Here is a 72,089-nt window from a genome sequence, read left to right on the forward strand (position 1 = left end):
AACAACACTATAGGAGAACTGTTCCCGAGGGAAAGGGCCATAATAGCTTTAGTACGTCACGTGACATTCATGACGTCATAAATTTGGTCGCGTGTTAATTTCCTGGGGGAATACCCTTTGGTATAGTTCCCGTAGGCAAGAATGACAGGGAACTGTCGCAAAATAGACCATGGCTGTTATCCAATTATGACATTCTTTGTAAATAACATGTGATGTACTAAACACTGATAAGGATGATACTAGAAACATGGTTATTGAGTCCATGTCAGTGCAAACTGTAATTATAAATATTCTTATTTTTCTGATGTCTTCAACGACGTAATAATCATTGATTTTAAAAACACAGGCGCAAAGTATAATATTACGTAATCAAACCAGTTATAACATCTAATTAAACCCGTTTCAACAATACACCAAAAGATAAGAAAAATGAACAAATCATGATTACATTTTAGATACATGAAGCCTATATATAGTATTGGAATCAAAATTTAGATCGCACCTTTATATATGTTACAACTGTATTCCATGACGTATGACCTACTACTATGTCTTGTAAATTGGATATATATACGCTCATTCTGACATACCAGAGTTATCTCCCTTTATTTTATCATTTTCGCTGACGGAGTGATGATTTTTGGGTTTTTTTTTAGTTTTACGTCATATTAACAGCCAGGGTCATGTAAGGACGTGCCAGGTGTGTTGGTGGAGGAAAGCCGGAGTGCCCGGAGAAAAACCACCGGCCAGCGATCAGTACCTGGCAACTGCCCCACATGGGATTCGAACCCGCATCCCAGAGGTGGAGGGCTTGTGGTAATATGTCTTGACATCTTAACCACTCGGCCACCGCGGCCCAAGGAGTGATGTACTATAATAGATCATAATTATATTCACTGTAGAACTTAATCAAGAATACCACAGAACTTCTAGTAAAGGGTCTGAACCAAATCATCAGAGATCATATATTCAAATATTTTATAACTTTTGAAACTGATGCTAGCTAACTACTAATTCAGCAGCCTCCCAAGCATTAACCTCTGTGAAATATTTTGTTTAAAAGTGGATTTCGCCCTAATAACATACTCTATACAGCAGAGGTTACGATTGCTGACATTATGTTCACCCCTGGACTCATCTCATAGAAAAAAAACTGAGAGAAAAAAAATCTGAAAAACTACCTTTGGTAGATGAAATTCAAAGAAATCTAATCTACAATGTATTATAACTGTGAATAAAGTTTATTCAAAATATTAACGTCGTCAGATGTACCGTTTGCCTATGTATAAATAATTACTTCAGATAATGGTATCGCATATATTGCTCGGTTTTCTGATTTTGGAATATTGTAGAGAAACAGTTGACATCGGAACTTTCCCAGTTTTTTATGTATGTTGACTTGGCAGCTACATGTATCAGACTTTCTGTCATCCTCGATACTCCAGGGGTTACAATCATAAATTCATATTCAGCCCTGGACTATAGAGAGGTATACGAACAGAACATGTAGTATTAAAAGAGCTTGTATAACGGTACACTGTGGTTGACTGTTGCTTTGAAGTTGGACGGCACTATCTCTGTATTCTTCAAAGGGAAAATTTACAGGACTGTGATATGTCAGATTTTTTCTTCAGAACTGCCTTCAGTTTTACCATGAGATAGTCCAGGGTGGATATAACGTCAGTGATAGTGACCCCTGAAGCATCGAGGGTGATGTTCTATTGAAACATCTGTTGCAAAGCTTGTAAACAGAAAACGAAAATATATTCATTTAAAAAATTCATTTCGGTACTAAATATGATATGTAAACAAATGAATATCAAAACAACATATCAAATTTCACTTTAATAATCCAAATGATATTCTATATAGACATACTGAATAGTTTACCTATAAATAGACAAACACATGATACATACAGGATACATGTGCTTTATATGAATTACAGCTACAGATGAATACATATGTAGCTGCTAGATAAAGTCAATATTTTCCTTTCGTTTGACGCACAGACAATGTTTCGTTTTTTTTGTTGTTTTTTTACCGATAAGGCTCTAAACAATGTGGACTAAGCGTGCATATACATATATCATCATGTTAAATTTCGCTATCTGTATCTGTCAACATTCCGTAAAATAACAATTTCTGCGATAAATACACCTTTCAATGTTTTGCAATACGGCATCATTCCAGTAACTGCATGAAATATTTGGTTTGGCTCAAAATTCATCAAGATATCATTTGGGTTTTAATTATTTGAACGTCCTATTATCAGCAAGGGTCATGTAAGGGCGTGCCAGATTTGTTGGTGGAGGAAAGCCGGAGTACCCGGTGAAAAACCTCCGACCAGCAGTAAGTACCTGTCAACAGCCTCACATAAGATTCGAACTCGCGACCAAAATGTGAAGGGCTAATAGTAATATGTCGAGATATCTTAACTAGTCGGCCCCCGCAATTTCTTAAATACCTTCATTAAATAAGTACATGATTTTCTAGGAGATGCATATGAATCGCCTTTTTTCAATCCTTTTTGAATTTATTGAAATAATTTTTTTTTTAAATAAGCAAACATATTGAACATAAAACATTTCCATTTTTCAAAGAAATGAAGTGGACCGTTATATTCCTAACTTCATTATTTTGCTGGGCGATACTTGGGGAGTAACATATACCAGAAGGTCCAAACATCGATGGTTTGGCAGCCATGGAGAATGAAGAATTCCATAGAGTCGTCAGGAGAGCTACATGTACCATTAAAACAATAAATTGTACATTGCCGTCCTCGATACTCCAGGGGTTCCGATCTCTTACGATCTCTACACCCCTGGTATATTTTATAGTAAAATTGGAGGCAACTCAGCGGAAAATGGCTGAACCAATCACAGGCATGCAAAGATTTCCGTTGAAGACTACAGAGAGAGCGACGCCTAACATTAAATCCACACAGTCAACCACAGTGTACCGTTATACGGCTCTTTTGATGTACATCAAACGACTAAATTACCTGTTCTGTTTTTTTGTTTTTGTTTTTTCTCCGATTTTACTATGAGGGTGTAGAGATCATAAATGATCGGAACCCCTGGAGTATCAAGGATGGTAAATTGCATAAATTCTGTGTAGCTGGAAATACTTGAAGCAAATCATCATACATATCTGTCTGTGCCTTTGAATGGTTTTCAAAACTTTAATCACCGAAAAAATGGATATTATTTTTTCCCCAGTTACGGCACATTTGAAAAAGATGCGGGTCGGTGTGGTTTGTATATTGTGTTCAATACGGTTTCTGTCACTCAGGTGACGGAGCATGCTAATTTGGCTCAGTCGGTAGAGTCGGAGGTTCCAAGCCGGAGACCTGGGTTCGATTCCTGGTCGGGGCACTCAACAGAATAATATAATGTATAAATTTCCCTGTTCTTCTACACGTACATATATAACTTTAAGCATCCAAACGAAAACCGTTTTTACGCGACACATGAATGTTAAAGCCGTGAAAATGCAGATTAAAAGACAGCTGTTGTGGTGATAAAAGAACAACAACAGTGTATAAAAAAGTGAAAACACTTCATTTGCTAAGTGAATGGGATATTTACGTCACACAGTTATTTATATAACTGTATATATTAATGAGCATATCGCTCGTCAGATCCTAATTACAATTTATATGGCGTTAACTCGTGTTTCGCTTAAACCATATGTCGACGTATAAAAAGACAAGTAACATGTAACCTGTTCTAGGCGATCTTTTGTGTGACTCAGTTAGGACCGACTTCACAGCGTAAGTATCTAGCTATGGTGGCTGATTACGGCCATCTCGTGTTGTTGTGTTGTCGCCTTGTCGTGTTGTCGCCTTGTCGAGTTGTCGCGGTCTCAAACTGCGACAACCCGAGATTTAACAGTTAAAATGTCGACTTGTCGCGTTTTTGAACCGCGACAAGTCGACAACACGACAACACGACAAGTCGACAACACGACAAGTCGACATTTCAAACACGCTAATTAGCGCGTACAGAATCTCGTGTTGTCGCGGTAAAATGTCGACTTGTCGTGTTGTCGAGTTGTCGACTTGTCGTGTTGTCGCCTTGTCGTGTTGTCGACTTGACGTCGTGTTGTCGAGTTGTCGACTTGTCGCCTTCCTGTTACACATGCGCAAATCATATGAAATAGCCACTATCTTTGAATATAGAAAACTGAAGTCAATGCTTGTGTATGGTGGCATATGTCTGCCATCGATTTGCCGACTTACGACTTAATAATGTCGACATCGTTAAGGCATTAAGTCGACATCATATCGGAAGATGTCGACATAAACAGAAGAATATGTCGACTTACCACATGTACATGCCCCACATAATGATTCCAAGATATTTATGTAGACAGTCGGTAACTCGGCGATTTATGTGTTTATGCTCGGGTGTGACACCGACTTGTCAGTTATTGATGTCGACATCTAAACTAAAAGATGTCGACAATCTGGTCTTGAAAGTGGAAATCAAAGGCCACCCTTTCATAGAGCACTGTGTATATGCAGCAAAAGCCATACAACAGAGATCGACGTTGATTTTGTTAATTAAAGTTTTTATTTATTTGATTTCAAAATAAAAAAAAATTGTGATCCTGCACATCCCGGCCATGAAACTGTAGCCTGCGTGTACGTAGCTGTTAGCCCGAGCTAAGGAAGTGTACAACGAATTATTAATATATATAACCTTGGGTTGAAAATTCGTTTCAAAGCTGTGTGTGTGTTTTGTTGATTGGAATTCGTACCAAGTCCATGTAGTACATACCGTACTATACTATATTAAAAGAATGAATGAAAAAAAAAAAAAAAAAATAAAAAGATTTTTTTTTATGTTGTATTTTCTTGTGAATCCCGAAAAATACCAGTTACCTAATTTAAAAGCCATAAAGGTCACAGTATAGGTACACAATACACATTGGGAAACCAGCTTTACTTGTTAGCTTGGCCTGTCCATATATATATACATAAATATTTACATCCCTCGATACACTTATATAAAGGAATTTTTGTTACGGTCTTAATGGTCAGATTCAACCTTTGGGCTAAAAATCCTCCAGGAAGGCGGTTTTAAACTCCCAACTCGCGATACATCTGCATCTATTTTTCGTAGTAAAAACATGCGTTCTTTGTAGTCAAACGTAGTAAAAAAAAAAAGTCACGTGCTTATACCTCATTCATGCCATTGGCCGGAATATACAATTGTGTTATGGGTAACTAGTGATCACGTGATTTTGTGTTTACTTCCGAATATGGTGATAGTTTGCTTGCCATTTCTTCGGAGAAATTGATTTATTTGAAAATATTTAGACTCCAAAATGTTATTAATATTGCATGCATATCATTTTGACTTGCACATATGCACTGTTTTACTATAAATAATGAACTGAATGAGTTGTAAAACTGCCATTTTCACGTTTTGTAAATAAATGATATAATACGAATTGACCAATTCAATAGGTCTAACCGTCTAATCTAAAATCAGCGAAGATCGGCTACTCCCGGCTAAATTCGTAGAATTCTAAATTTTATATTTATATATATTATTACCTGCTTTAGGGTTCAGAACATATACATATATATCACAGAGAAAATAAGGCCAAATTATGTGTAAATACCAGGTCAGAGAAATCACTCTATTTGGAAGTAAACACACACTCATGTGATCACTAGTTACCCACTAATACAATTCCATATTTATTTCGGCCAATGGCATATGCATGAATGAGGTATAATCACGTGACTTGTTTTACTACGTTTTACTACAAAGAACGCGTGCTTTGTACCATTATAGGGGAAATCCTCCGCGGATCGTGGTTTCATTTCCACCATTTGAAATTGTTAGCAATACTATCATATCATAGTTTTATTTTCCATATTATTTCCAAACAAATAGTTATAAGTTTCCGCATAGCCCACTTAGCTTTTTGGGAATCTAATACATACATGTACATGTATGTACACATATACTAAGAAAACACGGGCTTATGTGCTTACATGGCTGCTTCCCGCCTGGTAAATTTGGACCTAGGACCTAACTCATTATGCTTCGGTAGGTTCCGTACGAAAATGTATCATTTTGTTTCTCCATAGATTGAAAGGTCTCAAGGCCCTCTACCAATATTGTGAATTTCATGGCCCTGGGGTCTCGGGAATTTTCCCCAGGAGATAGGGTCTTTACCATAGTTTAAATAGGGAAACACATTTATGAGCATTATTTGCTCAATTTTCAAAGGAAACATATGTAATGGAATCAAATACTCTTCATATATTAAAAGGTTAAATGGATATCGTCACTGGCTGATTTCATGGGCCTGATAGGCCAATATATGGTGCTTATATACAGTGTATGTATTTGTTTCATTCTGTATCCGAACTCGGGTGACCAATCAGAAAAAACCATGCATGGTTGACAGGTGGCTATGTGTTTTGTAATTCCTGCTATATAGACTTCATTTTTAGTTTTCCCATGTTATAAAACATTTCCAAGAGGAAAGAAAAAGGTAAACAAAAATACAGAAATAGAGAAAAGATCCATCTTTTATTGGCATGATTTACATCAGTCAGTAGTGGGTACCAAGTTCATCAAACTTTTTAAATGTGCAACTGCAGGGGCGTAGGAAGAAAAGGGTCCTCCTGCACATTTTTTCGTACTTCATTTTAGAAAATTTTGCCGCTTTGCGGCGCATTTCCTAAAAGTTCAAGCACGTAATGTCAAAACCTTTAATAATAAAAATTCAATACACATGAACTAAACTAAAAATGTCCATCAAGGGATTCTACTATTTCAAAATGCTTCTTAAAATATTAAATTGTTTATATGTCTAAGCAACAACACAATTAAATCAATCCATTATTTTTTTTTAGTTAAACAACAATGTGCTGATGGTGTGAAGACGTATGTTCAGATCGAGCAGGGTTGCATAATGGTATGACGACATTCACAATTATAATTTCTAAATGCAGGTAAATGTAAATCGAAAAATTACCACGTTAAGAACGCATTAAAATCCTCAAAATACACCGTAAAACTCATCTTGGCCATTCCAAATCGTAATATATTTTCGCGGGGGAGACCCCCGGACCCCAGAACACCAAAGTCTCGTGCATTCGGCGCTCGCAACATCATCAAAAATCATATTTTTTTCCGGGGGAGATCCCCGGACCCCCAAAACACCAAAATCTCGACCCTTCAACGCTCGCACGCCATTTTGCATATTCATTAATTTCCTGTTAGCGTCGCCATTGATGTGGATGTGTACAAGGATTATATGTAATGATTTATGAGAAAAAGTATATAAAGTATATATGATTGTGTGTTGAATTAATCTCCTCCTGTGTGACCTATCGCAATTGTCTTTTGGCTGGCATCATCCAGTGTCTGTTGTAAACAATTTACAATCTTCTTAATAACCAAGAACCTCATACATGGACATGTTATTTGGCCATAGCATGCTGGGATGAAGGGATACAGAGTTTGTTCAAATCAATGATCTTGACCTATGTGCCAAGTCACAGGGCTGAGACATATTTATTTGTTTGTTTAAAAGCAAAACATTATTTATAACTGTGCATATCGGAATTCAGGTGACTGTTAGACATAAATGTATATATCCTTTATTGCCTTCTGCTCATTCTCAAATCTCATCCATTTGTAAACAATTCAAATTTTAACAAACTTCTTCTCCACAACACGGTTTTTTCTCATTTTACAGCAAGTACAAAAACAACAACAATCAAATAACGATCATGAATATTTTGTATTGATATTATTTTTTTGCAAATTTCCAGCAAAACAAACATGTTTCAAATTAAATTAATACACATATTTGATTAATATTTAAAAAGGATTTTTTTATATCATAGCAAAGGTACATGGGTTGTCATTTTAATCAAGGGAGATAAATCCGTTTTGAAGGATTTTCCACAAAGTGGAAAAATTAAGATTAATTCACCTCCCATGCATTATTCAACCAAATTTAGCCTGGTGCATTTCCTGGTCAACATCAATTATAATTTCAACACAAATTAATTAGATGATGTTTCAAGTAATTGTCGAGTATGTATACATGAACTTTGACATCTGCCATGGCACAACATGTAATCTTCAATTTATCAATGTTTCACAATCAACGTCTACTCTAAGCCTTCTGTTTCAAATGGTGGAAATGAAATCACGATCCGTGGGGGATTTTCCCAATAATGGTACAAAACACGCGTTCTATGTAGTCAAACGTAGTAAAACAAGTCACGTGATTTTACCTCATTCATGCCATTGGCCGAAATAAATATGGAATTGTATTATGGGTAACTAGTGATCACATGAGTGTGTGTTTACTTCCAAATAGAGTGATTTCTCTGACCTGGTATTTATACAAAATTAGGCCTTTTGAAGAAGATCTTACTTTCTCTGTGTTATATGTATATGTTCTGAACCCTAAAGCAGGTAATATATATATATAAATATAAATTTCGAATTCTCGGATTTAGCCGGGAGTAGCCGATCTTCGCTGATCTTAGATTAGACGGTTAGACCTATTGAAATGGTCAATTCGTATTATATCATTTATTTACAAAACGTGGAAATGACAGTTTTACAACTCAGTTCAGTTCATTATTTATAGTAAAATATTACATATGTGCAAGTCAAAATGATATGCATGCAATATTAATAACAGTTTGGAGTCTAAATATTTTCAAATAAATCAATTTCTCCGAAGAAATGGCAAGCAAACTATCACCATATTTGGAAGTAAACACACAATCACGTGATCACTAGTTACCCATAATGCAATTGTATATTCCGGCCAATGGCATGAATGAGGTATAAGCACGTGATTTTTTTTTACTACGTTTTTACTACAAAAAATAGATGCAGATATATCCCGAGTTTGGAGCTAAAACCGCGTCCCGCGGGAGGATTTTTAGCCCAAAGGTTGAATCTGGCCATTAAGACCGTAACAAAAAATCGTTGTGCCTTTATTTAAGTGTGTCGAGGGATGTAAATATTTATGTATATATATGGACAGGGCAAACTAACAAGTAAAGCTGGTTTCCAAATGGGTATTTTGTATCTGTACTGTGACGTTTATGGCTTTTAAATTACGTAACTGGTATTTTTCGTGATTCGCAAAAAAATGAAATCTTGAAAAAATCATTGTAATATAGTATAGTACGGTATGTACCACATGGACTTGGTACGAATGCTAATCCACAAAGCACACACACAGCTTTTAAACGATTTTTCAACCCACGGTTATATATATTAATAAATGATTATGGCCAAGAGGATGGAAATTCGTTGTACAAAGCAGAGTCCTTAAATTGCACTCTAACTTCCTCTGCTCGGACTAACAGTTACAATGTGTACATACACGCAGGCTACAGCTGCATGGCCGGGATATGCAGGATCACAATTTTTAATTTTGAAATCAAATAAATAAAAACTTTTTCTGAATAAACAAAATCAACGTCGAACTCTGCTGTATGGTGCCGTGCTGCATATACACAGTGCCCTATGAAAGGGTGGCCTTTGAATTCCACTTTCAAGACCATGGCCAGATGTCGACATCTTTTAGTTTAGATGTCGACATCGATAACTGACAAGTCGGTGTCACACCCGAGCATAAACACGATTAATCGCCGAGTTACCGACTTTCTACATAATTATCTTGGAATCATTATGTGGGCAGGGTCATGTGGTAAGTCGACATATTCTTCTGTTTATGTCGACATCTTCCGATATGATGTCGGCAACTCGATGGCAGAAATATGCCACCATACTTGTGAATATTTGGTGTGTTTGTAATATATTCGATGTACAAAATTGTTTAAAAATCATATTTTCCCCATTGTTAACTCTTTTGAAAAGTATTATACTTAACGGAAATTATAATATTAAATTAAATAAATATTAACAAAACAAAGGATGTTGTCAGAACACAGAACAAAAATGTTTGTATAATGAACAGTGACAGAGACGACAAATGTATATCAACTTAATATTGCAAAATATCCTTTTAAAATATTGTGTTATTAATCGGTTAAGACTTATTATTCAATTTGAAGAATTGAAGAGAACACGGCTGATAAGACGAAATATTATCTATTATTACTAATTACTGTACTAGGTTATGTGTGTAGTACATCAAACAATAACCTTGATTTAAAGGGTTTGTGACACAAAAAGTGATAAGTTGTCTATAGATTGGCTAATAAAGAATTTGATGTAAAAACGATTAGAAAAAAAAATCATAAAAACTTTCATTTAGTCCCAAAGCGTTATAGAACAGATAAGGTGTTGTGCCCCATCTTTCTGGTAATTAGTTCATGTATTTTGATCATCAGCATGCATTACAATGTACATAATGTAAGTATTTTTTTATAGAATTTATATATTGTACAGTTAAACAGTAAGATTTACCCTGGAAAGTTTGAATGTGTAACTCGACTGCAGTAATTCATACAATAGTATACAATTGCTGGAGCATAGATACTTCCAGGGGATATCAATTTAATGGAACTCTGCATGCAAAAGAAAAGTACACAATTAGTATTTCTGGGTCTAGAAATTCCTAATACACAAAAACATGTGTTCATTTTACGAAGTGAATATCATAATTATATAATAATCTTTCTCAAAACGATCAATTTGTGGTTAAGAGAGGCTTGGCTAATTATGATACATTCAAGTGTAATTGACCTGTGTTAATATGGTCCGAATATGCTAAGTCAATAACAGCAACTCAAGTTACATTACGCAAACATTGCGTTCTTCAGGGCGGTGTCCTATGGTCATAGGGATAACATGGCTGCATGAATGGATGAGATATATCACCCATTCTAACCTCCATACATGTATAAAATATGTATTTAGCGACTTATTTTTGTGTTTCCTTCTTCTCCCTTTTACTTGTTTATTCTCCCTTTTTCAATGATGAAAATGGTTCGCATAATGGTAATTTCTGGGAAACTAATAGCCAGGATTGCAGTGTACATATACACTCTTTCATATCGGATACGTTTACATACATGTATTGCAAGATTATGTTTTTTTTCACAATTGTTAAAATTAGTCACATTTCGCTTTTTGTCGATGACCCTACGCTACATTTGTGATAAATGTAGCGTAGAGTAGTGCCATCATCCGTGGGTCACTGAAGATGGTGTCAATCTAGAGTTACACATATCTTAGCAAGTTTATTACTGAGTCCTGTACATTTATATCGGTTATCGGACTATCAGACGTTCGGACTAATGGGCCTTAGGACTAACGGTCGTTCGGACTAACGGTCGTTCGGACTAACGGACGTTCAGATTAACGGGCCTTCGGACTATTAAGCCTTAAGGACAAGGTGGTCACCCAGGCAGGTGACCTATCGACATCATTTTCATTTGTCTTCTATCACCATTAAACATAACAATTCCATCATCTTCTCAACTGGTCCGAATTCAACTAAACCTGTTAGGGAACATGTTTAGGATAAGGTAAAGTGTAAAAATCAAGCGGCTGATCTCAACAGGGTAGCAGATCTACATATATATGTAGATATTTGAAAAATCTTATAATGTTGCCACGCCTAGGAATCAAAGTTCAATATACGCTATTCGGATAATATATACATGTACCTATATCATAGATGTTGTATGGCGGCTGGGAACATTTTGTTTTATTAATTACCCGATTTTATTTATTGATTGGTTAAGCTATATGTGCCGTAACTGGGCATGTATTTTTTTCTTCAGGAAACTATTGAAAACCATCAGGTTGTTTTAAGGTGTGATAATCATTCAAATGGTCAGAAAACCATGTACGATGCCTTGTAAACATTATTTACAAGTCAGAATTTATGCCTTATGTATGTTAATATGAATGCATACCTGCAGTAATCATTTTTTTTATTTTCTTATTATTTTATAAAAATTCTAAATGAAATTGTCGACCACATCTTGGCTTCATAGCCTGACCGCATACGTAATGTCAAAATCATTTTCATTTTCAAAAGGTTGATGGTGAATAAAAATATCAAAAAGCTCTTGATTCGTGAGTATGAAAATTACGGCACATACATGTATATAATGCTTTAAAGACCCACTACATGTACCTTTCCGAAACGAAAAATTCAATTAGCATTTGCTTCTTAATTGTTTTCATTTTCATAATATGAATTAACAAAATAGTAGCACATCTAAAATTAAAACAAAATCATTTTTTCTTATACTGATTATCCAATGTAGACACAGGATTAATTGTCTACATGTAGATGGCGATTCAATAATTTGGACCCATCGGAGTGTCATGTATAGACCATTTTAGACGTTTTATGAGTTTAAATACAAAAATCGGTATAATCGTAATCTACATGGTGATATATAGTGAGAAGGAATGGATAGATCCCGAGACAAACGGAAATTAGTCCATCTACATGTAGTTTTTAACGGTTAAAATCATATTCCTAGTAAGTCTTCACAAAAAAGGTTACTACCGTTGGTAAGAGCATTAATTTTCTTTTCAAAATCCTACACAACTATACAAAGTGCTGTCACTAAGACGAAAGCAGCCGAAAAATTATGCATATATTATAAGCCGGCTTTGATCTTCATCATATAAATGTTTGCACATTATATAAAGAAGGTTGCACATCATATAAAGAAGTGTGTCCAAAATTAAAAGAAATTGTACCGAATATAAAGTTTAATTTTAGCTACATATTATAAAGGAAAATGCATCGAATATCTCGATATAATGACGGAGAATAATGGTAAATGTATCGAAAATAACAACGGAATTTCTGAATATAAAGATAAAAGCAATGCAGATAATAAGATATACATGTACAGTGTATAAGGCTGTATATATGTTATTATCCCGCCCTGGTAGAATAAATAATAACCCAGGCCGTACGTAGCCCGAGGTCATTATTTTAAATTATACCAGGGCGGTATAACACCATATGAACCGAAACTGAGGTCCTTATTTTTTGTACTAGATATGTATCTATGTGCATGTTAGTTACAAGAAAAAGCATTGACCATAGGACACCACCCTGAAGAACGCAATGTTTGCGTAATGTAACTTGAGTTGCTGTTATTGACTTAGCATATTCGGACCATATTAACACAGGTCAATTACGCTTGAATGTATCATAATTAGCCAAGCCTCTCTTAACCACAAATTGATCGCTTTGAGAAAGATTATTATATAAATTATGATATTCACTTCGTAAAATGAACACATGTTTTGTGTATTAGGAATTTCTAGACCCAGAAATACTATTTGTGTATTTTTCTTTTGCATGCAGAGTTCCATTAAATTGATATCCCCTGGAAGTATCTATGCTCCAGCATTTGTATACTATTGTATGAATTACTGCAGTCGAGTTACACATTCAAACTTTCCAGGGTAAATCTTACTGTTTAACACATACAATATATAAATTCTTTAAAAAATACTTACATTATGTACATTGTAATGCATGCTGATGATCAAAATACATGAACTAATTACCAGAAAGATGGGGCACAACACCTTATCTGTTCTATAACGCTTTGGACTAAATGAAAGTTTTTATGATTTTTTTTTCTAATCGTTTTACATCAAATTCTTTATTAGATCTTAATCAAGGTTATTGTTTGATGTACTACACACATAACCTATTACAGTAATTAGTAATAATAGATAATATTTCGTCTTATCAGCCGTGTTCTCTTCAATTCTTCAAATTGAATAATAAGTCTTAACCGATTGATAACACAATATTTTAAAAGGATATTTTACAATATTAAGTTGATATACATTTGTCGTCTCTGTCACTGTTCATTATACAAACATTTTTGTTCTGTGTTCTGACAACATCCTTTGTTTTGTTAATACTGTATTTATTTAATTTAATATTATAATTTCCGTTAAGTATAATACTTTTCAAAAGAGTTAACAATGGGGAAAATATGATTTTTAAACAATTTTGTACATCGAATATATTACAAACACACCAAATATTCACAAGCACTGACTTCAGTTTTCTATATTCAAAGATAGTGGCTATTTCATATGATTTGCGCATGTGTAACAGGAAGGCGACAAGTCGACAACACGACAAGTCGACAACACGACAAGGCGACAACACGACAAGTCGACAACTCGACAACACGACAAGTCGACATTTTACCGCGACAACACGAGATTCTGTACGCGCTAATTAGCGTGTTTGAAATGTCGACTTGTCGTGTTGTCGACTTGTCGTGTTGTCGTGTTGTCGACTTGTCGCGGTTCAAAAACGCGACAAGTCGACATTTTAACTGTTAAATCTCGGGTTGTCGCAGTTTGAGACCGCGACAACTCGACAAGGCGACAACACGACAAGGCGACAACACAACAACACGAGATGGCCGTAATCAGCCACCATAATCTAGCTTTCTTTCATACCTACGGGTGTAATACTGCCTGGTCTAGGGAAATACACCCATGCCGCCTGAGGCTGTATTGCATGACTACCCATGCAATAAAGCATCGTGACGTCACGGCGTCCTCGGTAAAATTTTCACATTTTTTTTCACATTTTTTTTCACAAACTTTACTGGTTTTATTGTAAAAGATGCAAACAACGGATTTTTTGTTAAAAATAGCACGTAAATTTTCATATTTGAAAAATTGACTTTCAGCCGTGGATTTCTTGGCGGGATACTATAGTTGTAAAATTACAATAAAACGTCGAGGTATAAAAGAAAAATACTCTTTCATAAGTGGATATGAAGGATAGGGTGTTCTACCCTCGGGATCACAAAATGTTGCAAAACCCGAGGAAAATACTACATTTTGTGACCATCGGGTAGAATATCCATATCCTTCATATCCACATATGAAAGAGTCTTATATTCCTTTGACAGTCAGATGTTTATATATCATTCAATTCTCGATTATCCAGGGCTTACTATCATTGTTGTTGATACTCCTTGATTAAAACCATAACCTATTTCATAGCAAAACGGAAGACAGCCCAGGAGAAAAAAGCTGACCAATCACAGGCCTGCAGAGACCTTTTTTGAAGATTACAGACAATCTCTTACAGGTTTTATTGCGGTCCAAACATTCAAAATGAAATGTAGAAACTGCGATGCATCATTGGAGAGATTGAATTACAAGTAGCGACGTCAAACTTCAAAGCCATACACATCGTACCGTTATATAATTGATTCTTTTGGTTTACATCAAGGGGCCAAACTACTTGTCATATCTATCGTCGCACACAGAGCCTTCAGGTTTTTTTTCTCTGATATAATTCAGTAATGGATATGTTGACAAACACATATTTATTTTTTGAGAAGAAAGAATTTCGTTTCATATCGGAGCGAAACGATACATATCCACTTTCATACTTAAAGGGACAATTCAGTCTAAGAGAACATTAAAATTTGTATATATATCGGGAAAAATCCAGTTCTAATGGAAATTAGATCAGTCGGTTTTACTGTAATATGCCTGAAAAGCACATAGTTGTGACATGTGTGTAGATGTTCAAACTCGCTCGCTGTCCGCCATTACACATTATTGTGGTCGAACTTCTTGTATGCCGAACCCTGTCCCTTGCTCGTAGAGTAATGTAACTTTTGTCTAGAACTGCTCAAATCGCTCTGAGAGGAGTGTGTTTACTTTATTAGGTGAATTGCCTTGCCTAAAAATCATTTTATCACCTTTTCAGTGGTTATGTAGTTTATTTGTTTAACATGCGTGACTTTGGCTCGGGTATAGGTACAGGGTCCATGTTGTACCTGCTTAATCGTATTGATCAACGATTTGATATTTCAACGATATTAATTAAAATACTAAGCAATGACGTGGAATTTGTCAATATTTTATGTTATATGTTTCATAAGAAATGTAGAACAATGCATTTATGCCATATTTTGCTTCTTGCTTATGTAAAAGAATTAGCCTAAGTGAATTGTCCCTTTAAATTTATATAATGTAAAAGGAACATTGTTGTGTATTACAGGGTTCACACGGAGTAAAAAAACTTAAAACTTCCTAATTTTGCATTCATAATACTTTTTAAATTGAGGCATTATGAGATGTTAAAACTTTAAGATAGAGGTAAGCAAACAAATATATAGATTTTAGGACTATTTTGGAACTATCTTTCATTCAAAATAGTTTGAATAGATATGAAATGTGACAAACATATACAGTAACCCCTGGCATATCGAAGAATCATTTTAGCCGACAAGTAGAAATTTGTAAAATACCAAACATGGTAGGATTTAAGATGAATTTTTTTCCATTTTCCGAAATTAATACCTAAGGATAAAACAACTGTTTGTTTTATTTTTGATTTTGTATATAATTGAAATAGACAAATCACCTACATGTATGTGGAAAACTTCTATTTAACTTTTTCCGTATTTGCGAAATTCTATTTACGTATGGATAAAAATCAAGGGGAAATCTGTGGGATGTTTTTGGTCTACTACTGCCACGTACATACATGATTCTGAACTCACAGCGTCAAAGATTTTCACATAAAACTTCACTAAACTTAGCTTATTATCCCCCGCCCAACGAAGTTGGCGGGGGATATACAAATGGGTTCCGTCCGTCTGTCCGTCCGTCCGCACGAATGGTTTCCGGAGCATAACTCTAAAACCAGTAGACATATTTCCACGAAACTCCATACACACATTGGTTTTATGGTCTATTAGTGCCTTTTGCTATTTTTAGGTTTTCATGTTTTGCATTTTTACCGTAACCATGGAAACGTTGCTGAAAATATCATATTTTTGTACCAGGTTCGTTTCCGGAGCATAACTCTAAAACCAGTAGAGATATTTCCACGAAACTTCATACACACATTGGTCTTATGGTCTAGTATTGCCTTTTGCTATTTTAAGGTTTTCACTTTTTGTACTTTTTTCTGTAACCATGGAAACATTGCTGAAAATGGCAGATTTTTGTGTAAGAATCGTTTCCGGAGCACAACTCTAAAACCAGCAGAGATATTTCCATGAAACTTCATAGACACACTGTTCTTATGGTCTAGTAGTGCCTTTAGCTATATTAGGTTTTCACTTTTAGTGCTTTTTTCTGCAACCATAGAAACATTGCTGAAAATATCATATTTTTGTAGTAGGTTCATTTCCGGAGCATAACTCTAAAACCAGATGAGATTTTTCCACAAAACTTCATAGGCACATTCTTTTTATGGTCTAGTAGTACCTTTTGCTTTTTTAGGTTTTCATTTTTTGCACTTTTTCCGTTACCATGGAAACATGGCTGAAAATATCATGGTAAATGGTAAATGTTACTTTGCAAAATCCACCCATCTTTGTGTATATAGTCTAATATAAATGTCAAGGCTGTATACCTGATTCAACAATTGCAGCTGCGCTCTACTTGAATTATACTCCATCTTTCTTTAGCTCAACTTCCTTTTTTCTGTTTTTTTTTCCATACACATAAGTCTCCACAATCAAACTGACTTCAGCTTTGATATCTCCATTGGCGGGGGATTTGAATGACTATGTACTTATTTACTTTAAAATGAATTATAAAATTGTAAACCTTCTTAATCTAATAACGGTAGAAGAACACTATTATAAAAGATCTGTATTGATTTGTTTTCAACAAAAGTAAATTAGCATATAAAACTTATAGCGTTTTCTTTGCTGATAAAATATAATGTTATTTACAAAGCCATAAAACTCTTTGGTAGTTGTCTGGATACATTCACACCATTTTTAACCATCCTTGCCCGACTTTTCACTTTAATGATTAATAGATAAAGTTGAAATTTGACAAAACAGGTAATGTATTTGCATCACCTAAAACTGATATGCAGTGTATTACACCAAGGTCTAACATCTATTACGCACGACTTTCCTTCAAGTAGGCTTATTCAAATGTAAAAACCGGATTCTAAACAATAACCTTGGAACATGTGTTATGTTTTAGATATTTAAACATGAAAATAAGAATGTATCCTACATAGAACACTACCTTTCCGAAACGTTTGTACAAAAGTATGGCAATTCCATTTCATGTTGGTTTTTTTTCAGAATTCAGTTCATAGATCTGCATTATCATCATTTTTTGTTGTTGTTTTTTATGAAAGAAAACACAGCAGTGAATCACATAGAAGTCTTAGTTATTGTCATTTATGTTTTCTTTTTCTTTTTTTCAGAAAATTAAGTGGATTGCTCTAACATGGCTTACATTATCATGCTGGATGATGTCAGACGTGCTTTTGTCACAGGATGAACATTTATGCAATTTAACATCAATTGATGTTGGTATTTACGGACCTACCAAAGTAAATGTAAAGCTCAGAATTAAAGGATCATCCGTTATTGACAAACAACTTGGACCGCCCGGAGTTTATGGACCGCCAGGAGTTGACAAACATCTCGGACCACCCGGAGTTTATGGACCGCCAGGAGTTGACAAAAAACTCGGACAGCCCGGAGTTTATGGACCGCCAGTTGTTGACGAACATCTCAGACCACCCGGAGTGTATGGACCGCCAGGGGTTGACAAACAACTCGGACCGCCCGGAGTTATAGTTTATGGACCGGCAGGACCACCCGGGGTTTATGGACCACCAGGATTTGACAAAGAACTCGGACCGCCTGGAGTTTATGGACCGGCAGGAATTGACAAACAACTCGGACCGCCCGGAGTTTATTTACCTTCAGGACCACCCGGAGTTTATGGACCGCCAGGAGTTGACAAACAACTCGGACCGCCCCGGAGTTTATGGACCGCCAGAACCACTCGGGAGTTTATGGACCACCATGAGGGAGTTGACAAAGAACTCGGACCTCCCGAAGTTTATGGACCGCCAGGAGTTGACAAAGAACTCGGACCTCCCGAAGTTTATGGACCGTCAGGAGTAGACAAACAACTCGGACCGCCCGGAGTTTATGGACCGCCAGGAATTGACAATCAACTCCATGCTAATATTGAATATCTTTTTATAAAATCTTAAAACAAACAGATGACAAAAGTTTATAAACATAAAATAAAAAAAAAAGTAAAACATTTTGTGGCTAATCAATGTCTTACTATTACCTACTCTCAGTTTTAAAGAATAATGATAATTTCAACTTAATTATGCAGCTATCTATGATTGCACTATAAAAATGTTAACTACACATTAATCTAGGATTTTAATTTAATTATAAATCATAAAGGAATGTATTTGATCCTCATCTTTGTAGGTCTTCATATGTTAGTTTAATAAATGATCTATTCCATCTTAATCATAATCTGATTTTATATATATTTTAGTTTATTATCCTTACGAATATGGGATCTGATATAATATGGGACATCCCCGACATTCTAGAGGTTACTATCACAGTAGTGATATCCAATCAATTTGGAGTATGCATTTCGTAATATCCACCCTTGAGACATGTCATAGCAAAGATGAAGGCAGTGTCGGAGAAAAAAACCAATCACAGCAATGCAGAGACTTTCTTTAAAGATTTACAGAGAGAGACGTCCAATTTCAAAGGCATACAGTGTACCGTTTGTCGATTCTTTTGGTGTACATCAAAGGACCAAAGTACCTGCTCACACGTTGTCGCACAGAGTCTCAAATTTTGCCCTGATATAGTGACATTATTGAGAAGGTGAAAGAATGCAGATTTCGGCTGTCATGTTTACTGGTGTTCAATTTTTTAAATGGGCATTTATTTTGTAGAAATATCGCTTTTTACCCCTTTATAAACAGAACTCTCTTAACTTCAAACCAGTTCAATACTTTTTAACGAAATATTGCATAGCTTCTTCTTTTGGTGTAGCACGGGGAGTTTGGCAGGGTGACATTCTAACGCTTTATTTGTTAAAGTAATAAAAGTATGATCATATGGTCCATCATTTGTACTCCATAATGGTGTCAGATATTTAGGAAATCTTTATGTTTAATCGATGTCGATGGTGGATAATGATTTGGTTAAGAAACATTATGTTAATTTAGATACTAAACTGTTTGCGGATTGAGGTAAATATAGGGTCACGTGAAAAAAAAAGATCGAACAGAGCTGTAAAAACATGTCAATACTTGTAATTGCCCCAAATGTTTGAATTAACCGTCATATTTATGACAATTTTTGCAAGCCAATCATACAGTATATGGACTCTGGTGGATACGAAATGTCGTCATGCGAAAAAGAAATACATATCTTGTATAACGAAAAGGTGAAAACTCACAAAAACAAAAACACATTTCTGTACAAGTCAAAGTTGAAAGACGAAATGTACTAAACAAGAGTGATATGTTTTCCATCAATTTTGATACTGGCTATAATAGCATACAGTTGTGTGACCGCGCAACGTTACACGTTATTTGGTGACAGAAATATATACTCAACCATGTGGACTATACTGAAATATACAAGGTTTTTGCACATTTTGCCAAAATTTACAAACAGCACAACAATCTATGAGTCAACAGTACATGTAATACCTCAGGTTAGGACGTAAGCATACATACCTTTTTAGCAAATTAGTTATATTCAAGTACACCTAAGAGGCGGGATATAGGCATACAAAACAGCACTATACAAGATCCAAAAAATGAAATATGCAGTAAGACGTTAAAGATTATAGCATATTTGATCACTGTGACATTGAATGAAGGTCAATGCCATTCATATAAACAAACTCGGTAGCCTTCATCCTAGGATGCTACAATCCCAATATTATGACACTAGGGCTCTTAGATATCCACAAGAGGTCGTTTAAAGGTCAACTTAAGCGTATTTGATTCCTGTGACCTTGAATGAAGGTCAGGGTCATTTATTTGAACAAACGGGGTAGCCCTTCACGCTAGCATAATAAAGGCCTCATACCAGGTCATTACATGTAGCTCTTGATTATTCCTAGGCCTATAAGTCATTTAAAGATTTTAGCCTATTTGACCGCTGTCTTCTTGAATAAAGGCGAAGGTCATTCATTTGAACAAACTTGGTAGCCCTTCATGTAAGCATTCTAATATTGATACCATGGGCCTATCGGTTATTGAGAAGAAGTCGTTTGAATGAAAAGTTTACGGACGGCGAATGGCGACGGACGAAATAGGAATGAATCAAGGTGGCGAAATGCACGGCGGGATTGCAAATGGGCAGATAACTGCATGCACGTCATAATACAGGGAGATAACTATACGTAACAATACGATGACGTAATGTCCATTGTTGTATGTTACCTTCACAACAGAAGCGGCAAGCTATAACTGAAGCGCACGGCAAGTAGCAAAACAGATTCACGACATAATTATAATCATCTAAATACATTGATTAACAACAATGGCCAATTTTAACAATAATCAGGTAAGTGAAATAAGTAATACAATTTAAGATAAAGATTTTTAAAACATTAATCGATGGTTAAAACTACGACTGTAGTGGAAATACACATTGTAACCAGAGTGAGGCTTGAAATCAAATTATGTATAGAAACACAATGTACATACAACCAAGGATTCATAAATGATATCGACCTTGATACAGCATATTCAAACGTCCTAACCATATATGAAATGTTTTAATTCTCATCTTATACCAGATCTTTGATGGAACTGAAGAAAATGATGAATGGCCAAATGACGTTTTTGGTTTTTTGAGAGGTGAAAGGTCAAGTGGTTTGAACCTGTGGGTGACCTTTGTGGAGGACAAGGTTAGTCTAGCTTACCAAATTGTCATCAACAATGCCATGAACCATTGTTTATATTGTTAATATACATATTAGATGTAATAAACTTAAAAATTGGAGAAATTAATTCCAGTAATGAAAATGACTTTCAAGATATACAGACATGAAAACAAATGAAAAAGCGGATTTTTTAGTTATTTTTTTTCTCCATAGACATGAGATAATTTACTATTGTTCAGAACAATTGTATAAAGATGTGGTTCAAAAATGCCGATACGTCAAAGCAGACACATGTACACCTATGCAAATGATGTAAATGATTGATATGCTAGAGAGTTATATGAGCTAAGTCATTCAGGTTTCTCTTAAAGGTGGAACTTAAGGAAGAAACGAAGAATCACTGCAACTATCCGAAAAGTTTCGACCATATCGAAGTGTTTGAAGAGGAAAAGGAATTGTATGACGAGGACTATAGCCCGTATGTTAGATTATTTGCTGATGAAAACTGGGAAATCTATGATGGAATGCCGGAAGCCTGGAAGATTTAGAAGAAATAAATGACATGTAGGCCAGGTATATTTCCCCTTCCGCAATACCAAGCTATAGAGTCTGTATCTGGCTTATTTAAGTCTTTATGGGACATTGGCCCGGTTGACAAAAGGCGATTAACTTAATTAATTTAATTAATTAATTAGTGAATGACATATGGTAGAATTTTATACATGTTCGCTTAAAAACATTCAATGTTAATTTGAATAGAGTCATTAAAATGTAATCATATATTAAGATTCGTTAGGGCACGCTGATATCCATATATATCAACAATATACGGATATAAAATAAATTATAAAATTCAATATTCCGCATATGAATGGCTATGATTAACAATCATACTTCACTATCAGATTTTAAAACGGACATTGGCGTTTTTAATAGGAAATAACTTTTTTGTTTCAGTACGCAAGACTGGGATAAAGTCGGCAGTGATAAACAGCGCCATTGCTTGTGAAATGTCCAGAGCTCTGAGTTTGCGGGAACTCGCCAAACTAAGGCTAATAACAATATTGTTTGACCTGACAAACGTACAAAGACTTTGAAAAATAAGAATTCGAAAAAGAAGAAAACTTTAATACAGATTTTCTAATCTGCACGATCATTAAGGTTCAACCATTTCTATTTTTATTATTTAGTTTGAGAAAAGATACCAGCAACGGACGTCTAATCATCTAACAAACTGGGTTATACATAAAAATAATGCAGATGTATTTATCTATTTTTGAGATGGTTCAGAATTGAACTATGTTCTGATTTATTCTTGAAGATTTAATTGAAATTTATTTAATGTTTCTATTTCAATATTCTCGATTTATTATTAAAATAATCGGAATATGAATCTGTGTATTACATTTGTATTATGTGTTGTAATTAAAATAGGGAATGTTTAGGGTCTGATAGATCTTTTTCCATGCGGCCCCATTTTACCCAAATCTATATACAGATTAGTATGTAATTTGTTTCTAAACCAGAACATTCTCCTTAGATTTGTATCAAATATAAAGATTTTCTAAGGACCTACAATGTATCAAGTACAAATGATGAGTCATCTGTGCGCTGAATTAATGCATTCAACAAATAAGGCGATAAAGGATCACCCTGTCAAACGCCGCGTGTCACTTGGGTAAAGAGGTGATGAAATATTTCAGTTTTGAAATGGAAAGTGAGATTTGTAAACAAATGTTTCTATAAATGCCATTTTAAAATATTTAACATCATTAAACATATGGCAGTCGTTGTGTAATGCATTTCTTTCCTTTTTCATTGATATCACTACAATGTGCAAGTAATATTAATGATTTTCATTGCAGCTAGGGTGTTAGAATTCTACTTGCGCCCGCTGCTCCTATTACATGATCGTAAAAGGCGACAAACATTAGGATATATTTTCTTTTCTTCCTTATTGACTTTCTTCTTATTAATATATTCCTTCCTGCTTCCTTTCTTTTTGCCTTCGGTTGAGCGCTCGCCCTTGTGGTGAAGGCTTTGGAGTTTACACCCCATAGTAAAAACAATTTATAGTTTCTGTTCCTGCTTAGCGTTCAGCATAAAGGGAAAATGACGACTGGTTTGCACATTATCATTATAATGTATCTTCTGCGGCATGCTTCAGAGACATAGCAATTTAAAAAGAGGAAGAATTCCTCTATTTACATTTTGCAGTCTTCCAAAACATGAACCACGTACTTCACACTCAACACATCGTATACATGGGAGACACTGGTTGTTAATAGGACGTTCCGTTCCACTACAATGCTCTACGAAAAACCGCTCCTATACAATGGTCACCTCAGCATGATCCTTGGCCTTTCATCGGAACGTCTCGGGACGTACTAGTGGCCTTTTATTCTGTATTTGCATATTACAGAGATATCTGCACTTGTGGGTAGTTATTGATTGCGACGTCATGTGTTTGCGAGCGTAACGTCATAATTTTCGGAGAAAACGACGTGAATTACGCTCAAAAATAATGACGTCACAATCATCCCTACCCGCAAGGGAGCTAACTCTGTTATATGCAAAGACAGAATACTTCCGAGAGAATCAACCACACCGACGATTTCGTAGGCGAGACGCTGATTGAAACCTCAACAGATGGAGACTGTGGCTATTTAAACACACAGTTAAAGGATACGTATGTAAATATGTATTTTGTTGTATACAAATAATTGTAATACAACAAAAACATTGATTGTAATGGACATACTTTATATAACTTTATCCAATCGGTAGTTTAACCTCATAATAATTGTTTACAAACACAAATAGTTGTTGGTGCGATGGTAGAAGGAGCAGGTGTGTTTGGCTAGGCGATTGGGTGCCGTAGATCGTGAGTTCGAGGCCCGGATAGGGCACGAGTCAATAAATTGCCATGCTTTTTAAAATGTGTTTCTTTGATATTTAGTTGTATGGAATTGGTATTTTATCTCATTATTTCTATTATTAATATCTATTTATATTTTTACTGAAACCCTACAATGTAACCTTATCATGCTAAGTTGGCGTTGGTCAATGCATGAACTGCCATCCGCTTATTTCGACGTCATTATCATTGTGACGTCACACTTGCCGTCCCAGCAATCCCCGAAAATAGCTATTGAAATGACTGATTCGTCCTCGACGGCAGTGAATTATTAATTCCGGGTGCAAAATCTCTGGTAATGTTATTTCAAAACTAATATCATATTTATAAATATTGTTAACTGTTTGTGACAGACATATACATAGATTTACACTTGCTAGGCTTGGTCACTATACGCTAATACTAGCCGATTTTGTTTACCATAACTGCATGGTAACATTGAACTTTGAACTTGCGTAAGGAAATGTTCTGTGCAACGTAAAAGGAGTACTTTTTTAAAAAAAGAAACAAATGGCTTTGTTTACATTTTGACGCAACATAACGTGTATATTGTTGTTTTTCATAGAATTTTGGAAAAATGTAAACAATATATACATGTTTTACATTTATATATGATTCAAACAATTTTTAAATTAACAATTGTATAAAGAAACGGAAAAATATCCCGACCGGGGCGACGTGCTTTCATTTTGGTTAAAAATGATGGGTGTCAAATGTAAACGATCGAGCCTTTGGGGTGGACGGGTGTGAGACCCTCTGATAGAGGTCAGTTATAAACATATCCTCTTGTCTTTGTTCTTTGAGTACATTGTATTTAATCATGTGTATTATAAAACATGCACCGCTAATAATCCACGTGTTGACAGTTCCGCGTCACCACAAATACATTGTATCCATCGAACACAAGTGTTTCATCTATCGATGGCGATATGGATCTAAGCGTAGATTATATAATCACATGGCTTCCAAGGATGTAATATCGTCAAGTCAGACGACATCTCATACACATTGAGCTACTTGAAAATCGGTGTTTTGACCACTTCGGCAAACTAAAGTGTGTAAGCGTGCGTCAGCTTCGCCTCGCTGCACAATAACGGTCACCGAGTTCACACATGTAGCCGTGTACAAATTCTTTATGTTATTAGGCTATATATTAACTTCTAGCAAAATTGAATATATATTTAAAGTTCTGATCTGATTAAATAAAATTATCTCTGAAATTTACTTTGTTTGTCATGTTTCTTTTACACTAAAGTATTGAACTTTTTTGTCGTCGCGGATGAATAATTCTACCTTACGTGAAGCGTCATCATTCGCTGTTCAATTGAGTAAGCTCCTCCCACTTTTGACCGACTTTTATTGAATAATTACGTCACTTTCAAATGACGATTTTATTTCATAAAATATAAATAAAAAGTCGTGTGAGTGTAAATATAGGGATTGGATTTCCAATCCCTATATTGATACATGTGCACTCCTTTTGTTTATCTTCACATATCGTGACGTGATCTATTTCCATTGTCACCTAGGCTTTATCTAGATGCCGCACCACGCAACACTGGTAGTCACTATTTGTTGTAATATGTTCCAATGTTTAGCCTATCTGTTAATGAATTGGCTAAAATATTTGAAGTTTTCCTTCAACATTTGTTATAGTTGCAATGCCTTTAACAAATGAAGCGTTTTTATCTTACTGTATATGATATTTTTAAAGTGCAGTGTTTTTAATACCTTGCATGTGCTGTTCTGGCATGATTAGGTGTTTTCTTTATTCAGATTGCTGTTGTATCAAATGCTCGATATTTACATTTACATTTTATTGTTGTCTCTTGATGACAATTTTGGTGTTTCACATCACTCCCCCTATCTTCCCGAAAAGCAACTGCATTTACATATTTATAAAGTAACAGTCATCCTTTGGGGAAGATGTTTATCCCATAACTCTATATTTTATTATGGCGAACAGCTGTTTCTCGTCTTCACTCGCGGAAGATAACCACTACATATTGCGTCTTGTACATAATGTCTACCTTGAAGATATTCCACCGTTGACAAAATAGTAATTTTTTCCCAATAAAAAACAAGAGTAGACGAATAAGTACATTGTATTTTTCTTCGGTTTCAACAATTACTTACTTTACACTATTATCACCGTTGAAAGGCTTGAGCTTCTAATTTGATACTTCAAGATAAAATATCAAAATAATAAATTGCATCCCGAAAAAAATCCGTGACGCAATGTCCTATAAGAAACAAATTATTGATTGCGCATGCACCACCAGCCAAATAAATTATTTTATATTATATTTTGTGTTAATAAGACATATATATACATGATTAGACAATTAGTATTGTTCAAATGATGAGTATCTTTTATGCTCTGTTGGCGATGGAGCATCTTTAAAACATTGTGCCTAAAATAGAGGCCAGCATTCTGATGATAATGCTAAACAACAATCTATTATAAATGCTAATTAAATTTAACTATGAAAATAGGTCAAAAGCTAATGCAACCAATCAGATTTAAGGTAGGTTGAGATGTCTAATCACTTCGTAGGTGGGGTCTGTAAATATAAACGATTATCAACTACTCTGGAATTTAACTCATGATGTTTCTATTGTGAGTATGCTTTAGTTATGTAGCAGGATGTATGTACATACATTCTTCTCGCTCACTTATCATGCTAAATGTAACGATATAGGATAAATTAATAAGGACATATGCAAGCGTAGAAAATTCTGAATAAATTAACTAATCAGTCTTTTTCCTGGTGGAATTTTACTATCCATTTCCTTGTCTTGACCCTGTAATTATGAAACATACATTACTGACATACAGGTTATTGAAAATAATATGAAATGCAATCGTACACAGGCAATATTTCTTCACGTGAATTTCACATAAAAATCTCACATGAATTTTATGTCAATAATGTCAATTGAATTTCACATGAAAGGGCCTTCGCGTAAAATTCAAGTGAAACAATACGTGTAAAATATTGCCTTTGTATAAAAAATAGAATTTAGAGCAAATATCCTTGATTTACAAATTGAGATGTATTAAAACAAATTTAGATCATTTTTAAAAGAATGTACATGTATGTTACTGGGTTTTTTTAATAAAGCAAAATGAAATAATAACAAAAAAATATAAATTAGATTCATAATCTACTCATGACTTAGTTGTAAAACTTACGTTTGAAGATCATTTTAAATTCAGTATTTTCCGGTGACCAGGTTAAAGAATCCTCTCCAACTCTGTTCCTTGTGTACTCAACTGTGATAATGTCACCATCACTCAGAATATACGGAGTTATCTGAGGCTCAAGCACCGACTCTGTTGTTGGGGACTTTTTACATTGGTAGTATTTTACAGTTAGGCTTTCCGATCGATCGCCAGAAATATTCGACACATATGTAGCAGACCATCCCCTGCCCTTCGCCTGCAAAAATGATAGCAAGTACATCTCAAAAGCATGTCTTGTCTTGAAAAAACAGTAATGGATTCGAAATTTTGTTTAGCATATTAAAGAACCATCGTTTGTAAATATTTTACGGAACGACATCATCTTGAGTTACGATGAACATTATCATTTGTGGAGAGGTCATGTTGTTGTATTTTAAATAGCATGTTTCCAAAACATTGTACGATAAATAGAAACAAAATGCTTAAAAACCATACCGGACAAAATACAGATATGTAACTAAACTATTCCATATGTGACAAGTAAGTAATTCAACCGTGTGGACAAAACAAAATTGTCAAATTTTCAAGGTGATTTGCCCCTTTTCAAGACATACAAAACAAATGCGATTAAATAAAAGGATACGAATAGTAATGCAGGACAAAGAAGACAAATATTTAACTATACAGCACAATGGAGCGCAATTTACCCTTCGGCAAGTGGCAGCCGAAGCCCGGATCTAGCAAAATGTATTCATGCTGTTTGGCAGAACGCTTTTTTAATATGACCGATGACTGGAAAGCAAACTATATATCTGTTGTAAATTTCATTGTCGTGTTTAAATGGTAGTCGTAGAGATGTACGAACATTAACACGAGCTAAAATAACTCGATTTTCACTCTTTCTTTCTTTGTTTCTTTCTTTTCTTACATCTTCTCTAAGTAGGAAGGGAATCGAGTTGGTCTAGCGATGTCTGGTGCATTTCGAAAATAAACTTAGCTTTTTGTAGTTTAATAATAGAATGAAATAACTTCATTCGGCAAGAAAAATATTATGTTGTAAACTAATAAACAAAATGGGCTAACACGGTCTCAGCACGCTTTATATTAAATATTCAATAACGTTTTTAGAAATAGATTTCAAATTATAATGTAATTTTATATTTTAAGTTTTGAGCAGTTGTTATTTCATACCTTCATCATCCACTTGCACGTGGAGAACTTTTCCGTTGAGTTCCCATAGATTATCATTGACTGTTTTCTTCCTTTCTGTAAAACTTTTTTGCATGTCTCAAACTTGTCTAGAATAAAAAAAAAGAATTCTGCCTGATTCTATTTTCATATATAAATATTATTGATCACATAACAGACCAGTCTGGCTATGTCTTACGGCAATGTCATAAATGTCATATATATTGTAAGAAACATATATAATATGACGTCATGAACGTATTATGTCATAATCGATATGGCATCGCTTGATTGTCTCTGTAGAAGGGAACGTCATACCCGAGTCGAATTTCAATCGTTTTATACAGAGGTGAAATTAAAGGGTTTAAATATGTACTTCTATTTCCATAAGTAAAAGTTACGCTATATGTGATAAATAGTATCTTACACTGGTGATTATATAATATGAAATTGATCAAACTAAATACCCATATCCATATATAGCCACGAGGGTAAGATACTCTACTGAATGTGTCCTACATAAGTATATCAATGACAGCCGCACAGTCATTATATCCATAACAGAATCTTGCATGGTTCTGTCAAGTGGATAGGGATATCTCAACCCGAGTGAAAGATTATGGCTTGTCAACTCGAGGCTTGCCGAGAGTTAACGACAAAAATCTTTCATGAGGGTTGAGATGTCCCTGTCCACTTGACAAACCCATGTTTTATTCTTTTACTCCCATACTTAGTAGAAAAATTATAAAATTCCACTTGATTTTCTTCTTTTTTCCCGCCATTATCACAGGATCGTCTTTATGACGTCATCTACAATGCACGCCGCAGTTACCAGGCATGTATTGTTATTGTATAGCGCGTGTGAGCTGTCTAACACCCCCCTGTGTAAGATAGAGTTATTTTTCCCTAGCGGGATATCTCTGTAAAGTATGGGAGAAAGAGCTTTTTTATACTTCACAGGGTTATCCCGCGGTTGCTAGGGAAAAGATAACTCTGTCTTTTACCGGGGTAGGGAAAAGACAGCTCACACGCGCTAGACAGTGACGTCACCATTACATGACGCGAATATTTTTACGTACAGCGACGTTCATGTCGACTGGATTTTCACCATTTGTCGTTAAAGAATGGGAGAAAAATAATCTTACATTGGTCAGTCAAGTGAACAGGGATTTCTCCCATACTTCACAGGGATATCCCGTGGTTGGTAGGGAAAAGATATCTCTATCTTACACAGGGGGTGTATGAAAGCTCACACGCGCTAGACAATAACGTGACGTCATCAATACATGCGGCGTAACTTCGGCGCGCATTGCAGATTACGTCATCAGTTTTGACGTATTACGACGTTCCTGCTATAATGGCGCGATGAAAAAGCTGGAAACTAAGTGGAATTTCATCATTTTTTCTACTAAGTATGGGAGAAAAAGAATCAAACATGGGTCTGTGAAGTGGACAGGGATATCTCAACCCTCGTGAAAGATTTTGGCCGTCAATTCTCGGCAGGCCTCGGGTTGACCGGCCAAAATCTTTCACTCGGGTTGAGATATCCCTGTCCACTTCACAGACCCATGTTTGATTCTTTTTCTCACATACTTAGTAGAAAAAATGATGAAATTCTTTATTGATCTCAACCCTCATGAAAGATATTGGCCGTCAACTCTCGGTTAGCCTCGAAAATGATATAACACTCGGCCTCCGGCCTTGGGATATATCACTTACTCGGGTTGATAACTCAGGTATCCACCTGAAAATAGGTCGATAATTGTATAATATCAAGTTCGGACTGACAGTCAGGAAAAATATATACACATTTATGCGTTATTGTATTGATACAATTCGTAATTGAAAAATCAAGATATTAAACAGAAAGAGCCCAATGAATCAATATATATTCTTTATGTTTTATAATCTTGATTTACGAGTTGTTTGTAACTTACTTTGCATTCTACATTTTCTGGGTCGTCCTGGCTTCCTTATAGAAACATAGGTACATACATTCTCGGGATCATCGGATGGGACAAACAATTTTAGCTTTCTACTGTCGCACAATTTCCCAATGGGACAAACGTATTGATGATCTAGCAAACAATAAAAAGACAACATTCGATATAACTACTGGTAAACACTTTGATTTTGCATATACCTTAATTTTGCGTATTCAATTTATAATTTATAGTTATTTGACATGTGAATGTAAATATAAGCTTATTGATAGCTAATGATATAGGCTTATCTTATTTTGCGACTGTACAGTAAAACTTTACTTTTTTGAAGGCACAAAGCTTCCATAAAATACATTCAAATTGTCAACTAATCGATACCATTGCCATTAGCTGTGTATTCTTTAAATAAAGTCATTCCTATTACATTTATCAGGCTGTAAAGGAATTGTCAAACATGTTGTTTGTGTTCAAACACTATTCCGTCTTTGTATATTTCGGAGTTACCTCCCTTGCCGGTAGGTATCCGTCGTGATGTAATATGTCACGATATATACCTACCCGCAAGGGAGGTAACTGTGAGCGAAAATGATGTCGTTTTCTCTGAAAATGATGACATCACGCTCACAAACACATAACGTAATAATTAAACTGCAAGGGCAGATAACTCTGTAATGTGGAAATACAGAATAGTGTATGAAGTTGCCAGTCAATCGCTTTCAATATAAAGGTCAATATCGTACTTACTGTGGATGCATTTTGCTCGATTGCCTCCCTCTATGCTGATTACGTCCACTAACCTTTTTACGACAGATATTTTCTCGTCGACTTTCAGGACTGTAATATACGTAAGATAGATATTCCACCCAAAATGTCCTTTTAGCTTCAATTATACAAAACTTACTGTGACAAACATTATTTTTGATTTTTGAATTTTGGCCGTACTGCCAATAATCATTATATATTCGTATACCAGGAAGACAAATTGTAGTCGACATTTTTACAATGTAATTATTAAGTGATTCTTCAGATATGTTTTCATCTATACAAACAAAAAGCATTAAAATGAGAATTATCAGTGCCTTAAATCTTTGTAGTTGGAATGTTTATAAAGTATCGCACATGTAACTTACATTTGTAGTAAATGACGAATCCGGCGCCTCCCTTCATACGTTGATCAGTTACATCTAAACCAAACGTTATGTTGACTGGTCCATCAGTGAAATTATACACATAAGTCTTCTTCTCAACTAATTCAACATCCTTAATGTGAGCAGAGTTGTAATCGTCCGCAACATCTAGTGCATGAACGTACACAGCGATGCGACTGAAATCCTTCTCCTGTTGCATATAGCCGTTAAAAGTAACTGTGCATTTCTGTGCATACTGGTTATTCCCGAGGAGAAAGACGTCCTTGTTATATTCCCAAGGGAAATGTTCATGACTCCTTATTAATCCTGATGTCTGATTTAGGTGATTTGATATGTGGATTTCATGTACCTTGGTATCGGCACATATGTCAGTAATACCTGCGGACCGGAACAAAATAGCAGTAAACATAATAGCTAGATGTAGATGATAATAAAAAAAAAAACATTCTCCGGGTTTATTTTGAGCAGACCAAGCACAAACGTCATATTTACAGCAACAATAGTCAAATGGTCCTTATAGCCAGGTGAATTTATAAAAAGGATAATTTTGGTTGAAATCGGTCATTTGGGACCCTAACAAGATGGTAAACATGTGGTCTTGATACAGAGGTGCTACCTTAGGTTGCTTTTACTCTTATTTGATATTATACAATGATAGTTCATTGTGCAAGAAATATACATTGATTTTATTTATTCATCTTGCAAATGATGTTTTTAAAAGGGAAACCGAGAAATGAAATAACCGTTTATTGTTTGAAACACCATATACATTGATATTAAGGTATCTGTTCAGTCGTAAACTTTCTTAACTTTGATGTTTATTTCTTTAAATTATGATCTTAATCCTAAACTGTGCTCTAAAAGATGCTATACTTAGACATCAGTAAATAAGTCATTCGTTAAAACAAGAAACAATTCGTGTACTATAAAAAGTATACTGTAAACCAAAATTATTTTCACGGCTTCTAAATTTCGCGATTTTAATTTCAAAACATGTTCGCGAAGATTAATTTTCGCGCAAATAATATTTTACACCATTTCCTTTCAATATAAGTAAGCTATGGATATTTCCATGGCAACGAAACTAAAATCAAACAAACGGAAGCAGGGAAACATTTTTTTGCGATTTTGATCGCGAAATTCGCGAAAGTACATCGCACGCGAAAACTATTGGCTTACAGTAAATTGAAAATGAAGTTTACTTACTTGCATTCAGAACACATTTCCACCCTTTTACCATGAGATTCTTCCAGTCGCCCAGGGAACAGTTTTCAGGGCGGAGGGGTGATGGATAAGACCTGTTTATGGATTCTGGATTTATCTGACATTTGTTTTTCCAGTGGCAGTTCAGGATATCAACTCGTAAATTTGTGTATGGGATGTTGACGCCATGACAGTAGTGACCGATTTTACATGATTGACTGGTCGGATAGACATCAGGACTGTATATAACGTATCCAAGGGGACAAGATAGCTCGAGAAATTCACAGTATTCGCTGGTGTCTTTTGAAGTACAGCATTGCCTCACTCGTTTTGCATTTACTGTGAACATGATAAAAAATGTGGCTATTCCCCAAAAGTTCCTATTTTAAATTACACATCCTTACTGTATAATCTTTGGGACATCAATTAGTGCACCTTATGCAAAAAGACACCGCTTACAAGCCATGTTATACCAAAAGATTAATTAAATACGGGGGTTTCGAGATCCCAAAACGACGTGGTTAAAGTGCAATTTACCGTCGATTAGTCCCACCTTCCGGTGATTATGACGTCACGAAACTCACGTCAAATGACGTCGTCATAATCACCGGAAGATGGGATTAATCGACGGTAAGTTGTACTTTACCCACGTCGTTTTGGGATCTCAAAACCCCCGTATTCAATTAATCTTTTGGTATAACATGGCTTTAAACATAACATTGCGATTTACTGTTTGGAACTTATTCGAGCGAAATCATTTTCTTAATTAAGCATTGAAGTCACTATATTTTGATTTAAAAATTTTAAAATGAATAGGCCAATCAGAAAGCCAGAAACAAAGAGAAATTTAATTATTGTCACTTGAAAGCATCAATTACGTAACATAATTCGATAGATCAAAATATATATATATATATATATTAATCGAGAATTTGCATGATTCCTCGAATTAAGCGAAACTGAAACCCCGCAAAATTGTCATAATTAAACCTCCATTAGTATATGAATATTTCATTTACAGGAATTTATGTGCATTTTCGCGCATAGGTTAAGTTTATAACCCGCGAAATATTGAATATTTGACATCAAAGCGCTCAATCTCTCCCAGGGTTCATTGTGTGGACAGCAATGCACCCTGGAAGAGATTGCAAAGCGCTATATGCATGTTGTCAATGTGCAACAAACTGTCCTGTTTCATTTAGGTAAACATTGAAACACAGTATTACCACATGGTGATACCACGACCTTCAAAACTTCAGTCAATCATTTTGAGATTATCGAGAAAAGGATATAAAAAGCGAAATGATATGAATGGATCTGCGTAGTTCATGTCATTAATGTGTTGGATTACCTTAGTAATCAACAGTTAATACGACAGTTCCGAGACACCAAAACGACGTGTATATTCCACCTTTGCATATTACCTAGTTAGCTCCCTTGCGGGTAGGTATCGATTGTTACGTCATTATTTTGTGAGCGCGATTCACGTCGTTTTCTCCGAAAAGTTTGACATTACGCTCGCAAACACATGATGTCACAATCAATACCTATCTACAAGGGCAGATAACTCTCTAGTAAGGAAATACAGAATACATGAAGCACGATTAACATTTATTAGTCACACATTTCGGTGGTTGTGACGTCACTAAACTCACGTCAAAATATTAATCTATCACAATGTTCATTGCGGTTCCCTTATTTCTTTGACGTCATAATCACCGGAAGGTTGGACTAATCGCCGTTAAGTCGTTCTTTATCCACGTCGTTTTGGTATCTCGAAATCACTACAATGGCATATGAGTAATAAGTCTTTTTTAATAACAAATTGCATTTTCATATACTTACTGTGGTATGTTGAAATCACAACCATCAAGATCAAGTACCCAAACAGTTCACGCATTTTCAATCAAATCACGTATGTTCCGATAGAGGATGCTTGATGCTTAAACCATTTCAATGGTTTGCTTTGTCCAAAAATATCTTATACTGGTATATAAGTGAAGAAGTTGTGGATATTTATAGTGGCATCAGAATGGGACCAAGGCCACACAGATTCCGCAGCAGCCTCCGGGATACAGATATAGTGTATATTGTGCCCTGTCTACAACTACCTACATCTAACACCAGTATAATGTCACTCGATTATTGATAACGTTGACAAATGGTGATGCAAATAAAAAATTGTTCCGAGTCATATTACATTAATGACATATAAAAATATATTTATCGAACAAAATCGCTGGATATTAGGCAGATTACACGGTATTACATTGATCAACATAACTGGTATTACATCCACTCCTGTTTTAAGTCATAGTAAAACTGAAGGTTCTGTCTGAGACAACATATCAGCAGTTAGTTTGGTACTTTGATATACAGCAACGGAATTAAAAAACGGTACACTATGGTTGAATGTGTGGTTTAAATTTTGGGTGTAAAATCTCTGCAATCTTTAAAATCTATACAAGCCTGTGATTGTTCAGGGTTTTTTTTCAACTGAACTGTCTTCTATTTTACTATGACATAAACCATGGGTGGATATAACGATAGTGGTAGTAACCCCTGGAGTATCAAGGATTATATGATAAATAAATGCCAGTATTTAAAGAAAACAAACATTTAAATACATATAGATGTTGTACTTTATTAAGAGTATTGTACAGAAACACAATAATATAAATTGTTACAATATTTCTAAAACAAAATCTCAGGTAATTGAAATTTTGTTATATATGGTAAAAATGTCTCCTAATTATATATATACATATATAAAACACTTATAATCGAGTAATGCGATTCTTCATTGTCATCCATATAAAATAGTTTAAAAATACAACTATCAAAACTGATCATCGTATTTGAAACAAAAAATGAATTAATATTACACAACATTTTAACATCTAGTGTGCTTGTGTATACTCGTACTCGTATTTATTGTAGTCAATTCTCGACCTTTGTGGTTGAAATCTGAATGATAACTGGATATGAATCATAATATGTCTAGTGTTACTAATATTACAACATACTTGTACTACAGATATACATAACGTACGTGTTTAGGGACCATGTGTTATCCGGAACATGCCGTCTTCTTTGACCCATACCTCGTATTAGGGAAATTATTATAGTAGTGTTGGTAACATGCCCTTTATGCACACAATTACATATGAAAATTAATTTATAAAAATGAAGACAATGTATGTTTTAAAAATTGAAACATCTTAACACCCAAAAAATAATTTATTTCTCTTCGTGTTTGTTTTCATTAAAAAATGGCTATTCAAAGTTACAAAAATCTGCGGAAGTTAATTGTATTTAAATTTGCTTTTCAGATTTTTATCAAATTCGGTTTTTTCACATCCTGTGTCGGGATTTCGATATAGCTTTCGGATGTCGTTTTTTGCCTTTTCTACGTCTGCCTTTCGACTTTCTTGGCAAACCTGAAAAATGATCATAAACAAAGTTAAAGTGAGATGAAATATGAATCATTTTCCAAAAAATTATTGTTTTTGAAAACAATTTTGTTTAAAATTCATCTCTTAAGTAGACAGTTTTAATCCGCATGAAATACGTTTGGCAGTGAAAAGAAAGTGTAATTTTAAAACAACACTTAGATGGCTTACGTTCATAATGAAGTACAAATCCGGATCCCGACTTCGTTCGCTGTTTAATTGACATCACGATTTCCAAAGAACCTCCTTTTAGAACTGTTACAAACTTCTCCCCATTTCCACTGAAGATGACCTTTCCATTTTTACCCCTGAAATGTTTGATAACGAGGCTGTCCTTCTCGTCATCGATATCCACATAGTCTACTTTCAGTTTCAATTGACGGCCTCCTATCTATAAACAAACAAAAAATAAACATGTATTATCTTATCTCAGTAGTTTTTTTAAACATACATTTGTATTTTATTAATGCGAATTATTGGGCACAAGTTGGTAAACTTAAATAAAAGCCTCTCGAATATAAAATTCAATCCGTTATCAACAATATCAGACGATACTCCTACAAATGTGATAACTAACTATATCAATATACTAATACTAGAATTGTCTCAGTAGATAAATATAGCATTCATAAATCTATTACGAAAACAATAACTTATTTCAATATTTAATAATAATTGTGTTTCAGTAGAATCACTTAAAATATAACGATCATCTGAGTTCTGATACAGAATGGCACAAAGATGTAGGACCTTCACGATCACGTGTTCAGAATCACATACACATGTAACAGTCTCCCACATAGTTGACAATTACCAATCAGTGTTTCTTTCTTCAAGTACCCCGGAATTCATCTACCTCTTGAAATTGACATATACCTATTGACCCCAGCTATTATAGGACGTAATACAACGAAACAGAGCACACTACCACATTCAAACATTGGATATTTCTTCCCACCAGACGCTTCTCACCGATATTGTTATCTACGGTAGAAGTTAACCTAGATGTCTGGAAACATGCGGTGCACAAGAGGTGAAGGCCGCGCCAATGTTTTGGCAACTTTCGACTTGTATGATACACATCTTAAGATTAAATATAGCGTTAACTCTCAAGATAGAGACAGAAGTAAGGTATATTCCTCATAACAATACGTAATACATGTATCTTAATAATTTAGCTGATTTTATAACATATAAATCTAGGGGGGATTATACTAATGAACCAGAGTTTTAGAACACTTAAATGATATTGGAATAATTATATTTACTTTCACTCGTAGTCGGCATTTCTTGTTTTCTCTCGGATAATGCCAGGGGTATTTCTCGTGGCTTCGGACCATGGCTGACTTTAATCGTCTTGGCGGACTGGTGTCGCACATATTAATAATGTTATCTGAAATGTGATAGAAAATCATAAAGTTGAAACTACGTATGATAATAATTCATCTCTAGACATTATTGAATAAAATATTATATATATATTTTTTGCCCATCCATAATACAATTGTAATGCGCTCTCTCTTTCCCTCCCTCTCTCCACTCCCACTCCCCTCTCTCTCTAAAAAATATATATTTATTATTATTATCTTACATTTAAATCAATTTGTATTTATTTATATGTCATTGTTGTTTGGAGAAGGTTTTTATAAGTTGTGATAACTTGTGCCCAATCCTATTGTATGTGTTTTTTAACAATAAAATACGTTTGAAAAATACGTTAAAAAACTCAAACTGAATACAAACTTGATTAATTAATTCATCTTGTGTAGTTGTTATAACTAAAATATTGTTTGTTTGTTCAAACAAAAGAAATATGATATTTTATAAGAAAACTGTAAGTACTTTCTGTACATCACAATAGACTATATATGACATTTACGTTAATTAATTCATGGTTTATCAATTGACTAAATTATTTATTTATTAGCAACTATAGTAGTGATACGTTGTAACGCTGTACATTAAATTGATACCCATAGTTTTGTCATTACAAATTAGATGTAGTAATTGTATTTACTATCTATATGTGTAGCTACATACTTTATAATTGTCCAACAAGTATATGCTTCTATTTCCAGGATCAGTTAGTATAGAAGAACGTGACATATCATTTTATACAGAGTCTATCACGGACGGGGAATTAGATGTAAGATACTATCTTTACTCACGGTAGAATATCTACCCCACACAGACACTTAAGTTTTAAAGTCTAGCTCCAATATCACGAAACAATTCTAATCATTAATATAATTCTGGTTCTGACTTGGTCCCTTAGCTTATAGCAGACAATGCAAGTTAAAAAAGTATACAATTGAGATTTTATATTAGAAGTGACTTCATTCGATTTGTAAAGTAAGAACATAACTGTTTCATGATTTGCGTTAAGTAGCCATTTAACATCAATTAACATATCTATCTTCTGATATATTATGTATTATACTTTCTACTAGGCAAAGAGTGACATAAGGATGTCGTGTTGAATAGATTGTCTCTTTTACTGATAATGTCATCAATGTAACTGATTATGTATATGTAACAATTGTGCGTGAGAGTGACTACTGTTTCATTCTTTGTCCATTTCTGTAGTAAAATCTTATATTATTGGAGGAAATAAAGGAAATAGTAATTATCTACAAAACCATCAGAAACTTGGGAGTTTAAAACGTCGTATAAAAATAATTCAACTCTAGATATTATTGAATACATCAACTTGATTAACTAATTCAAATTTCTGTTTTAGTAATGGAGTTAATGGCTAAAATATTATTTATTTGTTCGAATACTGTAAGCAAACTTATTTTCGCGCAACTTCATTTCGCGTTATCATACCTTAAAACTTTTTCACAGCGATTCATTCCTTTTGGCGATTTTGATTTCTCTTGTTTTATTTTACCAGTATTTGAAACATTTTTTCGCGGAAATTCATTTCCGCGATTTTTTGACTTATCTGGTTCTACTTTACCTGTATTTGAAACGATTTTCGCGGCGATTCCTTTTCGCGAATTTTGACTTCTCCAGTTCTTTTTTACCTGTATTTGAAACACTTTTCGCGGAGATTCCTTTTCGCGATTTTTGACTTCTCCAGTTCTACTTTACCAGTATTTGAAACATTTTTCGCGGTGGTTTAATTTCACGGGGTTTTTTTGTATCGCGCAAAATACGCGAATTTTATCGCGCGCGAAAATAACTTGATTAATAATTAATAAATATATGATATTATATCAGAACTTTGTGTACCTTCTGTTATACATTGATGGCCACCACTTCTAAGATGATCGCCAGTTCGACCGAAACACCGAGGCGACGAGGTCATGGTGAAAAATGCTGGACCGTTCCAATTCATTGTACAGTTTCTCCGCCAGTAGCATTCATTTCGCTGCACCAGTAAATGTGGGGAAAGTCCCGTACAGCCGGGCTGACTACTGCTGGTTAGATTTACATCAGGGGCATATATAACCCCACCCTGGGGACATGACATCGTTATCTGGCTCGGCTTTGTCCTAATCATTTCGTTTTGAAGTGTAGCTGAAAATAATATGTAGAAATATTTTAAGCATGAATTATATTTTAATGTAATGAAGACTTTCCAAACTCACTGTTAAAACTGTGTATTTTTCAATAGAATTGGGAATTTTTGGTTCATGTTTTGTTTAGGATTTAATTTTCTTTAAGCGAACGATTAGTATAAGCAAATACGAAACCGGGCATACTTGTAATTTTATAATTTAAACTTGGTTGTACTATCATTTTGATTGGTTAAAATAAATATGATATTAACCCATAACGTAAAAAGATGTCACCTTTTAAACCGTCTCTTTTGATTGCTTGGTACAGTAGCAAGTATTTCAAAGATAATTTTTTTATCAATAAGTGAAAATGCAGGTGCAAATATAGGTAATATCAGTATAAGAATTAACATGAATACACATGTTATGTTATAGAGACATAACACAAAATCTTGTTGTATTATATAGAGCACAGTCAGATGTTTGTGTAATATCTCCGTAATATATAAAAAAAAGTTAAACGTTCAATAGACGTTAATGTGTTACAAACTAGACTTTGCCACGAACGATTTATGTTTAAATATTACATGTATTAGCGTTTTAGTTACGTGGACTGAACACTTAACATTTAAGTAAGAGTTACTTCCCTTACACTAACATACAATGTTTCCCAGCGATAGTGCCGTTGAAAATTATTTATATTCTTCGATTTTTGTATCTCTACTTCATTTCTTCTATTTAACTAACAGATTGGTCTTTTCCAATGAAGTTGTATAATGTCTTGTCAATATTCGGTAATCCGTTATTTTTTAAAAAGATCTCATCGATTATATATCTAAAAAATTGGATAAATTTGATACAAAATGTTGTTATTTAATTTTAGATGTTCCGTTTGGTCATCCAAATAATGATATTTAGTTTGGCAGAAGTGCCTTGTATATTATTTTATTAATTATTGAACGTCGGTAGCATATGTAGAAGCGGCAAAATGCACTGCCAGACTGGGATTTGAACCCGGGAGTCTCCGAACACTAGCTAAGGTACTCTACCAATTGAGATACCTGGTAGTCGGCCGGCAATCGGACCTATCCAGAACCACTATACGTGTCAGAATGTATGAGATGGAAATTATTAGTTACTTACCATAGTAACATTTGATATTATTAAAAATAACAACTGCTACAATCAATGAGATAACCATCTCAACCACTGATACCGTATACGATAAGTGAAATGAAGATTATTTAGAGGTGTCAGCTTACACGACCGGAAGGAAAACTGAAACTTCTACTAGTACCACATATTTATCTACCTTAAAACGTTTTACTTGAGAAGCAGGTAAATATTTGTCTTTTTTTTCTCAGCAAACATGTCATTCATTGCTTCCGGGATTTAATACGTTGCTCACTGGGTATTTCTAGGTATTTACTTCCGCTTATATAAGTCTCATATCCTTGTTTCTCTTTCCGGCGTCATCTTAGCTTCAATGTGGGAGGTGTTGGAATTTAAATTTGACTCGATAAGATATTTCCCTCGATATCAAGGTAAGAATGTTCGATACTTCCTTTCGCTGTATATATGTGTATTATACTGAAAGTCTTCCTTGTTACTCAATGAACCCCAATGGTAACCACCATTAGTTCGGGGTATAAAGTACTTGGGTGTTCATATAGGCTTTTGCATACCAATATAACACAAGGAAATAATATCGCATTATTTTATAGCCTATTACGAAAGCTTCTTAATCTTATATTGGAAAACAAAGAGTAAGATACGAAATATGAACTCACCATGAACAGGTGTTTGTACTGGGACATTCCGAGGTTGGTCATTGGCTAGACGTAATTGATTTTCTCCAATCAGTTTCACTGAAAAATGAATATTTCATTAAAACTTCTTGTTTGGAATTTCATTTTAAACATACAATATATTGTATATGAATCAATGAAAATAGTAGATAAAGTAGTTAATGCATATTTGGCCACAATTATAAATTACATTTTGATGATAACGTTACTAATTTTGTATTCTTTTTCATCCTCGATTTCCAGGGGTTATGATCGCTTACAATCTCTACACCCCTGGAATATACCATAGCATAACTGAAGGCTTTGGTGCGACATCGGATGAGCAGACAGTTTGATGTTTATGAAAAGAATCGAATAACGGTACGTTTTATGACTTTAAAGTTGAGCGTCCTTCTCTGTACATCTTCAAAGTAACTCTACACGCACGTGATTGATCTGTTTTTCTCCTGAATTGTCTTTAGTTTTGCAATGGTGTGTTCTAGGGGCGAGATTGTAAGTGGTCGTATATTGTAACGTCTGGAAGTTGGAATGTTTATCTATAAGTTAACACATACAAATAAAACATCAGTTACAATTACAATCGCATGCTTACATTCTTCATAGTTTTCATAGTTATGGTTAATGTAAAATTAATCAAGCCAATTATATTGCATCCATGTTATCACTTTACCCACACAGCACCTACCATCATATGATGCCACGAAACCTTGATCTGGTAACTCTTTGCTCTTTGGACGCCATTCTATTTCAAATTTGGAACCAGTTTCGGAGAAAACAGACTGCTTTTTAAATGTCCGTTTCCTAAGCTTCCCAGTATCCGATGTCCACACAATCTTTGGTCGGTTATTATTTGTTACGTGTATGTCCAAAAAGGTTAGGGTTAATCGAACTTTTTCGGCTGTGTTCCCGAACCGTCTAGTGCAGCGGGAGTTATGAGCTTGGATATAGGAACTATCGATAATTCCACTTCTGGAAACAATTGGTAAAGCTTTGCCTCCTAGACACATGGCGTGGAAGGAATCTACAATATTAGTAAAGAGCTGTTAAGAACCTGTGGGTTTGGTGTAACGTTCCGGGATGTAAATTTTACATCACAGTTACAGTTTACTGTTAATACTATCAACCAACTATCTTTTGCGTACTATTTTTTTTACGAATTTCGCAATCAAGGTAAATTCACGAAAGTTTATCTCCGCGAATTTATTTATTCCACAATTCTTGCAAAATGAAATTTAAAGATATTTCTATTCAATTTTGAACCTGTTAAACTTAATCTCAGCGGAAATGTTTTAAAACAGGAATCGAAAAATTTAGTAGCCGCGAAAGAAAGTTGTTTACACTTCAGTGAATTTGTTATTGAATATTGGCTTCAATAAACAGTTTTAATTTTTTTTTAATTTTATCAAACCAGTATAGCTCTTGTATTAAATGCGACTAATATGTTATATGCTATTATTAATATGTATAACGATAATACATACCTTTTGGAACGCATAAAGGAAGTTTTACAGAAACATAGGTCAAGGGTTTTCCTTTACAGGCCTTTCTATGTCCAGGCAAAGGGGTGAGTCTCTCTAGAACTCTTCGTAACCGGATGCTACAAGACTCCTGGTTTGCGCATGCCTGGCTCTCTTTGGACAATAACAAAGACGTTCCCAAACAGTCATTTTTGTTATATACACACGTGCCGCTATCAGAGTGACCAGCTAGGACTTTAGGTGTCAGCATCACGTAATGGTGCGGACAGGTGATGTTCATGTAGTCAGCGTGTCGTGTCACACATCTACTGACAAAGTTTTCAGCTCGAGGATCAGTACCTATGCAAGATCAAATGGTTAAAAAATGATTAAATTATTTTCGTCGTTTCAATAAGGTATGTTTCATGTATCTTTTTATCATATATCTTAGTTAAATAGATAAAATCGACTTCATGCAAAAATATTTTATATCCTATCAAAAATTGAAACTTCATTATATAACAATATTTAAAGTGAATAGTCGGGCAAAGAAAACCAGTCTAAATGCGTTCATTGGCCTTCCAAAAGTTCTCACATATTAATACGACGGCCAAGTTCTGCTTACGTTTCCCAGTTCTGACCATTAAAGTAAAGGAAAGTTGAAAGTATTGAAAGCGAGGCTGCGTGTAAATGTAACCACGGACATAGTCAGCCGGGAGGACGAATTAGGATTCCTATACTTTAAATTAATTTCTTCGTACGCAGACAGATTTTGGCGAGAGATTTTATTTTTTCCATTTCATAAGAAATTGTACTGGATACATTCACACCATTTTTACCGACTTTAGCCATCCTTGCCCGACTTTTCACTTTAATTGTGTATATGGAAATTCGTATGATCGATTAATGTTGCTACACTAGTGTTAAATCGTCCTTTTTCTCTATCAAAACAGGAGCAGACGAATTAGTATCTTTCTGCAGATACAAAAGTTACTTACTTATAAAATACACTATTAAAAACTAATTATTGTTCAAATGATGAGTATCGTTTGTGCTCTTTCGGCGGTGAGTTATGCGAAACAGTAACGAGAAATGTTCTGACAATATCTATGCATTGTTATAATGACCCCGCTATTCTTAAACTCTTGACAGGTGTATACAGACATAGCGTTGAGCAAATAACTTACTTCCCTATATCAATAACACTTTTGTGTGCGTCAAACATAGCGCGCATTATCAAAGGAGAACATATTGTACATAACATGAATTATTCGTGTGCACTCTCTTTCACGGTTTTCAGATTTTCATGAATACAAATATTCGAGTTTATGCGTTGAAACAACGATATCATTTTGTATAAGATATCGTTCTTTTTTATGTATATTCATGGTTTGCATACCGACTACGAAAATAACGAGCATTTCTAAACAAAGAAAAAATTATATTACACTGTATATAATGTATCGAAAACAAAAAGAGGAGCCTCGGAATACCTTGATCCAGTGAAACGTTATGCATTTCATTGTAGTTCAATACCTATCGAATACTTACTGAAGTATTATGATAAAATTCGAGAGATAAATAAGACATTTGCAGATTTTGGGCTAATATTTTCATATTGAATTACTTTCTGTTTGAATTTAAGGTAATGGTTTTAACAGTATATTATTTAGAAACATGGATATAACGGCCAAATATACCTGTCTCAGAAACATCAAGTTTAGAGTGCAAGACATTTGAAGTTTTTAAGCTGCTTAATGTGAGGTAATAGCTTTGATAACGTGGTGCATTTATATATATTAGAAACCAGCAGTCTGAAATCGATAGGGTACTTGCTAGTATAAATTTCAACAGTGCATTTAAACTTACCTGTGACATAGATAGCGCTGGCTAATCGGCTGAACACAAGGACACAGGAGATGATTTGTAATGTTTCCATGGTGGAGTGTTACGTTCATACCAAGTGACAATCTTCCGGACATTTTTCTTCATTTTATGTCGACAGGAAGCATTTCAATGTCCCTTATATCAGGAAATAATTTGCCCATCCCATCTTCAGCTTATATTAAAACTTTGTCATTTAGCTATGTTGCTGATTAAAATATACAAAATTAAATCAAAAATTAATTTTGAAAGATGAGTAAACAATGTCTTTGTTTTTAATGAATTCATCCAAATTATCAGTATGCAATAAGATATAAATGCTATTATTTCGGAACAGTTTCGGTTTTTGTTTTCTATTTTCAAAGGTTTCGATTCGCCATCAAGTATAATTCTCTGGCCTACCGATACCTTCCAGATGAAAAAAAAAACAGTATGCCTATCATTTTATAGTGTTGTAATCTCCAGGAAGTGGACTAGCGATTGGAGAACTAACCCGGTCGTCCGGGATAGCCTTTACACAATGTTTGATACTAAGCGATATCGATATTGCTTACACTAAAATGAAGTTTGGGAAAGGACTTTATACAAGCTTTGAGTTTGTTTTCTAATCTATATGTTTTGTAACAGAATGTACAAATATCGATATATGAATAAAAAATTGTTTAAGTGAAGTTAGAAATGTTATCTCAAGAAGCGTGTTGATAAACAAATAACACAGTCTGTTATTATCTGTCCATCTCAAAGATTACACACTTATACACTCACGGTAAGCACACACTCCTATGTCACATGCACTTATACACACATGGTAAACACACACTCCTGTACCACATGCACTTATACACACATGGTAAACATACACTCCCGTCACGCACACTTGTGGTCTATTCCTCGCTATAACTCGCGAACAGCCTTTTATATTTTTAGATGGTTCGTAAAAAGTGTTTCGTAAGTATAATTCAAGGCTGCCATTTTGATATGTTATCGTTATTTGATCTGATGTTTGTTGTGTTTTAAAGGCATGGAACTTTAAAAGATATATCCTATCTTACCAAAGCCCAGTTTCACAAACATTCCTTGACGTTAAGGAATTCCTTAACTAAAAATTGACCGTAGGAACGAATTTCAGAATGAATTAAGACATCTGAAGTAACGGAGTTCTCCTTCAACTTTGTAATGTTTTCCTGTGGCAAATTTAAAGTTAAGGGATTTTCGTGAAGTTGGGCCCTGCTATAGAAAACAAGATGATTGACTGACTACCCAGTTAAATAAAACACACAATATCACAACAAAAGGTATTTTGAATTCTTAAAATACAATGACAGTATCCCATCATATTATGACGGTATCACATCATATTATGACAGTATTACATCATATTATGACAGTATCAAATCATATTATGACAGTATCACATCATATTATGACAGTATCACATCATATTATGACAGTATCACATCATATTATGACAGTATCACATCTATTATGACAGTATCACATCATATTATGACAGTATTACATCCTATTATGACAGTCCTCACATATATTATGACAGTATCACATCATATTATGACAGTATCACATCATATTATGACAGTATCACATCATATTATGACAGTATTACATCCTATTATGACAGTATCACATCATATAATGACAGTATTACATCATATTATGACAGTATCATATCATATTATGACAGTATCACATCATATTATGACAGTATCATATCATATTATGACAGTATCACAACATATTATGACAGAACTTCATCATACATGTACAATGACGGCATTCTATCACACCGTAATTACATTCCATCATATGACATCAATATCCTGTCATATAATTGCAATATTTCATTATATAATAGTGATCGTATCCCATCATATAACATTAATGTCTTATCATATAATTACGACTTGTCTCACCAAATAATATTATCCTAGAAACATACAGTGAAGATATTTAAGCATTATTCTCAATATTGAGAATAATGCTTATGATTTAATTCACATAACTCACTCGGTTACTAATTAGGCATAAATTTATCTGATTTTACTTACTTTTACAATAAAACAAATTGAGTTGTGGCGCAGTGATATCTTGTCCAATAATTCAGTTTAGCCAATCACTGTGCCGCTTTTAAAATTCCCCGCGAAACCGTTTTGTATATGTGACGTCATAATACTTGACGTACAATGCTTTCGGTCTATGGAAAAATAACCTCAAGATCTAACCAATAGAAATTAGTGTAACATATGAAATTAAATTATTATATTATATACTGATAGTTTGTTTGATTAATTAACGTCCTATTAACAGCTATGGTCATGTAATGACGTGTACGATATAATGATGAAATAGAGCCATATACATGTAAGTGACGTATATGTACGATATAAGACAACCATGGTTTTCGAAAGTTCTGAGGTTTGACTATATTAGGATATATAAAGACCAGGATGGTTGTCTATACCTTGTACCACCTGTGTGTTCCAGTAATTAGCCTTACCTGTATTGACCTACATAGTTCATTCATGTAAATCACCTACATAGTCCATTCATATACATCATCTACGCTGATTTGGGCAATGAATACGGAAAGTATATACATATAGGATAAGCACAACGGTAATAGTATATTGCATTTATATATTATTGCCTTCTCTTGAGGGCACTATGATCTTTTAGTGTTGTCGAGATATGACATACATGTACAGTACCCGAGCCATCTATGCTATCATAAGATCTAAGACAACACTATAAGACCATAGTGCCCTCAAAAGAAGGTAATAATGGTTTTTAGTACATAACGAACTGAAGAAAATAAATAAATGATAGACAAGCAATTATGACGACCAACAATTTATTTAAACGGGTGCGGCCACGTCTAACGTTATAGTAGAATTGTATTGGTCGAAATCGTCTATACATGTTTCCAGGCAGATATCTTCGATAATACTCACTGCATATTTCATTGCTAACTCAATTTTTTTCACTATTTTCGTCAATATGACGTACATTTGTACGTAACAAAAAGCGCGCCAAATCATAGTCCCGCGGGAAACCATAGTCCCGGGGCTATCGCTAGTTAGTGCCGGGGACAGAGCCAATGAAAATGCGAGAAAAAAAACATGTTATGTACTTATACGCTAATAGACTAATATAACGTTAACCTATATTTCAAATTGAATAACAATAGCAAAACGCATGCCCACTTGTCACTAAATTCATTCATATCATTCCATGTTCTGACACGTGGTGTTATTAGTAATTTGCATACATTGACAGAATGTATGAAATTACATCGATGAGTGTGAAGTGGTGATAGGTAAGGGTCCGTGGGGATAATTGCATCCTCTATTATCCCGCCTCAGACAAGAATCTTGTATTCCTATTCGTTAAATGACGTCACGTGATATCCAATATATAGTCGTATCAGGTTAGTAGAAATCATATCAGGTTAGGACGACAGAGTTATCGTTCTTTGCCCCTAACGTCATTAGCAACAAGATGGCGGTCAAGTAACGCTTCGCGACGACGGCACTCAACGAGATGGAGACAAAATGTTTGTATGATAGCGCTGATGACCACTTTCAAACCAAACCGAAATCGGCTACACTTATTTAGGATTATCTAATAGAAATGGACCATGACAACGCATTCGGGTCTCCAATGAGGTGAAAATTGTTTTGAGTAGTTTTGGTTTCCATACTCAGTACATAATGCATTTTGCAGTTACTACGTTGAAAGGGTCTTCGATTTTGTTTGTTTGTTTGATTAATTAACGTCCTATTAACAGCTATGGTCATGTAAGGACGGCCTTCCATGTATGCGGTGTGTTGCGTGCATGTTGTGCGAGGTGCGTGTTTCGGGAGACTGCGGTATATTCATGTTGTGTCTTCTTGTATAGCGGAACTTTTGCCCTTTTTATAGTGCTATATCACTGGAGCATGCCGCCGAAGACACTAAGCACCACACCCCACCCGGTCACATTATACTGACAACGGGCGAACCAGTCGTCCCACTCCCTTTTTGCTGAGCGCTAAGCAGGAGCAGAAACTACCACTTTTATAGACTTTGGTGTGTCTCGGCCAGGGGACAGAACCCAGAGCCTTCCTCACAGGGGCGAACGCTCAACTCAAGGCCAAAAGTGAGGCGGTGCCAAGAGAGGCATTAGGAAGTATAAAGTCAGTTAGGAAGAAGAGAAAAGATAAGATCCTAAATTTAGTCGCCTTTTACGATTATGAAATAGGGGCAGCAGGTACAATTCTAACGCCCTACCTGCAGGGCTTCGACGGGATAAATTCGTTACACGGTTTGTTAGTGACCTAATACGGAAAAATATTGGGTCTAAAAAAACCATGTATCAGGCTCGGCTTCGCCACGCCCGATACAAGTGTGTAACTAATATACTCCAGAGGTTACTAACACTGACGTTTTATATATCCACTCTGAGTAGGAATTAAACTGGAGGCAGTTCAGGAGAAAATAACCGATCACAGGCCAGTAAGACTTCCATTGAAGATTATAGTGAGAGCGATACCAACTTACAACCCCTTTGATACACATCAAATGACCAAACTACCTGGGTCTCCTGAACTGCCTTCAGTTTAACTATGAGATAATCGAGGTGTGGATATAACGTCATGTAATGATATCAAGGATGCGATAAGGGAGGGGTTGGGTTTCAACCAATTTGGCTTTTGTACATTTGTATATATATATCAAAATTGAGTTTCTTCCTCCCCACAGTCTCTATCATCTCTTTCTATCTCTATATGTATTACTTATTTATCTATGACCATATAATATGCATTGCCTTGCTACTAAATCTTCTGACGAAGTGAAATAACGGGAAGTAACTCATGCATGTCACGATGACACAATATGTCCCTTTAAAATATGCAAGGTTATCATCACCTGGCACACTCTGTCAAAGTCAAAGCCGGAACAAATCAGATTACCGACATCTGTCGAAAATAAAAAAGAAAAAATATGCAATACATGAAAGTGTCAAAAAATATTGTGTTGTAAATATGACATGAATTCAAATCAAGAACACATGCATCATTCACCAATGAAATGAAATGACGTTTCTCCAGCCCATATGTTAATTTATAAAAGCAAGATACATTCGTAAGTCTTAATACTTTGACGATTAACTTATAAAGAGAATACCAGCTCTCCGGATAAACTAAGTGAGTATTTTTTTTTCCTTTTAATACTGTGTGTTGACTTTTATCAATATCTTTTAGCTAAAAAGGTCCCACTAAAACCGTGAGGAGAGAATTAAAACAAAGGAAAAACACAAGAACGAGCCATAATAGATGGTGTGGAAAACAGCTATATAGGAAGACATGAAATGCCATAAATACCTGATGAAACATTAAGAACTACGGGACGAAACGCAATTATCAACGGGACGAAGCGTGATGAAATAAGCGGCGAAACGCAATCAACAACGTAACGAATTATGATAAACTATTCCTATCGTTATATTATATTATAACAATTATTTGACTTAACCTAATTAAGAATGAAATAAATAGTGATATACTTTGTTTAGTTACGTAGTCGGAAGTTTTAAATCGTCTCTCGTTTCTTGAAAAAACTAGAAAAAAAACATCTGTACACTTTCTCCCAGTGTTTATTGCGGTGTCTCACCTCTGGCAGAAATTGATGCAATGCAATGTACTAACATCATTATCGTGTTGTACGCCTAAGGATTGATATTTGTGGTGGGTTTTTTTAAGTTACTGAAATTACTGTACTAAATTTGTTATTCAAAAGAAAATAACTATTTTGTGACAAACATGCATTTTAAAGATTTTTGGATTGTGATTTGCATATATTGTACGATATATTCTGATGAGATGGAAAGTGAAGTTCGTATATGCTGATGTGGTTTTTTTTTATTACTATTATTTCAGAGAAATGAAGTGGACTGCTGTTATACTGCCTCTGTTGCTTTGCTGGATGATGATGCCGGAAGGAAATGTAGCTTACAATCCGGGACATCGTCAGTCTGAAATGGTAAAAGGTCCGGAATTTCGGAGAGGGCACGTGAGAAAAATAAGGTCAGGAGGAGACTTGGAAGGAGAACGCTGGAGATGAATACCCGGAGCGCCAGCCGAAGCCGATTTAGAATAGTCAGAGTATTCCTGACGATTTGATGTGTTAAATTTTAAGATCTGTATCAACAAAATATTGTGTGAATAGCCATACACTATATTGAAATGAAATAATAAATATCTAATTTTACAGTCTTTTTTGTAGATCCATAATTCAGTCAATGTCCATTATCTATTAGGATCATTAAATACATTTCAAAAAACTGTATTTGAAAAACGAAGACAGATTACCTAGTTAAATGGAGACTACGACTAAAGACAAACATACTGTTACAATCCCAAGTCTAGTTTTGCCTAGGGGTTCGACAGGGTGACACTTTATCACCTTAGTTTTTTAAGCAATAAAATGTTATCATTTATGTGAGAAGAGTGTTAAGTCAGAGCACAGATGACTCGCCATTGGTGATTGAGAGTGGTGTCAGGTCCATAGAAAATCTTTATATTTGATCGACAGAGTGTGTTTCGGTATAAATATTTTGACAAGTCACTTTCTAATTGCCCTTAACGGGCCTTAACCTGCCAGGCATTAAAAACAAACAAGAGGCCCAAGGGTCTTAACGGTCATCTGACTACCTTGGCAATAATCATATAGGAAATTTATTCGATATAGTGTCATGGTAGCCATCTTCGGTTTGGGATCAACCAGAGATGTAACAACACTTTGTCGGGACCATGTCAGTATCATTCAATGCACGTTTCAGCCATATCTCGATGGAAGAACTTGAGCAGTTCAAAATATGTTTTCAAGATGGCGCCTGTGGCGGCCATGTTGGATTTCGGATCGACCCCAAAAATAACAACAGTTTGTCGGGACCATGTCAGAACATTTCATGCTAGTTTCAGACAAATCACACCGTTAGAACTTGAGTTCAAAATGTGTTTTCAAGATTGCGGCTGTAGCGGCCATTTAGGATTTAGCATTGGCCCGAAAAATAACGAACTTGAGAAGAAGTTCAAAATTTGAAAAGGTAACGCACGGCGGACGGCCAAAGTGAAAACTACAACAGGCTTAAAAAAATACACAAAACACATCAAAACAATACGAGAAAATGTCCGCAACAAACTATCTTACAAGCCAATAAACCTTTAAGAAAAACAGAACAATATATGCTATTTTGTCTTGATTCTCTTTCGGAATCCGAACTTTCAGTCTTTTGACGGGGAAAGTTGGTGTTTGATCCTTAATTTGACTATTTCCCGCAAACTCAAAGCTCCATACGTTTAGCAAGCATTGGCGATGTAAATCACCTGTGGCTTTAAAAGCAATCACTTGAAACTAGCTGTAATATTTTAGAAGGAGGAAGAGGGTGCTAATACTCGGAATTCTGTGCCAAATTGTTCAACAGATGGGTAATCATGCATTACAGTTTAACAACAAACTTGATAAGACAAAATTGTAGAAAATTCAAACGTTTAATTGTAATTCAGTATTTACATATACGTACTTGCTAATTTTAGAGAAGATGTAATCATATATTCTGCAGCTTCATTAATTTCTTGTAAAACGAACTTCACAGAAGTATACACTGTAATTCAAAAGTGTTTATGTTTTACCTACTTGCTTATTTTATAAAATGCTTTACCTACTTGCTTATTTTATGAAATATATAATCGCAAATTTTTCAGAAAATGATAAATGAAAATTTCACTAATCCAGTGATCAAGTTTAATTTCAATTTCTAAATATCTTATAGGCAAAAAGACCACTTCGATATAATCGAAACTTTTCTGATGGCTGCAGTGAGTCTTTGTTTCGTCAGTTAGTTCCAGATTGAAAAGAAACCTGAAGAACTCATTCAAGCTCATTTAACATTCTAGCATAACGAAAATTACTTAACCCATCGAAATCGATTTAAACATATCTATTGTTGAAATACCAGACAATAAAAGATTAGGCACACATTATTACATCTTATCAACGCCTTATATCCCAAAATAAATAAATAACTATTCACACATATATAGGATTTCAAATACAAATTATAAATTAACATGCATGTTGTTATACTTAAAATCCTTACAAATCTCTGACTTAATTCTATAAAATATGGCACACACTAATATATATTTGAATTAAGGTCTTTTGCAAGACGTTTAATTTCCAAACAATCTGATTACAATACATATCCTTATAATCACTTCGTTTGATAAGAGGATCTGACAACATCCTATTAGGGGTCATTCATGCGCAAGTGACCTTTGGAAATGACTAATCAAATTGCTGCCTACACAGTCTTGAAAGTGAATTTCAGTGAATTTCCGTGTACGAAGTCATCTCGCACAAAGAGCACATAAAAACTATTTGAATATGTATACTGAGACGAAATGGCGTTTCATTCGATTAACATAGCAACAGACGGAAAATGTATGCATTATCAAAAAAGAACTTTTTGAAATAGGCGAGATAAATTGTTTTCTAAACAGGAATATAACTCGCCTCTAATACCATCCTATTTTAATTTTATAAGTAAGCCCGTGTGCCATTCTATATCAAAGGCTTTCAATATATCACAAAGGACTATAGAAGCATGCTGTGTTTCTTCAAGTGCAGAACATATGTTGTGATAAATAACCATGCATGAAACCCCCGATTGGTAATTGTTACAGACGGAAAATTCTCAATATTTCATTTTGCACGAATTAACAAAACTCGCACCGTCTTTTGTTCATGTATCGATGCATTTTCCGTCGGATTTGATATCTCTCGCTTTTTCGGCACTGCCGGCCCTAGCTTTTGCCAAGTCTTCATTTATGAAAACGTTGCTGCATCTAGGAACAAATTTTGTTGTGTCTATTTCGTTCAAATATTTTTGTTGTGTAGCATTTCCACGTTTAAGTTATGTGACAAGCTCAAACTCAGGAATTTCATAAACGGTCTCTCTTTCTACGTTTGATATTATCCTATCTGTGTTTTTATCTTCTGTTTCGGGTATGACTTAAACTCTTATACAATTTCTTCTACCATACATTTCAAGGTCATCTAATTTTTTTTTAAAGTTCAAAGGGTTTCTGGTCTCGTTATGTTCATTCTCTAATGTTCATTTTGATCTAAATTCAAGCTTATCGCTTTGACCATGCTTTCCAGTACCCATTTTATACAACAAGACACAACACGATTATACCGCAGTCTCCCAAAACACGTATCGCCACAACAAACACGCTGCACACGGCATACATGACCGTGGCTGTTAATAGGACGTTAATTTATCAAACATACAAACAAAAAGTCCTTACCATCGACTATGGCGTTTACAAGTTCATCTTTGTTAACACCACTGATGGCGGACATTGTTGAATCAAAATCAGTGCAGTCAATGAATTCAAGTTCAGAATCTGATCCGCTTGTAGAAATATGTATGGGCACTTACTCGTGGTTTCTTTTATATTTTGTATTTATGTAATTGATTTCCAAATTTCCTTTTGGAAGTGTTTTTTTTTTTTTATTATTTTTTTTCTTGGCATGGGTGGTACTTCTCAGTGCAGGTACATACAATCTAGGATCTGAATCACTGATCAAATTTCCTTTTGGAAGGTTTTCACTTGTAGAAATATGTGTGTCAGGAGCACTCACTTGTGGTTTCTTTTTCCTTTTGTTGATATATTATTCGTATAGACTGTTATCACTTTATATCCTTTTGGAATGTTTTATCTCTGTCTAGGCATGGATGGTACATTACAGTGCACTTTAATGTTGAAATAGCCCGATTGCACTAGATTGAATATTCTGATTTTTTTTTACAACAGACATTATTTATTGGATTGTAAAACCTTAGCCGCTCAAAAGAACCGACTATATTGATCAATACTTTTATTACGACCTTATGTCATAAAATTCGATGCACTGATGAACTCTATATAAAATGTTTAGTAATGTAAATTTTGATATCAACTGGTTGCAATGTCAATCCTTTGATCACGTTTTGTTGGTGATTAACTTTTTGGATTCTATTTTTTTCCCTTGTGATTTGGCAGTCGTTTTTCGAGTATAAATCCTTAAAAGGCACTAAGGGCATGACCAGTTATGCCATCAAACTGCCTAAGCTATAAAAGTTTCTGTGTCATGTCGTCGATGTCTGCCCGTCGTTTTCCAGATACACTTCGACTTTTTCCTTTTGAACGCACTCACTCCAACTGTGGGACGATTGGTTGATCCATTGCCCGTATAATGTGACAGGGTGGAGTTTGCTGCTTGGTGTCTTCGGCGGCATGCTCCAGTAACATAGCACTATAAAATAGGCAAGAGTTCCACTAAACAAGGATACATAATATTAATATACCGCAGTCTCCCATAACACGTACCACGCACTTCATAGACACTATACACCGTATATGTGGGAGGCCGTCCTTACATACCCTGGCTATTAATAGGACGATAATTTAATTAAGCAAACAAGCATGTTAAATGGATGATGATTTTTTTTCTTTACTCCCACCATTCGACTGAACCTGTCTATGCAAGAATATGTAGGCTCCCATCTACAGCCTCGATGCAAATTCAGTTCGATGCTATGTCAATCTACACCATGGATGTTGACAATTATGTAGTGGAGGAGATGCCTGGCCATTCGTGATAATACTTGTACACCACATTCACATCTATGCTGAGCCTATGTCCTTGCAAGAAATATTTCGGATTTTTTGTACATAAAACTGATGCATGGGAAATCATCTGGTGGTCGTCATTTTCATAAATTGCATCTTGCTATCTCTCAAGCCCATAGTACATCATAGCTTTTGTGTACTCCAACACATGATCTTCGTATGTAGCTTCCTTATGTTTTCTTTTGCTTGTTTATTACACTGACCACTACAATATCAGTCACTATCTGTTCAGTTGCTGTTGGCAGGTCAACACAGCTCAAATGAAACCGTTCTCCTCCATTATAGCCAAAATAATTTCATTGTTCCATTTCCTCTTGTCTTCCCTGCAGTGCTAATTCCGTATTTGCATATTACAGTGTCAGCTCCCTTGCAGGTAGGTACCCGTCATTATTTGTTGGGGTCAATTCCCGTCATCTTCTTAGGAAAAGTATGACATTGCGCACGTAAACACATTAAGTTAAAATCAATACCAACCCGCAAGGACAGGTAGCTCTGTAATATGCAAATACAGAATACTCGTTTCACTGATTTTCCTCACATAAGACTGAAGGGTAAAATGCTATGTTAACTACTGAATTGTACACCTGTTCAAATAGTATCCATTTGTTATGTACATGTACAACAGCAGGGAGGCTAGTTCAGGCCACACACTTTGAGTTCGATCATTCGAATTCAATGTTACGCCCAAATGTTTATAATGATCTGTGAATTTGAGCATGAATATCGATAAAACTTAGCATATATAAAAATAATTCTTTAAAAACCGATTTATCGTCTGAAAGTAGCCGCAAAGGCGATTCGAATATATCCGCAATGTCATTTATGAATATTAAAAATATTAAAGGACCAAGTATCGAGCCTTGAGGAACACCAGCTTCAATTTAAAAAATCAGATGAGTATGCAATATAAAAAAATGAAATCTATGTGAAAAATACTGAGTTTTCTAACCAGGAATATAACACGCCTATAATATAATATATTATTTTAAATTTATTAGTAAGCCGGCCGTGTGCCAAACTCTAAAAAAGGATTTCGATATATCACAAAACTATACAGCCACGATTTTCACGTTATGTACTATAAATTTTACTTTGATATCCGCCCGTCGTTTTTCTGATACACTTCCGCGATCTGCTTTTTCTTTCGTATTCACTCCAACTGTTAGATGACTGGTTCGCCTGTTGTCGGTATAATATGACCGGGTGAGTGTTGCTTGCCGTGATGGCGTTAGAATTGTACCTGCTGCCCCTATTGCATGATCGTAAAAGGCGACTAAATTTAGGATCTTATCTTTTCTTTTCTTCCTAACCGACTTTATCTTTCCTAATGCCTCCCTTGGCACCGCCTCACTTTTGGCCTTGAGTTGAGCGTTCGCCCTTGTGAGGAAGGCTCTGGGTTCTGTCCCCTGGCCGAGACACACCAAAGTCTTTAAAAGTGGTAGCTTCTGCTCCTGCTTAGCGCTCAGCACACAGGGAGTGGGACGACTGGTTCGCCCGTTGTCAGTATAATGTGACCGGGTGGAGTGTGTTGCTTGGTGTCTTCGGCGGCATGCTTCAGTGATATAGCACTATAAAAAGGGCAACAGTTCCACTATACAAGAAGACACAACATAAATATACCGCAGTCTCCCAAAACACGCACCTCGCATAACATACACGCAACACACCGCATGCATGGGAGGCCGTCCTTACACGACCATAGCTGTTAATAGGACGTTAATTAATCAAACAAATATTAAAAGCCAGTATGTATAAAGTAAATAATGTATTTTGTATTTTAGGACCATTTTGGGCTTTTTGTATGATGTATAAGCATGTATGGTACATTTATATTGGTAGAACAGCCACGCACTTTTTAATTCAACCTTTACTACGTGTTACCAGACTTCACGAAGTGGACGTGGTTCTATATCGAAGTCTGCCCTGCGGGTAGGGCGTTAGAATTGTACCTGCTGCCCCTATTGCATAATCGTAAAAGGCGACTTAATTTAGGATCTTACCTTTTCTCATCTTCCTAACTGACTTTATGTTTCCTAATGCCTCCCTTGGCACCGCCACACTTTTGGCCATGAGTTGAGCGTTCGCCTCTGTGAGGAAGGCTCTGGGTTGTCCCCTGGCCGAGACACACCAAAGTCTATAAAAGTGGTAGTTTCTTGCCCCTGCTCAGCATACAGGGAGTTGGACGACTGGTTCGCCCGTTGTCAGTATAATGTGATCTGGTGGGGTGGGGTGTGTTGCTTGGTGTCTTCGGTGGCATGCTTCAGTGATATATAGCACTATAAAAAGGGCAGGAAGTGTCACTATACAAGAAAACACAACATGAATATACCGCAGTCTCCCAAAACACGCACCTCGTACAACATACACGCATCACACCGCATACATGGGAGGCCGTCCTTTCATGACCATAGCTGTTAATAGGACGTTAATTGATCAAACAAACATTAACAAACAAACTATATCGAGGTCCTAATATTTTGTTTGTTTCGTTGGTTTTTTTGGGTTTTTTTTCAAACCCTTGTTCGATATAAATTTGTGTCATACCTGTCAAAATCATTCGAATTTGCTTCAAAAACATTGAACTCCTATTCTCACACAATGGGCTCACTGAAGTTTTGTTTTCTTTAAAGAGAACGTTTTTTTGTGCGTTTCCTTTGCCCAGGTTTACGCGCTAACGTATTTGTTTTCGGTACTTTGAGACCACTATCCGTGGAGATGGTAAACTCTTCTTGTTTCTTCGCAGCAAAGATGCCATCTCTTTGTCACTTTTGCTCTTCCAGATCGATTTTGTGCAGTGGGATAAGTCACTTTCCCTTCACGTCTTAATTTGTTTTCTTCGTTCAGTGTAAGCGTATCTATCCCTTGCCAACAGGGAAATAAGTCGACGACATACTTCAGTGATATAGCACTATAAAAAGGGCAACAGTTCTACTATACAAGAAGACACAACATGAATATACCGCAGTCTCCCAAAACACGCACCTTGACAACATACACGCAACACACCGCATATATGAGAGGCCGTCCTTACATGACAATAACTGTTAATATGACGTTAATTAATCAAACAAACAAAGTACCAAGAATATTGAGACTAAGTATTCCCTTACAATTAGAATGATAGAAGTGATAGGGTTAACCCCTACCTGCAAACTCTCGACTCTGGAGTAACATAACCTTAACATTAATCTGTGACATGCGTGTGACTTTGATATAGCTCAGCATCGCTGTAACCACTTTCGGGGAGTCTGTGAATAAGTGGCTAATGCCCGATACTGCGTCTAGAACAATATCTAGGTTTCTGTATAGTTTCAGCCTCTGTAATTAGAATTTGTCACAATGTTATACATAATGAGTGACTGTTTCCGGAACCCCACATGTGTCGCAATTTCCGGTATCATGGATTTCGTATTTGTGTAAGGTAAAACTTCAGCAACAATGTCCCATTCTTAGTCTGGTGTATCGAGTCATTATGTTTCTGGATACATTCCTAATTTTATTTCTAGATTTACTAAGTTTAACAATAGGTACATAGGGTTTCATTAGCTTACCTACACTGGAGTTGAACCATATGTCAGACTTGTAAAAAGATGTTATTAAGCACCGAGACGGTTTCTGTTTTATTATTTGGTGTCGGTTTGTGTTGATTTGGTTTTTGCAGAGCTAGTTTAGCTGATTTATCTGCTGATTCATTTCCTGGGATGCCAACATGGAATGGACACAAACTTAATATAATCTGTATGGATTTTCAGATATAAGTTTAAATTTCTAATATAGGCATCACAAGGGGATTATCAATTTTTGCACCGCATATGGCACTGCCTGCAAGGACGATAAAGAGTCTGTAAATACAACTACTTTATTAATGGAATGTTGCTAAGATAGATAGATGGCTTGTATGATAGCAATTAGTTCAGCTGACATATTCTCTGTCAATCTGAAATTAACACTAAACTTGATACATGGTATAACTACGGAACATCCGCATTTTAGTAGTATTTATGTGTTGTAACACCTTTGTTATATCAGATGTAGTCTTATAAATAGTGTTAGTCAGGTAGGTGTCAATATGGGGGGTGGGGGCACATCGTAACCAGGAAGGTTCTTTGAAAAACTCAACAGTAGCAGTATTTTCCGTTGAGATCCTTCAAATATTTCAGTACAGTACAGGAAAATGTCTCATGGTTTGTGGGAAGCTTTGCCGTTTTAAAATTATAGAATTTGTTGTCCGCTAGCGCTTTTGTTTGTTTGTTTGATTAATTAACGTCCTATTAACAGCCATGGTCATGTAAGGACGGCCTCCCATGTATGCGTGTTGTGTGTATGTTGTGCGAGGTGCGTGTTTTGGGAGACTGCGGTAAATTCATGTTATGTCTTCTTGTATAGTGGAACTATTGCCCTTTTTATAGTGCTATATCACTGAAGCATGCCGCCGAAGACACCAAGCAACACGCCCCACCCGGTCACATTATACTGACAACGGGCGAAATCAGTCGTCCCACTCCCCGTTTGCTGAGCGCTAAGCAGGAGCAGAAACCACCACTTTTATAGACTTTGGTGTGTCTCGGCCAGGGGACAGAACCCAGAGCCTTCCTCACAGGGGCGAACGCTCAACGCAAGGCCAAAAGTGAGGCGGTGCCAAGGAAGGCATTAGGAAAGATAAAGTCAGTTAGGAAGAAAAGATAGGATCCTTAATTTAGTCGCCTTTTACGATCATGCAATATGGGCAGCAGGTACAATTCTAACGCCCTACCTGCAGGGCTCTCCGCTAGCGCATTCTTGTTGGTAATATCTGAAGTATAGCCATGTCTCGGCGTAACTGCAACGGGAGTTCATGTATGTTCCTTTTGTAGAGAGGCTAGTGGTGTACCTTTCATGGCGCCGAGACATAACTTAAGGCATCTATACTGTGATGTATCTAATTTCGATAACTGAGTAAAAAAGTATGCATTATATTGTTATCGCCAGATGGCGCTGTTATCTGCGAACTGAGAGGTACCTGTGGAAGGAAGATCTTCTGTAATGTCATTGATTGAAATATTAAACAGTGTGGGGCTTATACAACTGCCCTGGGGTACCGTTTTCTTATATATGGGGGTCGGATAGAGCGTCCCTTATCCTGACCCGTATTGTTCTATCTAAAAGAAAATCTTTGATCCACCCATACAAATTACCATTTATGCCCATATTTTTAAGTTTATATAAGAGTCCGTTTCGTCATAGCATTTCAAAGTCTATAAATACTGATACCAGTGAATTTGTATTGTTATTAGTCTTTTCAATTTCATTTTCAAGTTTAATTAGTTGGCCAATAGTGCTCCTGTTTTTCCGAAAACCACACTGTTTTGGATTTATCTATTTGTTAGTTCCAGGTACCATACAAGTATGTTGTGTTCGTTTTTGGTGTATCCTTAATCAGGATCGTTACTATATTTGATTTTGTTGAAGCATTTTGAAAAGAGATGATATACCTCCTCAAGTTTTAATGTGAATATGCACTTAAATGCATTCACCTCTCGCAATGCTGCATACGATTATTCATGTGTTTTTTTCGAAAACCACTTTGTTTCTCACCTATTTGCTCTTCATTTTGGATTCGTGGGAATATATGGATCAGATATGATGAATCACTTTTTTCATTGAGGTCGGTAAAGAAAGACAGTGCGCTGGTGAGTTATCAGTCTATATAACCCAAGGTCCTAGAATGGGGAAATGCAAAAAAGGAAGGAATAACAAATCGAAGTGTAACAGTTAAGTAAATATATATTGATATAATAGGATTGGTGAAAACAGATAATGAGATGCATAACAGTTGACAATTGTACCACTAACAGGCCAGACAAAACGCGTACCTCGCACTTCACACACGCTACACACTGAATACATGGGAGGCCGTCCTTACTTGACCCTGACTATTAATACTATTAATAGGACGTTAAAATAATTGAACAAACAAATAAGGCCCGACTAAGGGCTATCATCTGGACACACAAATACATTTAACAAAGAATACAGCCGAAACTTCTACAAAAGAAGTGGGTAACACATCACATACCAACCTAGGTAGTAGGGACGATGACAGAAGGATAGAAAGAGAGTTAGGCTTAGAAGGAAAGCTCCTACCTAAATACATAGCACACGTGTGTTTCACACTTTTACTAAGACGATGGACCAATCACGGACGACGACAGAACAGAGTGCCTTGAGCCAATCAGCTTCTAGCTTACAGGACACAGACATGCTAGGTAAGAACTGAAACACAGGCGGCACAGAATAAACACATCAACAGCAAAGTCCCGAACGACAGCAAATCATAGCTTATATATTATTACAAATACCATATTTTATTATGATATATCCGCACTCATAACTCGACAACTCTTGAAACAACTTCATTTGTCCAGGCTATTGCACAAACACTAGCTGACCAATAATGGCAGCAATATTTGGAATGACAGAAATCTGTCTCGTTTGACCTCTCTGTAGCTGCCCCCATTGTTTGTTACATGTTGTAGCTAACAATGTAAGGCTAGGTAAAGCTCTCTTGTCTATGGCAGAACTCCATGTTAAGTTTCCAAAGACTTCAAGCTTGTTCCTTCCTGACCTCCAAATAGACGAGTTCGTGGGATAACACACGTAGCGCATTCCCCTTGCAATGTTGTCTTGAAGTACATGCAAAAATGTATTTTTGAATGCTTTTGACTCTTTGTTGAAAAGAAGTAATAGGGCGGTCAGATATTTGCTTTTACTGATCAGATGTGCAGCCCTTGAGATGAAAACACAGGTACCTGGTTTATGTTTAAAAACAAAGTTTTTTGATATCCCATTTACTTTTATAATCACAATTATCTTGTTAAACACAAAACAATTTTGTGTTGGTATACATTTATAGTGAACTTACAGTTATACGTTTAACATTGATGCTTTAGTCAATAGTTTTGTATAAAGAGTATTTGTTTCTATGATTTCACTATCGTGTTGGATTGTGTAGGAAGACATGCCGAGTGTTTGTACTACAGGCCTGTGGTCACTTGTCAACAGTTTTAACCATCTCGTACACGCTTACACACTGTGGCTTTCCATCTCGTACCAACTTACCTCCTCAATATAAACATATTCTACTGGTCATTTACGTCTGACGAAGATAACAGTCTGGTTATCGAAAACGCCAAGAGTAATAATTTCGTTGGTTGTGTCAAATTATCATTTGTATAAAATTCCTTTTAACGTTAAAAATATTTCACATATAAGTCTTATACGACACATGTGTTGCTTGGGAATTATGGTAATCTTTTAGAGGTCATACTAGATTGGTAATTGTGTACGTATAATAACAATGAAATTGAAGTAGTAAGCGTTATTTGCTATCTTGGTGTAAAAAACTAAAATATAATAATAAATTTACAAATACAGATATATATATCTGACCAAGGACGTACGAAATGTAATGCCATGTTTGCACTATTTTCAAAGTATTCCATGTTAAAAATGTACCTTTATTTTGCTAGCATTTTGCATTATGCGTGCGAAGTGTGGGGATCATCAAAAGAAAAAAAAATAACTTATTATTCTGTAAGAAGTCTTTAAAAATTGAGAAATAAGCGTGTAACGCGATGATGTATTTTTAATAAGGCCGGTACCATTATGATGTTTAAAAAGTACAGAATGATAAAGTATTGGCATATATTAATGGACAGGTCTCAAATAACTGTATTTTGAACTCTGCTTTTACACATTTCTTTTAAAAAAGTAATAGCAATACTGTTAACTTTTTTAATCGGATAAACTATGTAAAAAATATTTTTGTTATCGGTTTCGGTAATGTATGGAAAATTATTTGTTTAACCATAAACAATTATTGTATTCAATAAAACAAAGACTTTTTGAACAGAGTAAGCAACATTTGAGAGGCTTATTGGAATTCTCATCAAAATGCTTTGTACATAAACATATTGTGGATCATTTCACTATACAATACTATTTGACCAAATTATATGCCTTCTAAATATCGAATATTTTTATCTGAATTCCGTCGATCTGCTTATAATTTTGCAATCGAAACATGTAGATTTAATGATGTTGTAAGAGATCAAGGGTTTGTCTTGGTTGCAATTTAGATGTGAAAGAAGAAAATCATTTATCTGTAATAAAAAATTAAAGTATGAAATATGTAAAACCTAATCTGTAATGTTATAAGCATAAGTGATTCTCGAAAATAGTTTCGAAATTAGTTGATACTTGTGTAGCTTTTGTTTATTAAACAATTTTATATTTCTAAATACATCTTCCCTTTTCGAATAATGTCACTAACTTCGTTACCTGTGTATCCTTTGGCTAAACCAGACTTTGAACTGTTACCTTCTTTTTTTCTGTCGTTTGCCATAGTCCTTAATAACTAGATATCTGTCTTCATTTTAAATAACAGTTTAATTGCCCTTGTTGGAATGCATTCAAAGATCCTTGTTCATAATGGACATTGGCTTAATAACGAATCTACAAAAATGACTTTTAACTTTGATCATTTATTTTTTATTTCATTTCAATATTATGCATGCTTGTTGTCACAATATGTTATTTGAAATCTTCAGAATAAATTAGGCTATTCTAATCAGCTGTGGCTGGCGCTCCGACGGGTCCTCTTCGTACTAAACCTCCACCGAGCCCTCCTTCCACGACAAACCTTTCGGCTGACCTAGCTTTCCTCTCAAGACTCCTCCCTAATGTCGGACCTTTTACTATTTCAGGCTGGCTACGTCTCAGATTATAAGCCACATTTCCTTCCGGCATCATCATCGAGCAAAGCAACAGAGGCAGTATAACAGCGACCCACTTCATTTCTCTGAAGAAAGAAAAAAACAGAATCTACGAACAATAGTTTCCATCAATCTGATTGAAATAAGGATTCTTATTATGACTACGTTTGGTAAGAGGATCTGATAACATGTCATTAGGGGTCACGTCAAAATGAACTTTGGAAATGGCCAATCAAATTGTCACTGCCAGAATGTTGACCTGGGACGAAATATTTTGAAAAAGCTGTCCGAATTATTTTCGTTTACGTAGTCATTACGCCGAAAGTGCACAACAAAGCTAAATGTATATGTATACGGGGAGGTAATGGCGTTATCGATTGACGCAATCTGATTAAAGTACAGCTCCTTATTATCACTGCGTTGGATAAGAGGATCTGACAAAATCCCATTAGGGGTTATGTATAGGTGACCTTTGGAAAAGGCCAATCAAGTTGCTGCTGTCAGAATCTTGAATGTGACTTTAAGGGGACGAAATTGTAGGAAAAAACATTATTTTTGTGTACGAAGTCATCTCGCCCAATCAGCACAACATAGCTTATTGTATATGTATACTGGGACAAAATAGCACTGTCAATTGATGTAGCAATGTGTAGAAAACACATTGGATCTGACACCAGACTTAGACATTATGACAGATACATATACAGGGCCTGAGTATCTATGACTATAATGTAACCAGACCTCGTCACGTTTTGATTGGTACATGTAAATTGACTTTGACAAAATAACCGTCATTTTATTGTAGATGAAGGAAATAGCGAATATAACATTATATGGTCATTTGGACTGCTTTATGTCCTTTTGACGGCACACTACAATTCCGACAAAAATGTTTTTTGGTGTTTTTTTCTAAAACTGAAATGGTTTATTTTGAAAGAAAAATTCAACGGGATTTGTGTTGAAATATCACGTAATTTTCATGTGTGGAGACCTGACTTGCAGTTGGGGATATGTTTTCGAATTTATTTCAAAATGGCAGATAATCAGAAAAGTAAAATTGCAATAAAAATTTCAAGATACGAGCGAAAAATCACAAAAGCGGGATCACAAAATGTTGTAAAATCCCAGGCAACATTTCGTCAGGTAGAATATCCCCATCCCTAATATCCACATGAAAGAGCCTTATAGAAATATATAGCAGGACATGATTTTAATCTTCTATACATAGATATGAAGGATAGGGAAATATCATATCAATATCATATCTTACATATATGTTAAAAGACTTACTGTGAACACAACCATGGTTACCAAGGGGTAACGCTGGTATCTATGATAATTTGAATTTTTACAACAAGAGAGATAAAAGAACTTTTAAATTTAGTGATATGTGTTATAAATGGGCGAAAATTTAGACATGCTATTTGTTGTTTAGTAATCTATTAAAAACCATCAGGTTGGGAGAATTAAGCTATGAAAATCATTTAATTAAACAGACACATGCATGATGCCTTGTAAACATTACAGCCTGTGTAGTTACATTACAGAATTCATGCACTGTAAACATCTAGATTTTATGACTTATGTATGTTTAGAAAGAAACCTACCTGTTGAAATCACTTTGCAAGCCTCGGGCTTTACAACGTTTTGTGACCCTCGGGTAGAATATCCTTCATATCTCTGTACATTTAATATAGGAAAGAGTCTTATAATATTTATTTCGCTCCGTATTATTTCTATTAAGTTTCGTATCTGTTTGGAGCTGTTAAGCAAAAATATATAAACAACCAAATACAGTCGAGTGATTATATATATGTCAAAACACGTAATAACTAACAAATACATATAATGCATATATATATCTACAGAGAGAGTAAACTTTGTTTTTTCAATGAACACCTTGAGAGTGCATTATATCTAGCAGCCCGTGTAAATAACTTGGTTTACAGTATTAGAGAAATTTAAAGTTTATAAATGAATATTACTATTTAAATAATGCATATTCAATATCATATGTAAATGCTATTTGTACCCATGGAAAATCTTTTCAAAATAAAAAAAAATAAGAATTTGAAAAAAAAAAAAAAAAAAATAGCATTAGGAGAAAAATCACTTACTTCGTTTTCTCCGGAAAGCAGCAAGCAGCTAGGTGTACTCTTTTGAAACTTATTGTCTGTGTACTGAGCCTTCGGTATATAACTTCCTTTTATAAGTTAACCTGTGGTTTAGAAAAAAACGTCAGATCATGTTTAATTAATGGTCATTAAGATTTGATAAATGATTTATTCTTGTCATACAAATACAGTGACGTGAATTCATGTCATATTTACTACACAATAAAATTCTTTTCACTTTCATGTATTGCATAATATTTCTTTTTCTTTTATTTGCGACAGATGTTTATAAGATGTTTTGTGTCGGATTGGACGCTATTTTACCGGCGTGTCAGGAGATACTGGGCGCAAAATGGGACACTTGTGATTTTGTATACGAAATCCAATTTTGTGTAGACAAAAATGAATTCTGTTCAACAAAAATGAGTTCAGATTAACAAAATTTATATAAATTAATTACAAAAATAAGATTTGTTATTGAAACAATCTTTCAGTGGACAAAAGTCATGACGAAATTCAATTTTGTGAACACAAAATTGAATTTCGTCGTAGCAAAATCTCTTTCGTCTTACAAAAAAAATGTTTTTTTTTTATAATAACTTAATTTCCGTGATGACAAAAATAAATTTTGTTAAACAAAATTATCTTGCAGTGGACAAAAATCATTTTCGTCTGGACAGAATTCAATTTCGTCAGTTAAGTATGCAAATAAGTCTATGGTTGACCTTTAGCTGCCAACCAATTGGTTGAAACGCTTACAGTTCTCTCATTCTTTGGCAAAGGGTAATCAGACTTGGACGATTTGATAGGGAACGAATTTCTGTTGCATATGTACGTAATCATTACGCTTATGACCATTCATGTGTATTTCCCTTGAAATACTATTTTCCATAGAGAATTCATTTCTGTATGTTCATAATCGGCCTGTACTTGATATCATAACTTCCCTCCCCATCTACTAGGCATAATAAATGATATTCCAGAGTATGCGCCCTTCACAAGAAGTCGATACATATTCTGCTGATCTAATGTATATTAAATTTCCACAAGAATATAACGGATGAAACAAGCACAGGTGCTTGCGGTCTCCATCACCGTGTGCGCGTGCAATACCAACGGTCACTATATCCAATGACAGGCTACGTTACAAAATCGTGATGAGACGGTTCATTTGCATATATCCATATTTGGATTCGGTGACAAAATTGACTTTTGTGACACAAAATTGAATTTTGTATTCAGTTTTCACTTTTGTCTAACAAAACTCAATTTCGTCAACAACAATTAATTTTGTCATGACAGAAATGAATTTTGTAGACAAAATTGAATTTTGTATTCATGAAATGTTCACTTTTGTCATGACAGAAATGAATTGTGTGTAGACAAAAATGAATTTTGTGTGCTGGAAGATAATTTTGTAAGACGAAAATGTTGTCGTTATGACCGAATTCAATTTTTTGTACACAAAATTGATTTTGATTACAAAACGTTAAGTCCCAATCGGCGCCCCGTACGAGACAATAACCTAGTATATTATAGAGGGCCACAAAGTTTCGTCGTAATCTATAATAGTTTCTTCCCTTTATTCCACTTCGTCAGAAGATTTATCAGCAAGGACAAGGTCATCCTCAATAATCCAGAGGTAAACTATAACTGGGTCCAGTTTTATGAACATGCTGTAACTTTAAGGAATTACTTAACTTAAATTTCTCCATAGGAAAGCATAAAAAAGTTAAGGAAAGAACCTTCCTAACAATCTTATTGACATACTGGTTTAAATCACAGGTCCAAACCACTTGATCTTTCACCTCTCATAAAATAAAATAAATGCCATTTGCCCATCCATCTTCTTCAGTACCATCAGAGATCTAGTAAAACGAGCCTTTATGTTGACGTCCATATGATAATGAACTTTTTAGGTCACCTGAGACGAAGTCTCAAGTGACCTATTCTAATCGCCTTTTGTCCGCCATCGTCCGTTGTGCGTCATATGGCGATAAACAATTTACTTTTTCGACTTCTTCTCCAAAAGTACTGAACCAAATTAGTTGAAATTTTGCAGAAACCTTTCATAGCCAAAGATCAACCAAAATTGTGAATCATATGGTCCCAGCCCCCGAGGGGCCTGAGGGGTGGGGCCAAAAGGGGTCACATATGCTTAAACTTCAAAAATCTTCTCCTGAAATTCCAGAAATGGTAGAATCAAATACTCTTCATAGATTAAAAGGTCTTGAGGTCCTTTACAAAAATTGTGAATTATATGACCCTGGGGTCTCACGTTCCCCCCCACCCCACCCCCTGGGGAGGGGGTCAAGTTTACTGTAGTTCATATAGGGAAAACACATTTTTGAGCATTATTTGGTCATTTGTAATAGGAAATAAGTCAAATGTTGTCAGAATTATAAGTATGAGATGGCCATTGAATCCTATTAACAATTTTTCAACGACTGACCCCTAGGAGCCTGATAGGTGGGGCCAAAAGGGGTGAAATAGGCTAAAATTTCAAAAATCGTCTTCTCCACTCACATATGTGGTAGAATCAAATAGAAATTATATGACCCTGGGGTCTCGGATTTCCCCCTGGGGAGGGGGTTAAGTTTATTATAGTTTATATAGGGAAAACACATTTTGGAGCATTATTTGGTCATTTATAATAGGAAATTAGTCAATTGTTGTCAGAAATATCCCTATGAAATGGCTATTGAATCCTATTAACAAATTTTACATGATTGACCCCCAGGGGCCTTAGTGGCGGGGCCAAAAGGGGTCAAATAAGCTAAAACTTTAAAAATCTTCTTCTGAAGTTCTGTAACTGGTAGAATGATATACTCTTCATAGATTAAAAGGTTTAAAGGCTCTTTACAAGAATTGTGAATTTCATGACCCTGTGGTCTCGTGTTTCCTTTTGGGGAGGGGGGTCAAGTTTACTATAGTTTATATAGGAAAAACACATGTATTAACATTATTTGCTAATTTTTCATAGGTAATTAGTCAATCTGGGTTAGAATTCTTAGCCTGAAATACTTATTCATATTGGTCCTGGCTGACCCCTAGGGACCAGAGGGGCGGGGTCAAAATTGTTAAAATTTCAAAAATCTTCTTCTGAATTCACAGGTTTGATGGAACCAACTAATCTTCATAGATTAAAAGGTGAAATTTATAAAATCACTGACACTGACTGATTTCTAGTTTGGTTTCATTGTTTAACGTTGGCAAAACAAATTGGAATTTTAAGCATAAGGTTTGGTAACATAATACACGAACTATCAAAATGAAAAACAAAAAATAAAACACTTTTTACAGATTTGAATCATCTTTGCAATGCTCTTTCTATATCAGCACTCAGTCAAGGCCTCTTGGGCCTCTTGTTTCGTTTATCTTTCCTAATGCCTCCCTTGGCACCGCCTCACATTTGGCCTAGAGTTGAGCGTTCGCCCCTATGAGGAAGGCTCTGGGTTCTGTCCCCTGGCCGAGACATACCAAAATCTATAAAAGTGGTAGTTTCTGCTCCGCTTAGCGTTCAGCATACAGGAAGTTGGACGACTGGTTCGCCCGTTGTCAGTATAATGTGACCGTGTGGGCTGTGTTGCTTGATATCTGGTGGCATGCTTCAGTGATATAGCACTATAAAAAGGGCAAAAGTTCCACTATACAAGAAGACACTACATGAATATACCGCAGTCTCCCAAAACACCCACCTCGCACAACATACACGCAACACTCGGCATACATGGGAGGCCGTCCTTACATGACCCTGGCTGTTAATAGGACGTTAATTAATTAAACAAACAAACAAACAAATCGTTTTATCCCAATCTATAATGTATACGTATGTGTGATTGATAATAAGGTTTAAGATCCCCTTTAAACTACTGATTTTTGCATGTCTGTATACAATTTATCACTTTTTAGGTGTACTTGAAGATAACTTAGTTGATATAAAGAGTCTATGCATCCGTCCTAACCTTAGATATTACTGTTTACTTGTAGATTGTTGTGTTTGTAACTTTTGTCAAATATGCAAATAACTTTACATTTCAGTTTTGCACGTCCACAGGGTTAAGCACATATTTCTGTCACCAAATATCCATGCCATTTTGTTTACTAGTGTTTATAGCATGTAGTAGATAGGAGCGATAGTTTGACCGGAATCGACTTTACAATGGCATACAGTGCCCATCGAGTCCTTTTTTATCTCGTCAGGAAAATGGCGGCTGTAGATTTTTTTTTGCTTGTTTGATTAAGTAACGTCCTATTAACAGCTATGGTCATGTAAGAACGGCCTCCCATGTATGTGGTGTGTTGCGTGTATGTTGTGCGAGGTGCGTATCTTGGGAAACTGCGGTATATTCATGTATTGTCTTCTTGTATAGTGGAACTGTTCCCATTTTTATAGTGATATATCACTGAAGCATGCCGCTGAAGACACCAAGGGCAACACACTCCATCTAAGCAGGAGCAGAAACTACCACTTTTATAGACTTTGGTCTGTCTCGGCCAGGGGACAGAACCCAGAGCTTTCCTCACAGGGGAGAACGCTCAACTCAAGGCCAAAAATGAGGCGGTGCCAAGGGAGGCATTAGGAAAGATAAAGTCAGTTAGGAAGAAAAGAGAAGATAAAATCCTAAATTTAGTCGCCTTTTGCGATCATGCAATAGGGGCAGCAGGTACAATTCTAAGACCCTACCTGCAGGGCAGCGGCTGTAGATTAGCGTTCAAAGCAATATATTAACCGGAAGACACGAGTACTTCTTCAAGGTGAGAAAGTGGGTGAGACAGATATATCTTATGTAGCATGTCTCTGTATATGTGGAAAATGCAAATATAAACTGTTTTCAAATGAAAAATGGTCAAATATCATTGCTTCAACAACTAATGCAAACGCCGTGTGTTATGGGAGAGAGAAGCAATAGTTTTGAAACAGTTCAGAATAAAGTCGCTATTGGCAAAATAAAAGAAGAAAAAAAATCATTTTATATCTTAATCGTTCCTTTTTCCAGTTATATCATTTAGTATTAATTTTTGGTTTGTTACCTGTGTACATTGTATGCCTACACAAACCCAGTTCGACCTGGAATTATTACAGTCTGTTTGTCGTTTGCCACATTCTCCATGTAACTAAGTA

The 72,089-nt window shown here is 35.3% G+C and overlaps 4 protein-coding genes and 1 long non-coding RNA gene across 6 annotated transcripts; 3 read left to right on the forward strand and 2 right to left on the reverse strand.

Annotated features, from left to right (window-relative positions):
* The first annotated feature begins 3,653 nt into the window (after positions 1 to 3,653).
* LOC138307894 (collagen alpha-1(II) chain-like) lies at positions 3,654 to 19,831 on the forward strand. The gene is made up of 2 exons (XM_069248814.1): positions 3,654 to 3,775; positions 18,190 to 19,831. Exon 2 carries the CDS (start codon positions 18,235 to 18,237, stop codon positions 18,991 to 18,993), a length of 759 nt encoding a protein of 252 aa, XP_069104915.1. The 5' UTR covers positions 3,654 to 3,775; positions 18,190 to 18,234; the 3' UTR covers positions 18,994 to 19,831.
* Positions 19,832 to 20,727: 896 nt separating this feature from the next.
* On the forward strand, positions 20,728 to 23,555 carry LOC138307657 (uncharacterized). Its single transcript, XM_069248475.1, has 4 exons — positions 20,728 to 21,343; positions 21,579 to 21,689; positions 22,037 to 22,238; positions 22,623 to 23,555. The coding sequence occupies exons 1-3, from the start codon at positions 21,320 to 21,322 to the stop codon at positions 22,211 to 22,213; spliced, it is 312 nt and encodes a 103-aa protein (XP_069104576.1). The 5' UTR covers positions 20,728 to 21,319; the 3' UTR covers positions 22,214 to 22,238; positions 22,623 to 23,555.
* Positions 23,556 to 26,384: 2,829 nt separating this feature from the next.
* LOC138306940 (uncharacterized) lies at positions 26,385 to 35,260 on the reverse strand. Of its 2 annotated transcripts, XM_069247526.1 has the most exons (8): positions 35,097 to 35,257; positions 33,255 to 33,590; positions 32,031 to 32,426; positions 31,645 to 31,734; positions 30,895 to 31,035; positions 28,961 to 29,067; positions 27,779 to 28,025; positions 26,385 to 27,387 (listed from the first exon to the last, which is right to left on the reverse strand). In XM_069247526.1, the coding sequence occupies exons 1-8, from the start codon at positions 35,149 to 35,151 to the stop codon at positions 27,365 to 27,367; spliced, it is 1,395 nt and encodes a 464-aa protein (XP_069103627.1). In that variant the 5' UTR covers positions 35,152 to 35,257; the 3' UTR covers positions 26,385 to 27,364. The 2 variants fall into 2 exon arrangements, with proteins under 2 accessions (XP_069103627.1, XP_069103628.1); XM_069247527.1 differs by lacking the exon at positions 31,645 to 31,734 and having other exon boundaries at positions 35,097 to 35,260.
* A 740-nt stretch (positions 35,261 to 36,000) lies between these two features.
* Positions 36,001 to 45,664, reverse strand: LOC138306939 (uncharacterized). Its single transcript, XM_069247525.1, has 8 exons — positions 45,344 to 45,664; positions 43,499 to 43,834; positions 42,703 to 43,038; positions 42,000 to 42,077; positions 39,941 to 40,228; positions 37,972 to 38,096; positions 36,875 to 37,094; positions 36,001 to 36,691 (listed from the first exon to the last, which is right to left on the reverse strand). The coding sequence occupies exons 1-8, from the start codon at positions 45,411 to 45,413 to the stop codon at positions 36,606 to 36,608; spliced, it is 1,539 nt and encodes a 512-aa protein (XP_069103626.1). The 5' UTR covers positions 45,414 to 45,664; the 3' UTR covers positions 36,001 to 36,605.
* LOC138306941 (uncharacterized) lies at positions 41,601 to 52,929 on the forward strand. Its single transcript, XR_011205933.1, has 3 exons — positions 41,601 to 41,753; positions 42,261 to 42,377; positions 51,295 to 52,929. It is a non-coding gene; the product is annotated as an uncharacterized lncRNA (long non-coding RNA).
* Positions 52,930 to 72,089: the final 19,160 nt, after the last annotated feature.

Source organism: Argopecten irradians, chromosome 14 (assembly GCF_041381155.1).
Source record: "Argopecten irradians isolate NY chromosome 14, Ai_NY, whole genome shotgun sequence".
NCBI lineage: Eukaryota > Metazoa > Mollusca > Bivalvia > Pectinida > Pectinidae > Argopecten > Argopecten irradians.

Excerpts from the sequence above, each read along its gene's own strand:
- LOC138306939 (XM_069247525.1), bottom strand. The coding sequence starts at position 45,413 with ATGGAAACATTACAAATCATCTCCTGTGTCCTTGTGTTCAGCCGATTA. Across the intron at positions 43,835-45,343 it reads CAGCGCTATCTATGTCACAG|GTACTGATCCTCGAGCTGAA; the intron begins GTAAGTTTAAAT and ends GATCTTGCATAG. Across the intron at positions 37,095-37,971 it reads AATGCCGACTACGAGTGAAA|ATAGGAGGCCGTCAATTGAA; the intron begins GTAAATATAATT and ends GTTTGTTTATAG.
- LOC138306940 (XM_069247526.1), bottom strand. The coding sequence starts at position 35,151 with ATGCGTGAACTGTTTGGGTACTTGATCTTGATGGTTGTGATTTCAACA. Across the intron at positions 31,735-32,030 it reads ATTCGTCATTTACTACAAAT|TCCTGAAAGTCGACGAGAAA; the intron begins GTAAGTTACATG and ends CGTATATTACAG. Across the intron at positions 27,388-27,778 it reads ATTTAAAATGATCTTCAAAC|GGTCAAGACAAGGAAATGGA; the intron begins GTAAGTTTTACA and ends TCATAATTACAG.
- LOC138307657 (XM_069248475.1), top strand. The coding sequence starts at position 21,320 with ATGGCCAATTTTAACAATAATCAG. Across the intron at positions 21,344-21,578 it reads CCAATTTTAACAATAATCAG|ATCTTTGATGGAACTGAAGA; the intron begins GTAAGTGAAATA and ends ATCTTATACCAG. Across the intron at positions 21,690-22,036 it reads TGACCTTTGTGGAGGACAAG|GTGGAACTTAAGGAAGAAAC; the intron begins GTTAGTCTAGCT and ends TTTCTCTTAAAG.
- LOC138307894 (XM_069248814.1), top strand. The coding sequence starts at position 18,235 with ATGATGTCAGACGTGCTTTTGTCACAGGATGAACATTTATGCAATTTA.